The following is a 59127-nucleotide window of genomic DNA, read 5'->3' on the forward strand; positions in this document are numbered from 1 at the left end:
CTTAGAAAAAGTATCATAAGCATCTTGTAGGTGGTGTGCATTCCTGACATTGTCCCAGTTTTGCCCTTGTAAGAGAGATTTTAGCACTGCCATATTGTCATCATTGAACCTGGATCTTGTAACAGAAACTGTTGGTTTTTCTTTTGTAGGGATGTTTAGGGTACACAGCTGAGCTCTGTGGTCAGAGAGTCCAGTTTGTAGTACTTCCACTTGTACAACAAGTTCCAAGCTATTTTGTGCACACCCAATCAATAGAGGACTGTGTGGAGCTGGTAATCCTAGTAGCTTGCAGGGGTAAGTCTTTGTGGTATTGAACTTAATAGCATGTCATTAATTAGTTTGTTATCAGAGGTTTCCTTAAGCATATCAAACATTTACAGTTCTCCCATTATGATGAGAAATTTACTGTATGCTTTGGTGTCCGCTAAAAGTCCTTGACATAATATTTTGAAAATCTTCAAGCTGTCCACTTGGAGACCTGTATGTGCCTAATATGTATAATAACTGCAGGTTGTTTACAGTTAAACGACACAGTTTCTATCTCGCAAATTAACTCTTCACAAAAAGATGTTGTGTCTATGTGATGTTCTGTCATGACTTTCTTAGGGCACTTTTAATGTAAATTGCTACACCTCCTTTAGCATGGGTTTTCCTACAGAAGGCAGATAATAAAGTATAGTTTTTTTGTAGCTTTATGTTTCTGAGCTCTTCTTCTTTTAGAACCATTTTCTGTAAGTATGACAACACTAGGTGTAAGGACCTCAAGGTGGTGAGTTTAGTCTTTCGATTTTGTTACAAAGACCATCGATGTTTTGGTGAAGTACTGACATACTGTAGTTGTTGTTTTTATGAGAAGTACTTCTGGTTTGACTTTTATTCAATTTTTTGAATTTGCTTTCTTTTACTTGTCTTTGTTCTAAAAAATGGACTGTGTTTTGGTCTTGCAAAGCACACTGTAGGGGATGGGGGCATCTGTGACTGATTTTCGGTTGAAACGGACTGAGACTTATGGTTGGACTGTGATAGGTCATCACAGGCTCCAGTATAGCCATAGTGTTTCTTTCATGTGCTCCATGTAGAATGTAATGTATTTTAGGAAGAATTCCTCATAATCTTCATCACTTTTCTTTAATTTTGAGTTTAGTGGTGGGGAGTTACTTAGCTTCATTTTTACGTTCCAAGTTGGCAGGTTTTTTGAAGTCCCAAAGTATTTTATTTACTGCCAGCTTTTGCCACTTGAAGGGAGACACTAAAACATATTTTGCTTTCTTGCCTTCGGTTTGCTTGGAGAGCATATGCTCTTGCTTGAGTATTTAAATTTGTTTATTTTGTACCGAAGACTTGGCTCTCCATGTCCTTGTCCGTCCTGGCAGTTTTTTGTTTGCAGGTTTGGTAAATTCCTGAGGTCAGGTGTGGGCTGCATTCAGTCAAAGTGTTTTTCAGTTTTTCTTGGCAAGGTTTGGCTGGTTCCTGAAGTCAAGTGGTGGGTTACATTCTGTTAAAACATTCTTCAGGTTTTTTATGGCAGGTTTGGCTGGCTCCTGAAGTAAAGTGTGGGTTACAGTCTGTTAAGGGGTTCTTCAGTTTTTGTTGGCAGGTTTGGCTGGCTCCTGAAGTCAAGTGTGGGTTTACAGTCTATCAAAGGGTTCTCCAGTTTTTGATGGCAGGTTTGGCTGGCTCCTGAAGTAAAAGTGTGGGTTACAGTCTGTCAAGGGATTCTTCAGTTTATGATGGCAGGTTTGGCTGTCTCCTGAAAGTAAAGTGTGGGTTACAGTCTGTTCAAGGGATTCTTCAGTTTTTGTTGGCAGGTTTGGCTGGCTCCTGAAGTCAAGTGTGGGTTACAGTCTATCAAAGGGTTCTCCAGTTTTTTGATGGCAGGTTTGGCTGGCTCCTGAAGTAAAGTGTGGGTTACAGTCCTGTCAAGGGATTCTTCAGTTTTTGATGCAGGTTTGGCTGTCTCCTGAAGTAAAGTGTGGGTTACAGTCTGTCAAGGGATTCTTCAGTTTTTGATGGCAGGTTTGGCTGGCTCCTGAAGTCAAGTGTGGGTTACAGGTCTGTCAAGGGATTCTTCAGTTTTTGTTGGCAGGTTTGGCTGGCTCCTGAAGTCAAGTGTGGGTTACATTCTGTTAAAACATTCTTCAAGTTTTTTTATGGCAGGTTTGGCTGGCTCCTGAAGTAAAGTGTGGGTTAACAGTCTGTCAAGGGATTCTTCAGTTTTTGATGGCAGGTTTGGCTGTCTCCTGAAGTAAAAGTGTGGGTTACAGTCTGTCAAGGGATTCTTCAGTTTTTGATGGCAGGTTTGGACTGGGCTCCTGAAGTCAAGTGTGGGTTACAGTCTGTCAAGGGATTCTTCAGTTTTTGTTGGCAGGTTTGGCTGTCTCCTGAAGTAAAAGTGTGGGTTACAGTCTGTCAAGGGATTCTTTCAGTTTTTGTTGGCAGGTTTGGCTGGCTCCTGAAGTAAAGTGTGGGTTACAGTCTGTCAAGGGGTTCTTCAGTTTTTGTTGGCAGGTTTGGCTGGCTCCTGAAGGTCAGGTGTGGGTTACAGTCTGTCAAGGGTTCTTCAGTTTTTGTTGGCAGGTTTGGCTGGCTCCTGAAGTCAGGTGTGAGTTACATTTCTGTCAAGGTGTTAAACAGTTTTTCATTGCAGGTTTGGCTGTCTCCTGAAGTTAAAGTATTAATAGCTATCTCTATCCGATCAAGTTTTGTTTTGATACCTGACATTTCAAGTAGGAGGGATGAGGGACTATTCTTTAATTATTTTCGTTAGGAGGGGAAGTTTTGCGTCATAGAATCTTGAAAAGTGGCAGACTTAGTTTCTTCCTTGATTTTCAGTTTTCTTTTGCAGTGTTGAGATATTTTTTTCAAGCTCCGCTATTCTTGTTACATAGCCATCAATAAGTTGACTTAGTTTTAAGGTCATGTTCCTCATAGATAAATTGCGCTTCTTGGGGAAGTTTTTTTCTCTTTAGTGAGTTGAGCTTCAACGTCTGCATTTAGCTGTAAAAAGGTTTTTCTATTTTGTTTTATGTATTTCTGTTTTCTTCATTTTCTATTTCGTCAAATCTTTTCCTCCATGATGCTCCAGTTTGGTCTTTAGCTTGAGTGTTTCTTCTTTTAAAGAGTTCATTTTCTTCTACTAACGCTGATCCTATTTTTGCAGCCATTTCTAGTTCATCCTCTTGACCTGTTCGAATTTTCTAGAAAATTATTTTCAATTAAGTTAATTTTTAGTTCTTGGATGGTATCAGAGCTATTTAAAGAGAGTGATTCAGGTAATACTTGTTTCGGATAGGTGAGGCTGATTTTTCTGCTCCTCTGCAAATTTATGCATTGCCATTTCCCAATTTCCCTGGGGAGTCCATTTTTTCAGGTTCTTTTCTATGACATTTTTGACATCCTGCATGGTACCAATTTTTTGCAAGAACTTGTACATTTTATACCTGAAAATCTAACTCCAATGCCACAGTTACCGCATGGATTATTTTGTGGGCATTTTTGTGTACAGTAGTAAGAAAGATATGATTAACAAAAATGAATTATTTTTGAAAGAGAAGTTCAAGTTATGGTAAAGCAAACAGTTTCATCGGTGGCCATGCAATGAATAGCGAGCAGATGTCTGAGGTCAGTTATCAGCAGACACACAGTCAGCAGGTGAGGTTACTGCTCTCGCCTGCTTGACCACACTTGCTCTAGCTGTCTGTCTGTCCTCCTATTGGTCTACTGGTGTAGTGTTGGAAGTTGACTTATCTAGCAGCATTGAGTTGGTTATGACGTCACACCAGATTTGGTGATTTTTTAATAGTGTTAATTACTTTATAAAATAATATTAAAAATTTGTCCTCTTTTAGTTTCTCAGAAATCCTAGATGGTAATGGGAGTTCTGTTCATTTGAAAATATTACTGTCACAATCTGGATTGTTAAAATGAAATGTGCTTACTTCAAAAAATTAGGTCAGCTTGTGGCAAGTGTTTTAATAAGTTAAGTATTTCCACTTATCTTGTGTTGTAAGTGATAAGTTTTTTAGTGTATGGACTCACGGTACTCCAGGTAAGGTGCTGATTAGAGGTTATTTGTTGATTGAACCTAAAACCATCACTATTTTACTGTTTCTTGAGAGCACTTTTACTGAGAATGTTGGCAGTCAGCCATGTTGTTATTGTTGTTTTATTAACCTATTGCTATTGTCCTTCTAAATAAAACAATATAAGGTTTTAGGGTATGAAAATGACATATAATGAAATTTTAGAAACATGCAAAGTGGAACTTCTTTTCTTGCAAGTTAGTGAGGAGTTATCGTTTATTAGAGTTTTCAATATTTGTTTGTTTTTTTTCAAGCTGCGTTTCCCATACAGCAGTAATGGCCGGAGGCATTCATTATTAGATCATTCAGAATTTGATTTTTTACTTAGAGGGATTTTTTCATATGTTGCCCACCCTTATGGCCAGAGGAACCTCTGTCAGTTTGATATGAACTTTTATTCTTAGATACTCTAAATGAACAAAAACGTCTTTTATTTGGGTCAAATTAGACAGTTAGATGTATTTTCTGTATGTAGATAGTGTTTTTCTCACTAGGAAGTTATGTTTGCCCTGTAACACACACTGAGTCAATCAAACTCAGCAGAGTCCTGTTCACACATGTGAATGTTTATATAACAAAATAAAAAGTCAGCACATAGGGTGAGTATGACGATATCTAGCCAGCATTGAATGTGTTGAACTTTGTTATAAATATCTCTGGGTGCCATGTTTAATGACCACTTTCATTAAACAATTTGGTGTGCAATTTCATTCCAATATAGCATGTTGGAATCAAACTTTTAAAAATCCAAAACTCAGTTATTTATGGATCTAGAAAAGTATTTTGGAATGATATTTCTAAACTTTTTGTAATTTGCAGTTTTATTGTATCTGGAACGGTTTTGAGGTATTGATTACATATTATTAAGAAATAATTATTTATATTTCTATTTTCACAAAATCTACTTACTTCTTCCAACTGAGCAGGAGGGACTATTTACTATTAAAATATTTTATTAAAAAATGAATTAAACAAATTTTTAAGTTTATACAATTACAAGTCTTGGAAGACTAGATAATTTATAATATCTAATGAAGCTAACAAGTAATGCTCTGTCACTATCTACTAATTGTTATTACATAACAATCCAGAATGGCAAAATGCTCCCTTAAAGTAAATGTTTAGCAGTTTTCCTCCTGCTCATTAATCTACAGAATGTGTCCTCGCTAAAAGTTTTGACTATGCTGACTCTGAAAACACGATATTTGAATAATGAATGCCATAGTTTCTATAAGGCATGGAAGTACCAATACAAAGAAATTGTATTTAATCCAGCACTGAAGGAACCATGGAATGCTTAGATAGGTTATCTGCTGTAGATAGTACTGGAAAACATAGATAATGAGAATCATGGTACACAAATGGAACAATAAGTCACATTTGCAGATATGTTATAGGTAGAAACAGTTAAATTTAACCCTATGAGTATTAACGTGATGGAGCTTGATTTTAGGTTGTATCTCAAGAGAAAATTTTCTTTTATACTAAAAGTGCGAGTTACCGAAGTCCGCAGTGGTAGGCAGAGGGTTTATGATCTGAACCAACTTTCAACCTATGGGAAAACACCTGCCTTCGGCGGCACTCTTCAGTTCGGTCAGAAAAAAAAGAATTCATTCCTTGAGATAACACCGGAATCCAAGCTCAGACTTACGTGAGCCCTCGTATAGGTTAAATTTAATTTTTTTATAAGTGGTAACAACTGCTCATGTTGTGACAAGAACCATGAAACTATTATAAAGTTTCTTGCTCAATTACTTCAAAAATTCAATTGCCCTGTATTACTTGTCCACGGTTATATTTTCTATTTACCTACTTTTGTTTCATTAAAATCAATGCTTTATAATTTGAATTTTTACCTCACGTACATTTTCTGTAGTTTGTACATTCAACAGCATAATCAGACTCAACATGTTCATTATACAAAAGTTCATCAGGAGGTGTTTTATTCAAATTGAAAAATTGACAAGCTGGTTAACCAATTTAAAAATTGTAATTTCAAATTGTGTATATATTTGTATACGGTTATATTTCTATTTACCTACTTTTGTTTCATTAAAATCAATGCTTTATAATTTGACTTTTACCTCACGTACATTTTCTGTAGTTTGTACATTCAACAGCATAATCAGACCTCAACATGTTCATTATACAAAAGTTCATCAGGAGGTGTTTTATTCAAATTGAAAAATTGACAAGCTGGTTTAACCAATTTAAAAAATTGTAATTTCAAATTGTGTATATATTTGTATACGGTTATATTTCTATTTACCTACTTTTGTTTCATTAAAATCAATGCTTCATAATTTGACTTTTACCTCACGTACATTTTGTGTAGTTTGTACATTCAACAGCATAATCAGACACAACACGTTCATTTTACAAAAGTTCATCAGGAGGTGTTTTATTCAAATTGAAAAATTGACAAGCTGGTTAACCAATTTTAAAAAATTGTAATTTCAAATTGTGTATAGCTGTGGTTAAAGGGTAAACACTCGACAATTCATAAGTGCACCGGTAGTAATTTCTTAGCTTATTACCAATTATTACTGATCATCTCAAATATAGGCCTACAATAAACATGTTATGCAGTTTAACTAACAAAAACTTCTTTCAATTTAGCTCTTTTCTTATATATAAGTTTTATTTCTTTAAACCAACATTGTCAACTCCTAAGCATAACACTCACAACTTTACCCGCACCTATATGTTACAGTTAATTCATATAAAGGTATTCTTACTATACTATTTATTGTTAATTTGAGGTTAAACAATCAAAACTTATTATTCATAACTCTCAAGCACATCCCCAACCTAGTCTACCCATAGCTTCATTTATCTGCAAGTGTTAGTTATAGTTAGGCAAGCTGTGATTATTTAAACTGACTTAGCTATCACGCAAAAGGTTGGTGCTCAAATAATCCTGAGTTCTGAAGTGGTAATGTTTATGTTTTAGGTCAGAGATACGAGTCCTGAAAAGCCAGCTAAAAAAACGAAAGCTTGACACAAGTGATGTATCAACCACTCTACCCAGTAATAAAGAAAGGGATAACCATTCAGAGCCTCCGAAAAAATCAAAAGAAAAGGAATCTATAGAGATTAATGATACTTTAAAATGTATATTGCTAAAAAACAAAGTTCGAACTTTGGAATCAAAAAAAGTTGAATTGGAAACTAACAATAAGGAGCTTATTAAGCAATTATTTCTATTTGAAATGCCACCTGATTTCTTCAGCTTCTGGGAAATGTGTGAAACTATGAACAAAAATGATCCAACAAGTTAGTCGCTTTGATCATGTTACTCAAAATAACGAGGAGGTCTATGTAAAAAGGGCTGATAACTGAAAATCTAATATGGAGGTATCAAGGTGTTCAAAACTTCACTTCAGTACATCTTTTCATCTGAACTAAATTTTAAAAAAATTTTTAAATAATGAACTGTAGATGATAACTTTTATGTTAAAAAGCAACATTAAAACAAATTATTTACAAGATTCCTTTATTAACTAACTTAAGTAATATACCCTTTCTCTGGAGAATGTGTTGCTGTCATGTTTTCTATTCAAGCCCTTTTTACAGAGATACTACCAGGTGAGGTCTTATAATATCGGGTAACACTGTAAGAAAAACAACTTAATAACTATATAATTTAATTCAGTGAAATAATACAATGTTTATTAAAAGTTTCATTATTAGGCTTCATCTCTGAAGTTAAGAAAACACAAAATAATTGCAAACTCATTTGCTGATGAGGGGAGACTTTAGCAAGTGGCCTACACACGTTATTCAGTTGTTTTTGTCAAATTGTTCGATATGAAAAAATTGTACACAATAAGAATTATAATAAATTACCATAACAAGAAGAATCTCGTTTATTACAATTTTTAAAGCAAATTTAACACTAACATTACAAAACAACAAAACCAACTAAGGCCTAGACTTACAGAACAAAGAAACCTTACAATATTTATAACTTGCCCAGTTTGATATCAATGAGTAACAGCTTTTGTGAAATGGAGGAAAGAATTCTCCTTATGGCTTACCAGGAGCCAACCGTACATGTTGAAGCCTATCTCATCACATGTGAGAGATATCTCACATATTTTCCTCATATTCATCGCCCTTTTCATATCATATGCCAAGTTAAATAAATTGTAATATTGAATTATGCCTTTGGATAAAATCATCTAACAGTTCGTGAAAACAACCGAATAATGAGTGTAGGCCGCTTACTAAGGTCTACCCGCTAATGTAAAACACTGTCTGATTATATACTTTTTTTGCTCCCACATTCTTTTGTCAATTCATTGGGTAAAGAAAGCTTGGTTTTCATCTTCCTCTGTTAAAAAATAAACTGGAGTAAAAAAATTAAAATAATTTTTTTGTCTATTAAGGAGCTAGCTAACAAGTTAAAAATCCTCTACTTGTTTGGTACAAATATTATGCTGTGTTTAAAAAAAAATACTGCCAAGCATCTTTTGATTTGTGGAGCCCTACTATCAAGTAAAAATCTGTTTAATATTATTTATTAACAATTAATTAGCTGAATGTTTAGTTAAGTCTTGATCACAAAGTACTCAACTAATGATATTAATATTTATAAAACTCCAGTTCTCACTATTAATTTAATCAAACTGTTTTTTATTCTTAATTTTATTTCTGCACTAAGGCAAACTCATTGATAGAATATAAAGAGTTTATAAGCGTCATGAAATTAAGAGAGAAACTGGAATTTAAAATGAAACCATGAGGAATAATTTTTATTGCCAAATTACAGTTTATATAAATAAGCAAAAAAGACAACGTCACAGCAGCAATTAGACCTAACCTATTTTAAAATGTGGCTGCCGTTCACTACTTAAAAACTCAAGAGAGCAAGTAAAGAAATCTAGTCTTAATATCACAGTTAGGCAGTTAAAGGTTAAAGTTATAATTAAAATTAAGGTAGAGTTTCGAAATTAATAATTACAGAAGGTCAGAACAGATAAAATAGTCCTATAAATAATTATTTAAAGCATTTTATCTACTGTTGTTTAAAACATCTCGTAATATATAAAAAATTATTTCTTACAAACCAGCTATGCATCGCAACCCTAAAAGTTCTTACATCTACATAACTTGATGATACAGGTAACTTATTAAACATGACAGACTATTTTAGGCCTTACTTAACCTACATTGAGGTTGGTCAATCTTATGGCTTTTTATTGTAAAATGAACAGAACAGAACAGAACTTCTTAACTGATAATATTGTGAATGTCTTGTTTTACTTTTCATTGGGTTACAAAAATGATCTGATTGAAAAATGTGAGTATTCCTTTACTAGTAAATAAACATCTACAGTTAGCTAAACAAGGTGAACTTGTTATGATTCTAGTAACCCATTTCTATAACAATAAAACCATATTGACATCCTGGCCATTTCCCCACAAAGGCATGTGATAAAATGCTATGGAAAAAAGCAAAATAGGCTAATTTAAGTTGGGATTTGTTAACTAACATTTTTAAGTGATTCAATAAAAAGATTACTCTTGACAACCTACTACTAACATTGCTCACATCAGGACTCCACAAGACCTTACAATCCAAAGTGATAACCAATAACTTAGCATTTGACTGCAAGTCAAGACTATTGCAAGGAATGGATTAAGAACTAAGGCTAAATAAAATATGTTGAGTTTTACTTTCATTCTTCAAAGACCATTTATACTAAACCAGAAACCACTTTTTTCTAGACTTTGAAGCATTTCTAAAAAAATTGTTAAGACTGCTGTTTCAGCTGAAAAATAATAAATCTTGTTTTTATAACAATTGGCAATCAAATTTTTTTATTGAATTATTAAAACTCAATAGTAATCAACGTATATTTGCTTGTCTTAGCGTTCTTCCATGGCTATCGAGCTTGTATATACTGTATATAATGTTAAATTTATAAATTTTCAGATCTCAGAGATTTTTAAACTGTTCTTTCCCTTTCAACATTTCTACAAGGTCTGTGGCCCGAGTTGAAACCTTTTCTGTGGTTGACAAGCTCATCTGCATTTCTTTTTATTAAGCCTCCTACACCATCCATCATACGATGAAAGGGATTCATAATTTTGTTCCTACAAACTTTGCTATATCACATCCGTAAGGTTCCTAGATGGTTATTGCACAACATTTAAGAGATATAGTGATGCAAACCAATATCTTAAAGCAACCAAACCGGATTGATAGTTCAAGATTGGAGCCACACAAAATCTGTTTCTTCCTAACCTAGTTTTTTCTTTCCTTGGAAATAATATTAATTTATTCTAAAAATTTAATTTTGAAAATATATTTACTAAAATGTCTATTGTTTTATGCACAGTAAAATAATACTAAAGAACCAATCAAATAACATTTTTTAATGTACTATTATCTAAATACTTTCAAAAAAGTTATTTTGACAATATATTTTCATGTAATCAAAATTTTGAATGTACGCCTAATCTGGAAAGATTGATAATTTTATAAAAATGGGTCATTTATAAAAGTATTCTCTGTATAAGTGGAAGATATTACTTTTGATATATCATCACATTATAACAACACAAACTTTCAGAATAGAAGCAGATGTGAGATATGTCATATGATACAATGTAAGTCTGTGGGTCTTCTTGCATAGCGTTTATTTTGTAAATTAATTTTATAGAAACTTTTATCACAAAGACTGTATGTATTTGAAAACATCAGATTAGTTTTAAATATACTTGAGTCATCTGATAACCCAGATCAGAACAGTCCTAACATTTTTGATATTATGTTTTTTTAATTTTAGATGCATTAAAAGCCATAAAGCTGAAACTTGTTGGGCCATTTGATGTTTTGGCAGGGAAAGTGAGCGAAGTATATGAAGAGGATTTGCCAGATTTTCTAAAACACTGGAGGTACTACTACGATCCTCCTGAGTTTCAGGTGATTATTGTTTTTAAAAATCAAGCTCATGTTCTTTTTAGTTATTTTCTGTACTAATTTTAATTTTAACAGTTACATTTTGTAGTATGATGGACTTTTAAGTGTTTCTATTTTATTATGAGAATCAGTCCTCTATTGAACCTACAACATGTTTTATTAAGATGACTTGAATCTTTAATATCCGTAGGTATGGCATATTTAAATATTATGATTACATTTTGAAACATCTGAAAACAAGAATTTAATCTTCACTTCGAAACCTGGCACTAAAATAAAATAACCTTGAATCATTTTGCTGTACTTTATCACCACTTTCTGCTTTGTGCCTCCGTCATACAATAGACTATTAAACTGTTCATAAAATAACCTCTTTGCTGTAATGTTTGTTTTCTGAATGTATCCACAGGGTGTCCAGCAGCCTTGAAAATCGGGAAGAGCGGGAATTATGCTTGAATTTTACCTGCCTTGAAAAGGGCGGGAATTATGCTTGAATTTTGTATAAAATCGGGAGTTTTGATTTTTTTTTATACCGCTGCCGTTTCTAATGCAAGACGCCCCACTGTGACCGTCCCGGCCTTTTTGTCAAAATACACGCAATCAAATGGACACCAGTCCACTGCGGGCGGCCCGGCCTTTTTGTGAAGTCTAAATACACGCAATGAAATGGACACCCGCACACTGCGGGCGGCCCGGCCCGACCTTTTTGTGAAGTCGAAATACACGCAATCAAATGGACACCCGCCCAACTGCGGGCGGCCCGGCCCGACCTTTTTGTGAAGTCGAAATACACGCAATCAAATGGACACCCGCCCAACTGCGGGCGGCCCGGCCCGGCCATTTTGAGAAGTCGAAATACACGCAATCAAATGGACACCCGCCCACTGCGGCCGGCCCGGCACAGCCCGGAAAGACTCGGCCCACACGGCACCCGAAGAGCCAACCGAGGCTGAATAGGCCGGGCCAGTCGCAGTTGGTGGGTGTCCATTTGATTGCGTGTATTTCGACATCACAAAAAGGCCGGGCCGGCCGCAGTGGGCGGTGCTAGGCTGGAGTGAACCCGGCCCGGCCTTTTTGGGAAGCCGAAATACACGCAATCAAATGGACACCCACCAACTGCGACCGGGCCCGGCACAGCCCGGAAAGACTCGGCCCACACGGCACCCGAAGAGCCAACCGAGGCTGGATAGGCCGGGCCGGCCGCAGTGGGCGGTGCTAGGCTGGAGTGAACCCGGCCCGGCCTTTTTGTGAAGTCGAAATACACGCAATGAAATGGACACCCGCACACTGCGAGCGGCCCGGCCCGACCTTTTTGTTGAAGTCGAAATACACGCAATCAAATGGGACACCCCGCCCAACTGCAGGCGGCCAGGCCCGACCTTTTTGTGAACTCGAAATACACGCAATCAAATGGACACCCGCCCAACTGCGGGCGGCCCGGTCCGGCCTTTTTGTGAAGTCGGAATACACGCAATCAAATGGACACCCGCACACTGCGGGCGGCCCGGCCCGGCCTTTTTGTGAAGTCGGAATACACGCAATCAAATGGACACCCGCACACTGCGGGCGGCCCGGCCCGGCCTTTTTGTGAAGTCGAAATACACGCAATCAAATGGACACCCGCCCACTGCGGCCGGCCCGGCAGAGCCCGGAAAGACTCGGCCCACACGGCACCCGAAGAGCCAACCGAGGCTGAATAGGCCGGGCCAGTCGCAGTTGGTGGGTGTCCATTTGATTGCGTGTATTTTCGACATCACAAAAAGGCCGGGCCGGCCGCAGTGGGCGGTGCTAGGCTGGAGTGAACCCGGCCCGGCCTTTTTGGGAAGCCGAAATACACGCAATCAAATGGACACCCACCAACTGCGACCGGCCCGGCACAGCCCGGAAAGACTCGGCCCACACGGCACCCGAAGAGCCAACCGAGGCTGGATAGGCCGGGCCGGCCGCAGTGGGCGGTGCTAGGCTGGAGTGAACCCGGCTCGGCCTTTTTGTGAAGTCGAAATACACGCAATCAAATGGACACCCACCAACTGCGACCGGCCCGGTCCAGCCCAGGCCGGACCGGTCGCAGTGGGCGGGTTTTCATTTGATCGTATGCATTTTGACAGAGTATAAAAGTCCGGGCTGGGCTGGACCGGGCCGGTCGCAGTGGACGCCGTGCTCAACACAAATGAAGATATATTGAAGCAACAGTTTCATTATGTTCACATCGATGTGAAATTGACAGGATACAAAGGAAATTTGGAAGTAACTCGCTCTCGTTGCAGTCGCCAAAAATGGCGTTGTAGTAGGTTTGACGAGAGATGGCATTTATATATGCTTGATGTTAAAGTAATTTGAAGAGTGGCTAAATAACCTACGCGACTATATATTGTATTTATAATATTCGCATGTTGAAGAGGTTACCAATTCTTTGAAACATAGTGATGAATATTAAATGTTTCAATTTAAGGTAATCGAAAAACGTGATCATGTGATCAATTATGGTGTACAATTGGATGCCTACAGGATTTATTTTAAATTTATTTGAGATATATAATTAATACAACACTTTTTTAGTAATCTAGGTGTTTATTTACCCTTGCTATACTATTAATGGTTGTTTTCATTTAACTTATTGTCAATAGCCTTATTTGTTTAAATTAATTTGTGCAATGAGTAAAGGTGCAATACATCGTTAGTAATTCAATTGTTAAAAAAGTTTTATAATTTCACACATGTTTTCTAAAGAGAGTAACACTTTTTCTGTGACAAATTTATTTTTTAACACAAAATAAAATTGTAAAAAGGGTTCAACATTTTAATAACCCATGTTTTGGACTTTTTGAGTTTAATCCTTTTTTACAAAATGAATATTAATATATTTTTATTTATTTTAACAGTTATTTTCTTTTTATGAAACTTAATTCACCTAAAACTAACCTAACCCTCAACTGGTTTAGAATAGTATTGGGTTTGATGTTGAAAGTGTAAGTAAAACTTCTTTAACTTAAAAGTAAAAACTGTTTCTTTACTATCCTGTGTTTTTGAGGGTTTGTTTTCAGATTTCAAATAAAAAAATCGAAATCATTTACCTATTTGGATATTAAAATGTATTTGTAACAAACTGTTACAATATAAACATTAAATTAGGCTTTGGTACTTTATCATAATTTTGTATAGGCCTACAACGTTTTTTTTACTATTTTTTGTAATAGTAACATTACACTGAAATTCATTTTAAACTAAATTAAATGCCACATTAAGCATAGTATTGTTTAAATAATTAAATTAACATATTTTATAGGTACGATTACAGTTCAAAGTTTTTGAACACAAGGAAGTTCAATTATAAGTTATAGGTTCTGAAAAAAACCTCATTTAATGTAAATTTTTCAACAACGAATTATAAAATGTTGTTAATAATGTATAAGGACATTAGTAATTTAAACAGAGGCCTTAAATATTTGAGAAATCTTTATTGTTACATGGAAAGTAAACACTATTTCGTGACTTGATTTTGGCTTGTAAAATTGTTAGTTACCGATAAAGAGCCAAAAGTAAACCACGACTATAGCCTTGAATTTTATAATTTTGAGCCTTGAAAACCTTGAAATGTGCTTGAATTTTAGATTTGGTCATTACTGGACACCCTGATCCAGGAGTATTGTATAAGTGTTTAAATCACTCTGTTGACATTATCACACTAATATTTTTACAAAAACAGTTTTCTGGTGTAATTAAGAGTAAAATTAATAGAGATTTGCCAAGCGTAAATATAAGACAGTTTAACTAAACACTTGTAATTTCCTTATGCACAAGGCATTAAACATTTAATTTTTACAGAAAAATTCAAAATCTACTTTTGTTAACATTAGAATATGTGAATAAGCCTTTCGTCACAGCACAGTGGCTTGATGAATTCAACCCAGAAGCTTATTGTGGTAATTTGAAACAGGATGAAGATTAATAAAACTTATTCATGAACTTGAGTCACAGATATTTTCCTCATGCTTCAAGAAAAAGAAGGAAACTTTATATCTTAGCACCCTCTGATCTGATCTGTGATGTTACTTTTTGATGTTAAATTGTGATGTTCAGTTCTCTAATGGTAAGTACAGGATGTCGCTTGAATGAAACATCATACCGTTTACGTTCAGGTCGGTTGTTTGTAAATTGTCTAGCAGTAGAACAATAGAACCTGCAACACTTTGAGAAAGCTCAAACAACATTTTTATTGTTTGATAGATCAATTCCGTTATTTACAATTATATCTGATAGACAGGAAAAATTGAGGAATTCACAACTAGATAAACAATAACGAGGATGGAGGGCAAATAACTGAATGAATACTCGCATGGGATACTGCAGTGTGTCAGATATTTATCCCTGCACTATAAAAATAATCACCCTCAACATTAATAAATAACTTGGGCAAGTGTCAAAGAATGGTACAGTTTCTAAGGCTTGTACCTTTACCTATTATACTTAATGGAAATACTATGAAGGGCAAAGCAATAGTCTATTAATCGTGTAGTTATGTGTGTAACATTAGAATAAGTTTTAATTGCTACTGTTTTAAGTATTATGCCGGATTATAATGTTCCAATTGTTATTGTTAGCTCTGTTACAGACGGTAATCTGCAATGAAAACTCGAGTTGCTACCATATGGGTTACTTTCGGGATGATCCAAAGGAGATGCCAGTTTTTGTCGCCAGTAACGTCCTCAACCCGAAAGATCCCGAAAAAAATGGTGAACTGAAAATTAGAGGTCAAAATCTTTTTGCTGCATTAAAGTAAGTTGCAATATTTGTCTCTCATTTAGATCGATGAAAGCATGTCTTTGAAGTCGTGTATCTTATTAATAGAGTAATTGTTTATAGTTGTTTTTAGTTTCTAGTTTGTAATATGCAGTGTCCAGTAACTAAAAGGCATCTAAAATTTGTAATGTCTTTTAAAAATTTCTCATTTGTTTGATTTTCTTATAATAAAATGAAAAAATGTAACTTTTAAATCGTGATTTAATCTACTATTGTTTATCACAATCAAAAACTTAACCCTTTGCTCTTGAGTTTTTACCTCCCTTACCTCTCAGCATGTATTTATTTTGATATAGTAAATAACAGATGTCTAGCAAACAATTATATGTATACATACACCAATTTTTAGTTATTACAATTTTTAACCTATTTATTGGTCCAAGATATAAAAAAGATACACTAAAGTTTTTTATTTTATCATGATATGATATATCTAAAAAATCTGTCTCTCGAAAATACATTTACAAACAACGGTTGGTGAAATACCTATTCAGACGAAAAATAATCTTGTATAGATTGCTTTGGATTCAGTGCCTTTAAGTTACCACCAAAATCTTCTCTAATGAAACGTTTTTTCCAAGTGGATCAGATAAATCTAGGTCTAAGTAGTCTCTGCTTGTCCATGTTCTCTTCTGCATAACAAAATTGGTTTCAGCAACAATTTTTAAAAACATAATATTTCAACAGTAATAAAGTTGAAAAGTGTCTGAAGTACTCACAGTTTTATTTTGCTGAGGTTCCTTATACCCAACTACTAAAGTATAAGGAAAATGTAGAAAAATCAGGTCCTTTATAAACAGTCAAACCATTGTCAAATCCACCACCACCATTATTTGAGGTTGGGTCTAGGCCTTTATCACTTTCACTATCAGACAAATCTTTCAATGTTGGCAGGACGATTTTGGCATCACTATTGCCTTTTCCGAAAATGCTTTCCTTTATGGCATTGGTGATGAGTAAGGCATATTGAATCAGAACATCATCATGATACAACTTCATGACTTCTTTGAAACGTCTGACCAGATGTGTTTGAACCCTACAGTTCTCTTCAGTACTGTCACAGAAAATTTAGCATTCATAGTTTTGTAACACAAATGTCAGTTCTTGTATCCAAAGTGTGGTGAGTAACAATGTTTACCAAAGTTTTATAAATTTTACAATCATATTACATATAATAGATTTTACAATATATCTAAAAAGAGTCAGTTGTTTTTATATTAGTCCAAAATACCAATGCACACCTATTGGCATTTTTTAATTAATAATTTACTTTTGTATTTTTGTTTTTTTTAACAGCTGCAGTTGACTAAATTTCATACCATTCCTTGATATCGTAACCACAACTTTACTATTAAACCATGATGATTTTAGTAGCTTTAACTAAGTAGATATACTTGATATTTATTTAGGATGTGATTTACTTCAGCTAACTAATATAATTCTGTTCCAGTTCTTATTTTGAAGAGTTAAAGACTGATCCATTTTCACGAATGAAAATACCACAGCTCCAAAAAACTGTGACATCATGGGCCAAAGAGAAAGGTTTCAGCTTAGAAAAAACATCTAAAGCAATGGAAGCTCGGAGTAAGAAGGTAGTGGCGTCAACTTTCCATAAAGCCGGCATTGTCGTCCCGGTGGACAAGAAGAACGATGTGGGCTACAGAGAGTTGGCCGCTAGCAACAGTGAGTAAATACTGTGTCTGCATTACTCCTTCCAATCTCAATTGGACGTAATTTAAAACTAGGTGAAAATAATTCTCATGATCAGTATCCATTACATTTATTTAGTTGTGAGGGTGTTGACATACAAGATAGCCCATAATCACTCAACTTACATTATTGTGTGCAATCTAATAAAATAACAAATAATATTTATTGTAAACAAAATATTTGAGATTTTAAAATGGTGGATAGCAATCTAAGTGAGGAAGTGTGGGCCAAGTTTGGGGAGCGACTGTAGCCTGTGCTCAATTACCAACATTGTAAATAGACAAGAGACAACATTCTTTTATTTACATTCATGGAGAATTGTAACAGCTTCGTTAAACTAATAATAATAATTTATATTAACAAAGTCAAGTTAAATATCAGGTTAAGTTAGTTAAGTTTAGTTTATTTATCTATCAGTTTTGTATTTTTTCTTCAGTTTTTCCAACATAGTTCAACTATGTTCATTCATTCAACTAGTTAGTTTGTACTTAACATTCAAACTAGATTATCTATACTTTTTGATGCCAAAGTAATATCCAACGAAACGGCCCATGCTTGTTGCGATGACAGCGGTGCTGATGCGCCGTGGGTGTCATGCATACGAACGTTGTACGCTTCTAAATGTTGTCTTGGCATCTGTAACTACTACTGGAGATTTTTTGAGGGTATTTTATAATCAGATTTTATTTTGAAATGACAGACATTCGTAAACTGTTAAGTATAACCTATTTAAGCAATTTGTTAACCCTGGAACTGGCTTTAAGCGATTATCGACGCATTAACTACAGTTTCAAAATGTCACTAAGCTATTTTCGACGCATTAACTATGTCGTAATATGATCTTTCACAGCAAGTCTATTTTTACTTTGTTTGAAGTAAAACATTCGTAAATCTAAAGATAAAGATCCAAGGTTTCATATATCAGGTTTTATTATATCATAAAACGTTCTATAGTTACGTTAAATCTTTCATTATAAAATTCAAAACTTGGATGTTCACATTTCCAATTGCCATTTGTTTGCGTAATTTCCAGACACGCTAAAATTACCGTATGTTTGTCAAAATTCCCTATCGTAAGTGTCGTCATTGAAAACAGTGTATTCTTGGCTTTCAGAAACATTTTTTCAATAGCCAGTAGGAAAATAAATGTTTATAAAATAAGCAAAGTTTGTGTTTTGTAAAATCCCAAAATGCCTAATGCGTCGAAAATAGCTTCATTATATTTTATTAATTTTGTTACTTTATCGTTGTCTGGAAATAGTGAAAATCATATCAAAACAATGAAGAAGAATTGCTCTAAGCAACAGTATCGTCAACGAATACTATGAACTAGTATTTTATTTTTGTTCTGTTGCACAATCACCGACTCAGCCAGTAGAGAACAACGCATAGCTTGGTTGCCATGTCGATTTCTCTGTTGTTATTACGCCATTCCCGGTATTAGTGTATTGCTTGCTATTTATTTGGATATTTTACACTACTTTTCGTTATTTAGTGTGTATAAATAAAAGTTTGTTTAGTGTTTTTTTTTTTAATTCGTGAAGTGAAAATTTTAGAGGTTAGGTTAAGTTTTAGTGAATAGGTTGGATTTTTGATTTAAATTTATGCAAAGATATTTATTATAAAAGCATATTCATATATTTTAGACAATAATTTTTTTACTTTTTCTGAAGGTATTAGCGTTTTATTTCTATGACCATCGCTTGTTTTATTTTTTTAACAAAAACATAATAGAGATAAAAATACATTGTTGTACATTTTTGTAAACTTCAATAAATGTACTATCTATACAAATAATTTTTGGATGAAAAGAAAATTGTTAGCTAAAAAAAACGTTAGGCATTTATTTTGCAATTTTGACTTTTGTAAAAATTTAAAAAAAAGATTGGTGCCAAAAAAGAAATATCCTATACAATGTAAACTTCTATAAATATTATATTTTTCTCTTCTACATATATTTATTTCTTAGAAAAAAATATTTGTTCATCCAATAGATTCCAAAATGTCCACAATGGTATACACAATAGTGCTATACAAACTTTTTTTTTCAGATTTTGTAGTTTTTTATTGATATATTATTCAAAAGTACCAATAAACTTCTTTTACCTAAATATTTTTTTGTAATTTGTAATTCAGATATATAAGCAAACTTTTGTATATTTTAGAATTATTCTAAAAAAATTCATACTACCTGAGAGGGTGCTATACATTTGAGAAAAATTTATTCTTTACTAATATTTTTTGGGAAACTACATTTTTTTCTAAAGACATTGATGTTTTTAAAATGTTTTTTATCTTAAAAAATAGATGAGCAGTGATTAAAATACAAAACCCTTACAAAATCACCAAAAAGTGCCTGCTATTTTGGGAAAAATGATGGCCAGTTCCAGGGTTAATGATCTCTATTAAAGATACTAATAGAAAGGAATCCATTTTAATGATGTTTAAACATTGGTGTTTACAAAACAAAGAAGACTACAGATTTAATGTTGTTGGTAGGGTCTAATAAGTTTTTCTTAAAGATGAACTAAAGTTAAAAGTCACTTGTTTTCATGAAAGGAAAAATCACCATACTGTTTTTATTTCTATTTTATATTAAGAGAAGCCTTTTTTTTCTTCTTTTTTTGTATACTTTTACAATAAGTTACAAATTTTATTTTCTAACTAAACCGTTTTCAATCAAACCTCTTCATAAAAATCTGTTTAATATTGGTTAATATTGAGCTATATTAACAACAGTATATTTTATTAGTGTAATTATTGGTTTTGGAGGCTAAAGTATTCGAGAACTTCAGACTTTTTTTATATGTGGTGTTGGAATCTCCGCTGAACACCAATGCTAAATAAGGTCTACAGGACAAATAATATTGCTAAAAAGTCTGAAGAGCCTGTAACATTTCAGCTTAAGCCCTGGTATAATATAGATCGCAGTATTCAGTTTTCTACATAGATTGTCAATACACAGTGTCCAGCTGAGGTCTTTATCTATTATCACTCCTAAGTATTTGGCTCTGTTGCCACCTTTACACTAGGTAAGTGAGATATTTGTTCCTTTTTGCTGCCCATTATGATTTTGCTTAGTCTTAGCTTTGTTTACTACCAGGTTGTTATATTGGCAATACTGCATAGTCATGTTAATTGACTGGATATCTAGTTGTTCTGCAGATTTTTCAGACAGAAGTAAGACTTTTGTCATCAGCCTACATTAAGGTTGTGGCAAATTCTTCTAGATACTTAGGGAGATCGTTAGTAAAAAGTGTGAAAAGAACAGGCCCAAGTACAGATCCCTGTGGAACACCCCTTAGAAACTGGCAAAGGACAGGATCTAATTTATTGGACTTTATTATGTCGACAATATTTATTTTAACCACCACCTGCTTTCTATTGGTCAAGTAGCTCCTAAACTCAGTTGTTAATCATGACCTGTTCACATATGGTGGCCCTCTGCTCCACAGCAGTACCTAAGCAACTGATATTGTATTTCTTTTGTAGGCATGATCAAGAAGATGTTGAAGGGTCTGGTGGATAGCAAGAGTGAGGAGGAGAGGGCTAAATATTGGGAGCAACTGCAACCTGTGATCACTTTTTGCCAACATTGCAAATGATGAGTGTGATTTCGGCACCCAGTCTAGAGCTAGGACAGGACCTGTTTCACATACGGTAGCCCTCTGCTCCACAGCAGTACCTAAGCAACTGATATTGTATTTCTTTTGTAGTGTTCCAAGTTAGTGAAAAATACAGGAGGCCTCGGAAGCGTGCCCCTCCCAAACTCGGAGCAAATCATAAAAAAAAAACAATCACATGCCACTAGTGGGAAGAGACAAAAACGAGACAAGATTTCGAGTACAAGAAATATAATTAGTAGGTGGCAAACATTTCCATGCAAAATACAATTATGCAGCACCACGGTGCACCGCGTAACTTAAAAACTAAATAACAACAATAAATATAATTCCAATAATGACAATAACATAATAAATAAATAATATAATAATAACACAATAAATAGAAATTTGGTCTATAAATAACATATATCAGGTACGGCAGTAGCAAAATTTTAACTGGTAATTTTTATGAACTGAGGGGAGGAAAAAGGTTGTAGAATTTCTAGGCCCACTATTTTTGAAAAGTAATTTTGTTTCAAGTTTGTAGCCGAAATTTAAAAAAAATATATTTAAAGCCAATTTTCGAAGGAGGCGGGGCTTAGTTGCCTCCACGAATCCGAATTAAAGATGAAATCCTCCCCTTCAGGTCATGTAACTAACTAAATAAATACTGGCTAGGTACTGGCCCTCCTCCAGATCTAACATCTGGCAGCGCTCCCTGCACCCCAGTCCTCGCAAGTTCAGTATAAGAAGTAAAAAAACATTTTTTAATCCAACCTTGTTCCAGAAGAAATGAATGGGAGCACTACACTCCGGTTGGATGCCGGTCCAATAGCGCTGGCAGGGCGCGGGCATTCAATTTTTCAGTTGTTCGGGGGGCAGACTCGCCGCACCAGTCCCGCTGACGGCACTCACGGGGACCCTATAGAATCCCAACATAACCAGTAGATATTCAGAACAACTTTACTACAACCCGAGAAATAATAAAAACTTAATTATGTTTGCCACAAAGTATAATAAAATATTTAAATTTAACAATTAAAAAAAAATAACAATCTGTAACTAACAGTACCTTTTAAGTATCAGAAGACTATTTCCCAAAAATACCTCAAGACACCAAGTATTAAAAGATACACTACTTGGTGACAATATTAAATATTACAAACAAAACAAATTTTCAAATATATAAACATTTACTTATAGGCTAGAACAGCCATACTAAATGATTAAGCGTGATAACAATTACTTGTAACTATAATTCGCTGGATTTTTAATCATTCTATTATAATATTATAATAATTTACATTTTGCTATTAAATATTAATTGTAAGGTAGGCCTAATAATAATTATATAAATTACAAATAATAACAATACATTATTTCCCAAATAACAATAATTAAATTCTAATCCGTTCACGCTACTATAAAGGCAATAATTAAATAATAAAATTGAAATCATGAATGTTGCCACCCAAATTTGCACGCAACACAAAAACACGAGGTAACAAAAAATTTGCAAAGTCTGTACCGTCTCGCTTACACTAAATAAAAACAAGGTGTGTACACGGAATAAATAATTTCCGTTCGCCGAACGGATCAGTTAGAAAGCACAAGAGCGAAAGATAAAAAACTAAACTAGCATAGTAAATAAATTAACAAAATTTTAGAACGTACGAAAGACAGGAACGAACACTTTGCGACACGAACACGTACACGAGGAACACAAGTTACAAAATAAATATATATAAATTACTTATAACTAATCTACGATAATATATGTCTGGGTGGGAGAGAAAAACCGCCAACTAAATAAGTTAAGAGAGAGAAAAAGACAATTACCTGCCGAAAGTAGTCGAGTTAGCCAGCCATGTGGAACGGGACGAGCAGTGAACAGACAGAACACAGTAGCTTCTCCGAACGCGTCTGACCGCTCCGAACAGTAGCCGGTGCCGGTGCCGGTGAACAGCTGGTCGGTAAACTAGTCAAGGTCAACCAGCTGACCTCAACCAGGCAGAAAATCAATACTCTGACGGAGTGACTCCCCCACCGACTGACAAGAGTGGCCGAGGTGGGAAAAATAATAGACAAAAATAAATTGTCCAAACTGAGCCCCGGCTCAACCTCCCCCACTAAAAAGGGTGCAACCCCAAATAAAACCTCTCCCCCACTGAAAGAAGAACCAACAAGCTCTGGCACAGGAAACGGGAAGTCGAGAACCCTAACAGGAAACGAAGTCCTGAGCAGGAGGCAGACAAAACACGATCCTCCTGAAATTTTGAGAGGCGCCTCTCTTGGAGAAAGAAGAAAATAGAAAGAGAGTAAAAACAACACCACAGGGAAAACCAGGGGTGATCAGTCCCCGGACACCCCCGCAGCTGCACCAGTATCCAGAGCATGACCAGAGGTATCACCACGGAAGGCCTTCAGATGAGAAACGTGGGCCTTCCGCCACAACCTCCCCGATACGGGATCAACCAACTCAGCAGTAACTGGGGAGAGAAAACGAAGAATCCGGTGAGGACCTGTCCACCGATAGCAAAGTTTGGCTGCCCGTTTATCCACGGCCGAACTGACCGGATGGGCCTTACAAAAGACAAGATCCCCCACCTGGAAGGGGTTAGCAATACGTCCCTTATTGAATTTTCTCCTCACCCTTTCCCTAGACTGTAGGAGCTTAACCCTGACTGCCTCCCAAGTTTCACTCACATTGGGAGTACCAGGCACTGGTAGAAGACTATCCAGACTCCAGAGATTAGACAAGGGATCAGAAGGAGGACGACTAAACATGACCTGGAAAGGCGTGGAATCATGACTTTCGTGAAGAGCAGAATTGAAGGCTAACTGAAGCCAGCTCAGGTTTTCATCCCAGGTAGTTTGTTTCTCAGCGTGATAAGCGATGAGGGCGGCTCTGAGATTGCGGTTGAACCGCTCAGCATGAGAAGGCTGGGGGTAGTAAGGAGATGTCGTAACATGTTTGATTCCATGCCCAAAACAGAAGCGATGAAACTCCCTCGACACGAATTGTGTGCCGTTGTCTGAGACGAAGGTGGCGGGCACTCCAAAATTCTGTAGAAGGCGGGACTTGAGTGCCTTGACGGTGAGCGACGCCGTGGCACTCCTAAGAGGAATCAACCAGCAAAACTTAGAGAAAGCATCCACAGCGACAAGCAGGGAGGTGTTCCCTGACTTGCTACGGGGAAAGGGTCCCACATAGTCAATGAACACTTTCTCAAGAGGCCGCTCCGCCACCTCGGAGGAAAGAAAACCTAATTTGGTATTTTGTGCAGGTTTACTGACCGAGCAAAGATGACAAGCTCGTACTCTACCAGCAATGTCTCTGTCCCATACTCTTCCAGATAAACTTATCTCTGATTTTAGCGATGGTCTTGTGAATCCCTAAATGACCGCCCACGGGAGAAACATGAAAATAGGAAAAGACCATCGGTATGAGGGCACTCGGCAGAACAATCTTGGGACCACCTCCGCGTCGGGCACGACAGCAGAGGACACCCTTGGACAAGAAGTAAGGAGAGTGGGCTTCTCCCTCCTGGAGCTCACCAATGAATGTTTGACAACTCGGGGTCTTGAAGTTGGTGAGAGCCAAAACTCTCAAAGGCAGCAGGGAAATCCAACATCACAGTCCCACACAACGGTGCTTGAGAATCAACAGGATCGCTGGGTAGATGATACATTCTAGAAAGAGCATCGGCGACGACGTTTTGGGTGCCGCGAATGTGCTGCACCCTGAATTTAAAGGCCGCAATTTTGACAACCCAGCGACCAATCTTCCCGAGTTGTCGAGGATGGGCCAATAGCCAGGAAAGAGCCTGATTGTCAGTTTCCAGCAGAAAATTCGGAATGCTCTAGGAACCTCCGAAACTTATCCATGCCGAAAAACGACCGCCAAACACTCCAGCTCATAAATAGAAGATTTCTTTTCCTGAAGGGTCAAAGTCCTAGATGCAAAAGCTATAGGTTGCCGAGCACCGTCGAATTCTTGAGAAAGCACAGCTCCTACAGCACAGGATGAGGAGTCAGTCTGCAAGATGAAGGGCCTACTAAAGTCCGGTATTCGCAGCACAGGAGGTTGGATAATTGCCTCCTTAAGCAGTTGAAAAGCACGTTCTTGATCTTCACCCCAAACGAAACTTTGCGTCTTTCCTTCTTAAGGCGTTCAGAGGGGCGGCCACCTCGGCAAAGTCAGGAATAAACCTACGGTAGAAATTAACCATGCCTATGAATCTGGCAACACCCTTGGCATCCTTCGGAGGAGGGAAATCCCGAATGCCTTGGGTCCTGGCAGGGTCTATAGATACACCCCTAGACGACACGAGGTGACCGAGAAACGATATTTCAGACTTGGCGTAAGACACCTTCTCCGGATTGACTGTAAGGCCAGCCCTACCCAACCTAACCAAGACCTCCTCAAGATGTTTAACGTGTTCCGTGAAAGACTCACTGTAGACCAGAAGGTCATCAAGATAATTAAAGACATACCTGAACTTCACATCGTGGAAGATGGAGTCGAGCAACCTAGTTAACGTTTGGGCCCCACAGCTAGCCCCATAGGCACAGATCGGTACTTGATACAAATTCCACGGAACACAGAAGGCCGTGAGAGGACGTGATTCCTTCTTCAACGGAATCTGATGATATGCTTGGTTCAAATCAAATATAGTGAAAAATTTGGCCTTACCGAACCAATCAAAAAGCAGAATGGAGATCGGGGAGAGGCACTGAGTCTATTTCAATTTTGGCATTAAGTTTTCTTAGGTCAACCACCATACGATGTTTTCCATTAGGCTTTGGAACCAAGAACGCTGGACTGGCATACGATGAGTTTGAGGGCTCAATAACTCCTTGATCCAAGAGATCCTTGATGATACCACGCATAACCTCCATCTTTGGAGGAGCCAACTTGTATGGGTGGGAGCGTACTGGCTGAGTGGTCAGTCAGACGAATTTCATATTCAATGAGATGGGTAGAACCGAGCTTGGGTGTGAGGACCTCCGGAAATCTTGAGCAAAGCTCACGGAGAACCCCAGCTTGCTCCTCATCCAAGTGACCGAACGGGTCCCCAGGGGCAGAACCTTCCTCACACTCCACCTCCACAACCTGCGGCGTCGATTTTCATTTATCAGAAAAGGGGACTGACACTCGCCGATTGAATTTGAAATAAGACTGGCCCGCCTGAAGATCCAGCACCAAACCAGTCTTTTGAATAAAATCCGCCCCCAAAATACAATCCATACTCAGGTCCTGGGCCACAAGGAAGCTCCACACCCATGAAAAAATATTCAACCTTAAAACTTGATTGAAGCCTTCTTCGAAATTGGAAGAGGGGAATTAGAAGCAGTCCAGCAAGTTAAAGAAGACTCCTCGGTGTGCTTCACCAAACCTAACCTTGAAATGGCTTCAAAAAGACGGGAAGAGATGAGGCTACAGGCTGACCCGGAATCAACTAGGGCCTTATTGCACTGAGTCTCCCACTAAGATATTGATATAAGGGCACACCGAAGATGCTGTCCTAAGCCGTAGGTTTCCCTTTTCTGCTAGGCTCATAGTGTCCAAACTATTAATCAAATTTTTCGCACAGGTACTATTTTTTTGAAATTTTTTCTTAGACCTCGGGGGAACTTCAGAGAAAACCCCCCTTTGATCTAGTTTTTTGGACCAGTGCGATATCTCCTAGGACACTCCCGACGAGTATGACCTCGTTCACCACAGGCATAGCAGATGGGTGGATGAAGCCCACCAGAGTGATGTGGCCCATCCACGGGATTCTGTACGGCCGTGACAGCCCTGGAGGGCTGGATTGGAACGATGATTGTTCCTCTCCCGCCCTCTGCCGGTCAGCAAAACTGCACGCTGCGCGAAGCAATGCACAGACGGTCCAGTTCAGAAAAGGTGGAAGGGCGACCAGCAAAAACTAGACGGGACCTCTCTTCAGGATTGAGACCCTCAAGAATGATGGTGACCACAGTACTTTCGGGGATATTGAGCCTTAACACCCTATCAGTGTCCCTCACCTCGGCCACAAACTTAGCCAAACTCTCTCCGTTGCCCTGAGGCCTAAAGAATTTCTCCACACGGAGACGTTCCCTCAACTGACCAGGAACAAAGAAATCCAATGCCTCCCTATGAAAATCATCCAGGGTACCACCCCTCTGGAGAACTCGAACCAGACAGTCACCCAAAGGTGGCCTACAAAACGGAGAGATGACATGCAGGAAGCTCGCTCCCTGAAGACCAGGCAAGTGATGCAGTCGCAGGATCTCAGAAAGAAACCGCAGCAAGGCTTCAGTATCTAGACCATCCACCGTTGGTAGTCGCTGCAGCAACGGGGTAAGTGGGTTCGGAAGCTTGTGATACTGAACAAAGGATCCCGTCACCACAGTCCCCAGTCCCCCAGATCCAGCAGGCATTTGGGTCACAGGCCCCCGGGCCCCGTCCACACCAGACACCCCCGACGCCACGCCCACATCAAAATCAGCAACAACTGACCCAGGGATCCGGCATTCACCCTTAACAGCCGCAGCAGAGTCAATCGCAGACAAAGTTTTTTCAGGAGCCTTTGCCCCCTCGTCCCTCTCGAGTACAGTCAGCAGGCCGTCAACCAAGGTGACGCGTTCCTCCAACCACTCCTTATCACCAGAACTGGTAAGCTTGGCTCTAAGTAGCGACAGCCTCATATGTAGATGGGTAAGCCGGGGACAAATACCTAGCCCTCTCTCGGCCAGTAGGCGGCGACTCCAACCAGTCCTCCTGACTATTCTCAAACGTCTCCAACTTAGCCTCCAAAATAGGCCTCTGCTTCTGGAACGTCAAATCTCTAGGCCAGGTCGTGTCCAGTTCCATATTATCACGCAGTTGCTTCCGCATGGACTCGCAGTCGGAACCCGGAGTAAGCCCACGAGCCAACAACTCAAAATGGAGATCCTCCTTCAACAAGTATTCAGGCACCAGAGAGACAGGCATGATAAATAAATAGAAGACACAGACTAACGCAATACAGCAAAGCAATACACTGACTCGAAGTCAACAACTAACAAATCAAAATTAGTAAGGCGACAAGTGAATAACTTAGTGAGACAACACTCTCAGCAGGGTCCCCAGAATTCCTGCCGTCCACGAAACACGGCAGCGAAACCAAAATACCGCAACAAAACACTACGCCGTACCAGAACAAAACCAGAAAAAAAAAACAACGATGACAATGTATAACAAAAACACACAAGTAACAATAATCAGGAAATAAATAGGTTCACACACTTCCTGTCGATCGGCGGAAAATAGCACAGCGAGACGGCACAGGCGCAGGAAGTCAACTAACAACTTCAACTCATGCCTCTCACCACCAGTGGCAAAAACAAACCCTGGGCCCGCAGAGGGTAAAAACACGTAACCACGCTCTGCTACCATTTTGTTCCAAGTTAGTGAAAAATACAGGAGGCCTCGGAAGCGTGCCCCTCCCAAACTCGGAGCAAATCATAAAAAAAAAACAATCACATGCCACTAGTGGGAAGAGACAAAAACGAGACAAGATTTCGAGTACAAGAAATATAATTAGTAGGTGGCAAACATTTCCATGCAAAATACAATTATGCAGCACCACGGTGCACCGCGTAACTTAAAAACTAAATAACAACAATAAATATAATTCCAATAATGACAATAACATAATAAATAAATAATATAATAATAACACAATAAATAGAAATTTGGTCTATAAATAACATATATCAGGTACGGCAGTAGCAAAATTTTAACTGGTAATTTTTATGAACTGAGGGGAGGAAAAAGGTTGTAGAATTTCTAGGCCCACTATTTTTGATAAGTAATTTTGTTTCAAGTTTGTAGCCGAAATTTAAAAAAAATATATTTAAAGCCAATTTTCGAAGGAGGCGGGGGCTTAGTTGCCTCCACGAATCCGAATTAAAGATGAAATCCTCCCCTTCAGGTCATGTAACTAACTAAATAAATACTGGCTAGGTACTGGCCCTCCTCCAGATCTAACATCTGGCAGCGCTCCCTGCACCCCAGTCCTCGCAAGTTCAGTATAAGAAGTAAAAAAACATTTTTAATCCAACCTTGTTCCAGAAGAAATGAATGGGAGCACTACACTCCGGTTGGATGCCAGTCCAATAGCGCTGGCAGGGCGCGGGCATTCAATTTTTTCAGTTGTTCGGGCAGACTCGCCGCACCAGTCCCGCTGACGGCACTCACGGGGACCCTATAGAATCCCAACATAACCAGTAGATATTCAGAACAACTTTACTACAACCCGAGAAATAATAAAAACTTAATTATGTTTGCCACAAAGTATAATAAAATATTTAAATTTAACAATTAAAAAAAAAATAACAATCTGTAACTAACAGTACCTTTTAAGTATCAGAAGACTATTTCCCAAAAATACCTCAAGACACCAAGTATTAAAAGATACACTACTTGGTGACAATATTAAATATTACAAACAAAACAAATTTTCAAATATATAAACATTTACTTATAGGCTAGAACAGCCATACTAAATGATTAAGCGTGATAACAATTACTTGTAACTATAATTCGCTGGATTTTAATCATTCTATTATAATATTATAATAATTTACATTTTGCTATTAAATATTAATTGTAAGGTAGGCCTAATAATAATTATATAAATTACAAATAATAACAATACATTATTTCCCAAATAACAATAATTAAATTCTAATCCGTTCACGCTACTATAAAGGCAATAATTAAATAATAAAATTGAAATCATGAATGTTGCCACCCAAATTTGCACGCAACACAAAACACGAGGTAACAAAAATTTACAAAGTCTGTACCGTCTCGCTTACACTAAATAAAAACAAGGTGTGTAACACGGAATAAATAATTTCCGTTCGCCGAACGGATCAGTTAGAAAGCACAAGAGCGAAAGATAAAAAACTAAACTAGCATAGTAAATAAATTAACAAAATTTTAGAACGTACGAAAGACAGGAACGAACACTTTGCGACACGAACACGTACACGAGGAACACAAGTTACAAAATAAATATATATAAATTACTTATAACTAATCTACGATAATATATGTCTGGGTGGGAGAGAAAAACCGCCAACTAAATAAGTTAAGAGAGAGAAAAAGACAATTACCTGCCGAAAGTAGTCGAGTTAGCCAGCCATGTGGAACGGGACGAGCAGTGAACAGACAGAACACAGTAGCTTCTCCGAACGCGTCTGACCGCTCCGAACAGTAGCCGGTGCCGGTGCCGGTGAACAGCTGGTCGGTAAACTAGTCAAGGTCAACCAGCTGACCTCAACCAGGCAGAAAATCAATACTCTGACGGAGTGACTCCCCCACCGACTGACAAGAGTGGCCGAGGTGGGAAAAATAATAGACAAAAATAAATTGTCCAAACTGAGCCCCGGCTCAGTAGGCATGATCAAGAAGATGTTGAAGGGTCTGGTGGATAGCAAGAGTGAGGAGGAGAGGGCTAAATATTGGGAGCAACTGCAACCTGTGATCACTTTTGCCAACATTGCAAATGATGAGTGTGATTTTGGCACCAGTCTAGAGCTAGGACAGGACCTGTTCACATACGGTAGCCCTCTGCTCCACCGCAGTACCTAAGCAACTGATATTGTATTTCTTTTGTAGGCATGATCAAGAAGATGTTGAAGGGTCTGGTGGATAGCAAGAGTGAGGAGGAGAGGGCTAAATATTGGGAGCAACTGCAACCTGTGATCACTTTTGCCAACATTGCAAATGATGAGTGTGATTTTGGCACCAGTCTAGAGCTAGGACAGGACCTGTTCACATACGGTAGCCCTCTGCTCCACCGCAGTGCCAAGCAACTGCTCACCACAGCCTACACCCTGCTGGGCCGCAATGAGTTTGCCACCATTATTGAGGTTGGTACTATACGTTATTAACTAACTTACTTGAGATAGTGAATTTGTGTTGGCGACAATTGTGTGATCAGTTTGAAATGGCAAAATATTGTGGTATAAAAGTTTGACTACAGTTTCTGATGCTGACGGAGAGTCATCAAGAAATAAAGGTCAGTACAAAAATTTAAAAAAAAAAATCTATTTCTCTGCTCCTACATGTAACAGGTCAAAATACATTGGCATGATTAGTTAAGAAACTAGAATACTGAAAATTAAATTACACCCTCCACTGCAAAAAACTGTTACTTTTTAATTCCTGCAAAAAACTAATGTGACATAACTCAGTTTTGACTGAACAAGAACATTTAACCTATGCTAAGATTAAATGTGGAAACTTGCAGTATTAATTTCCTTTGTATAGCAATTTCATATTTGTATTTGTCTTTCAAACACACCAATGTAAATAATGTCTTTCATGTACTGTAACTATGTGGTACCAAAAACACTATGAACTACACTTTACAAAAGAAAGACTGGGTTAATCTTTTCTTTTTTTTTTTTTGCTTAAATTCAAGAGGACACTAAATTTTGTGCATTTTAGACACTTTATTGCAGAATCACTATTTATAGAAGAAAACCTTGGCGGACAAGAATGTAAATAATTTTGAACAGTTAATTTTAAGGTAGGTCTATTTATAAATATAGAAGTAATTGTTTAAAAAAATTATTTAAAAAACTCCTGAGCTGCTGGTTAAGTCTACGTCTTTTAAGTTCTCATGAAATTAATTTTGATCCAGTGCTTCCCTTATCCTATTGGCAGATATTAGTGCCTCAGGTTGGTAGTTAAAGTTTGAAGGTGTTCAATGTTCATTACTTATTCAACAATCAGCTTGTAGATTAGTTCGAAAGCCCTGTAGTTGTTCTGTTCATCTTTCTGTGTCATTTACCCAAAGACACTAGTTAAATGACAAGCAAGATAAACAAAAGACCGCTGATTCGACAGGTTAGCTGAACTACGTATGCTACACGTTTGTTGCTGTGATTTCACCAGCTGATTGATTTTTTGTATCAAGAAGGATAACCCAAAGATGATACTCAGGAAAATGTCCAGAAATTTATGTTTATTTTGATATTTCTTGTTTATAAATGCACTTAGAGTACATTCAGAAATTGACTTTTAACATTAGATGGTTAAACCACTCCATGTATGAAATACAGTAAATTTAAAAAGTGATTGTAAATATTAAAACAGTATACACGTTGTAATAAACTAAATACATAGGAGAGTACCATCGTGGCATCTAATAACTTCATGAAAAAATAGTAGAGGTGAGAACAACAAAATGATTTTCTAATGCCACATAGTCATTCTTCAAGGTGCATATTACTGTTTATTTGTTTTCTAACCTAATAGAAAGTATCTAAAGTAATTATTAAATCTTTTGTTGTAAAAACCTATAATATTTCTTCAAAATAAATTAATTCTTAGAGCACAGGATTACGCTGTTCTTGAATTCTCTGTGGCTCATTGGTCTGTTGTTGTACTGATCTTGTTTGAATTTGTACAAAAATAATAGCTAACCACTTTCCAAAAGCAGAAAACTTTTTTCCTACACCACATTTTAGTCTGCCATATAAATTGATGAGACAAAATAAAATGATATTACATATCAACTGCGCCCATCTGTGCAGTATAATCCAGAACTCATTTGTGAATTTGAAATACATTAGACTATAGGGATCTGCCTGTTGCGGTTCTAAAATGTCTAATGTTAATCTTATAATAGTTTTATTGTTTAGTTTAAAACAGGTAATTACAAAACACAAATATAGCTCAGACAGGTATTCTCAATCCACCAGCCAACATAGTATCAGCTGATTGATTAGAACTTTCACTAATCAACTTGCTACCTTTATTCTTCATGATGTTTTACACTCATTTGTAATTTTTTATGCAACATTTCGAAGAAGTACTGACCAACTCCATGAACTGATTTATTCCACCAAACAATATCTAGAAATATTACAAGGTTACACAATACTTGAGAATTAACCGACCACTGTTTCAAGTAGTGTGGCGGTGATAACAGAATGAAAAAATTATTATAAGCTACAGTCCAGAGTTCAAAGTGACGTCTGTCAGACACAGCTGACCAACTTAACACTGCACAATACATATTATACAAATGAAATTAATTCACTAAAGCATTTACAGTTTATTTTTATTACACATTTACTAATACTACACAATTTGAGAAAAGGAAAAAAGAACTGTCAGTAAGACACCAGTATTTATATAAACATTGATATATAACACAATTCTAGAATCACAAACATCTCTTAGAATATGTACTATCCGTAAAATATCAGTTACATATATAAACTCTAAATCACGAACACTTAAGGGACAGGTTGATGCCACGTACGCAGGTCATTGTTCTTGACCTTGACCGACTGTGTGTTTGCCACCTTAATTCCCAATCTTAATAACTATCTTAAAGTAGAGAAAAACATGTTCTACAATATTTGCAGTAAATTCAATAGAACCATAACAACCATAGCATGCCCTGGATGGGCGCCTCCGGTTGGTCAGAAAGTACCATAAGGTTAAATGGCAACTGATATTACTGATGTTTTTCTGTTTTAATTACATGTACATATTTTGTTCTAGGTTCATTTGGATGACAGAAGAAAAGGAGGAAACTTAAGTATCCTTTGATGGTTTCAATTTTAGGATTATGTATTTTTGTTATATTAAAAAATTATCTGTTTTTGATGACAGTCTACCTTTGCTGTTATTTACTGTTGAAACCTAAAAACTCAATTGATTTAAATGAGACAAATGTATCAGCCGGATAGTACAGTATCAGTTGTTTGATTATATCATGTATGTATGTATTGATGCAATTGAAATTATGATGCACGTAGGTTTAACTTGTCGAGTAAGACTAAGTTGCTACATACTAAATGTTTTTGTGTATTATTTGAAAAATCAACCAAACTTTTTAATTTAACTTCTTTAATACAGAATATGCATAATGTTCCTTCAGTAAGCTTTGTGTGGCTGTTTAATCAGAAAAATGTTTGTTTGTTGCTTACATGCAATCCAATTCAGTTCCGAGTCCAAACTTGATTTTAATATCAGAGCATTGATTGGTTTGATAACTTTTTACTAAGTACTTGAATCTGTATCAGTCATTTGGTATACAATTACAAAGATAACTGCTATTCACACTTCTAAGTACTTAGTACTTGAATCTGTATCAGTCATTTGGTATACAATTACAAAGATAACTCCATTCACACTTCTAAGTACTTAGTACTTGAATCTGTATCAGTCATTTGGTATACAATTACAAAGATAACTGCTATTCACACTTCTAAGTACTTAGTACTTGAATCTGTATCAGTCATTTGGTATACAATTACAAAGATAACTGCTATTCACACTTCTAAGTACTTAGTACTTGAATCTGTATCAGTCATTTGGTATACAATTACAAAGATAACTGCTATTCACACTTCTAAGTACTTAGTACTTGAATCTGTATCAGTCATTTTGTATACAATTACAAAGATAACTGCTATTCACACTTCTAAGTACTTAGTACTTGAATCTGTATCAGTCATTTGGTATACAATTACAAAGATAACTGCTATTCACACTTCTAAGTACTTAGTACTTGAATCTGTATCAGTCATTTGGTATACAATTACAAAGATAACTGCTATTCACACTTCTAAGTACTTAGTACTTGAATCTGTATCAGTCATTTTGTATACAATTACAAAGATAACTGCTATTCACACTTCTAAGTACTTAGTACTTGAATCTGTATCAGTCATTTGGTATACAATTACAAAGATAACTGCTATTCACACTTCTAAGTACTTAGTACTTGAATCTGTATCAGTCATTTGGTATACAATTACAAAGATAACTGCTATTCACACTTCTAAGTACTTAGTACTTGAATCTGTATCAGTCATTTGGTATACAATTACAAAGATAACTGCTATTCACACTTCTAAGTACTTAGTACTTGAATCTGTATCAGTCATTTGGTATACAATTACAAAGATAACTGCTATTCACACATCTAAGTACTTAGTACTTGAAACAAATCTTCTATCCTTTTAAGATGTCTCTTTTTGAAATTGGTTTTAAATAATTTTATTTAATTATTTTTAATATTTCTTCTAAATTATAATTTGTTTTGCTCCTGTGTAGTTGGAAGTCCAGTTATCAAATATTTGTTCTACTTGATGCTGGTCCTGTATCATGGTTGAGAATTACTATTTTGTATTTTCTAAAGTCTTGGGAGGGATTATCCCTTGTAGCATAATTATTTTTATACTGTGTTTTAAACGTTATTTTATTATTCTGATGTAAGTTTTTCAACCAGTATGTGAGACTGTGTAATTTACAATGTAAAGTAAAGGATATGTTGAAAACTTTTGTATACAAAATAAAAATTTTAAACATGTTAATCTTGTTTTATTTGACATGCATTCTCATCTACAAAATTTAAGAAAAAGGGTCAAACAGTTAACTTTTGAGATAAACCAAGTGAGTGGATATATGTTTTATTGTGAAGTTTATGGTAACTATACGACTAGGACTACATATATCAGGGTATTGAGAGGACCTGAAGGTTAAGATCACAGGGAGTTCAGTAAACAAGTACTCCACCCATGGATTTGGGCCTTATAATCCATTGGTCAACCCTATGGCAATATACGGCAGTAAGCATAAGTTTTGGAAATCGGTTATTATGTGCGTGTTTTCGATGTTTCGGTTTAAAATCAAATATCAATCGATGGCAGAATAATGACGCTCTTTGTATGGTTAGAAGAAACGTCTTGTGAAAGCAACTGTTTTTACCTGTGACCAGCTGACTGGGCCGACTGTCTTATTAGTTTTCTGTTGTTGTTGTGTTTTCGTGTCAGTCTAATTGATTTATTTTTAGTTTATATTGTGTTTAATATCTATAATAGTACTGTTTAAGGTGTCTTTATTTGGCTATACCTTATAGCACGAGTAAATGACAACGCTACAACAGTAGGCGGTTGTCATGTGTACAGAGGCCATTGATAACCTCTTGTGATTTATGGCCCTAAAAGAAATATGATTGATAAAGTCACACTTAATTTTAGGAACAAATTGAGTGATAGCTGAATTGGAACTGGCATCCCTATCAGGCTTTTTCAAGGTTAAATGTTTTGTGACTAAAATAACTGTAACAATAATAAGCAAGTGTATAGGTTGAATTTCAGTGTTGTAAAGAAATTGTACAAAAATGTTGAAAATACAGTACAGTGTTAGTAGATTTTGCGCTAAAGTTCAAAATTTGCTAAAAAGTAAAGTTTTTTTTAAAGTAAAAGCGCTAAAACTATATATATTATTACTAAGTTTAAAATTGTGTTTTCTTTTATTTGAATTAAAATTTAAATAAACCTTTCTCGCATATATGATGAGATAATGCAAAGTTATAAAAAATTCAACAAATTCTTATCAAGAGTATTTAAACACCTACATCTTTTGAAAGTAATAAAATGTTAATGAACATAATTTATTATTATTATTTGGAATATTCTTAAAACAATTATATGTAATAAGCTATATATAGAATGAATTTCCAGTGTTGTAAAGCCATTATACAAAAGTCTGAAAATACACTCTTAGTTATAATAATAAGTAATGAGGACTCTCTTCGAAGAGGAGAACTAGATTTATCATATAAAAAAAATCATTCTTATAAAACAAGGTCTAATCTCAAGGGAACACGATTTGCTTCTCCAAAAGAGACGCTTCTAATCCTAAAAGAAGAGTAGTCATGTTACTGAAGACACGTATTGACATCACAAAGTTCTCCACTGCATAGCAGAAGGTCCCCTTTCAGAAGATATAGTTTGTCTTCTGAAGAAAATAAATCTTTTCTTCAACAGTCTTAAGAAAAAGATCCCCATATAATGTATAATTCTCATTGTGAAGAAGACTGTAATCATCTTCAATGTAAGTATTCTCAATTTAAGAATTTAAAGGGTTGTTTTATCTTTGAAAAAGGTGATTTTCATCTGTGAAGAATACGGTTTTACCCAGAAGGAAAGAGTTCTTTTCTCCAGGAAAATTTTTTGTATAGCTGTTGAAGAGGATTCACATTTCACCACCAAAATTAATAGTGATAGATGGTTTTTTCTCCGAATTCAAAGAACTGGATCCTCAATTTTGAAAGATGGAATTATCATCTGTAAAAAAACATGAAAGAGAAAAATTTTAATTCTAAAGAAGACACTATTTGAGATTTAAAATAGGAGAACTTTAATCTTAAGGAAGAAGGTTGTCATCTCTGATAAATATGATGTGAGGGTTTTTATCATTAAACATGAGTACTAGTCGTCCTAGGTATGACGTTAAACTGCCTATTCTCCCACCCCACTCCTTATCCAAATCCAGACCCCACCCCACTCCTGACTATTCCGCTTCGTCACACGTTGAGAATGTCCCAGCCCTAATTGGGAAGTGCCTTTCTGATAGTTTTCTGAGGCCGATCTGTTAGTGACAATACTAATCTACGACCAGCCACATCAGTCCTTGGCCAGAAAGTGTGGAGTAAGCGAGATGTTGTATTTTCTGCTGCTACGTGCAAGTCAGAGTTATGTGCATATTCTAGTTCTGTGTCTCTGTTAAACAAGCCAAAAGCAGGGAACTGGGGTAGGATCCGTTTGTCTTGAGGGCACGCCTGTTCCTGGTGTTTCGGCCTGCACATCTACACACGATACACTGGTAAACACTTTATGGTAACCCCCACAAACCTTTGGCACTGAATTGGAGATTGCGAAGGAAATCGAAGCGATGATAAAGAAGCAAATCGAAAAATCACTCAGCTATTTCTAATATGTAAGTCAAGAGAAGAAGGTAAACCTCTTTTCAAGGCAAGTCCCTTCCTTACTCTTACTCCCATGGCCATGGATACCCTAGGTGGTATTTGGCCTCGCCAACCAGCTGCCTCCATCTCTCCCTGTCTTCACAATCCCCCTGACCCACTCTCAATTTCCGCAAGTCCTTCTCCACCTGGTCCTTCCAGCGATTTTTGGGCCTACCTCGAGGTCTTCCAACTGGATTGTGTTTCCAAACCTCTTTAATCAATTTATCATCCTCCCTCCTCATCACATGGCCTGCCCACCGAAGTCTCTTGCTCTTTGCTTCTCCTACAACGTCTGGAGATTGAAACATCTCTCTGATTTCTTGGTTGTGCCTGATTCTCCATCCATCTCCATCTCTAATAGGTCCGAAAATTTTCCTCAAAATTTTATTCTTGAATGTAACCAATCTCTTTTCTGCCTGTTTATCTATAATCCATGTCTCTGCTCCATAGAGAAGAACTGGTCTTATAACAGTCTTATATATTCTTAATTTTGTTTTGTAAGACAGTAATTTTGATTTTAAAATATTATGTAATGCGTACATGCTTCTATTTGCCAAATTTATTCTATTTTGGATTTCTATTAGTTCATTACTCTTTGAATTAACTATTGCTCCGAGGTATTTGAATCTTTCAACCTGTTCGAATTTATGGTTCAGTGTTTCCAAATCTTCTCTACCATTATTTCCTCGCCTAAAATAAATCAACTTTGTCTTAGCATCGTTAATTTCTAGTCCTATTGACCGGGTTTTGTCTATTAATATTCCTGTCATCTCCATCAGTTCATCTCTGTTATTGGAAACTAACACCACGTCATCCGCAAATGCCAGTGCTCCTATCTCCAATGCTTATACCTAGTTTCCTATTTCTTTCAACGCTTCTTCCAGGGCTAAATTGAACAGTAATTTGAGAGAGGCTGTCTCCCTGTTTTTACCTCAAACTCGGGTGAATATTCATTTTCCACTTTAACTTTGCATTTGAAATTTTCTAAGCTAAGTTTTGCCATTTTCGTTAGTTTTGTAGGTATTCCATACTGCTCCATTTTTTCCCATAGTTTATTTCGATTGATACTGTCATAAGCTTTCTGAAAGTCCATACAATGCTCTATCAAATTCCCAGTGCTTGGCTATTGATTCTTTTAGAACAAATATTTGATCGATGGTCGATCTTCCTTTTTGAAATCCTGCCTGGTGATCTTCAATGATTTCTTCTGTGTACAATTCTAATCTTTTCTGTATTATTTTTGACAGTATCTTGTATGAAGTATTCAACAATGAAATTCCCCTGTAATTATTTGGCTCTTGTTTGTCCCCCTTTTTGTGTAAAGGCACAATTATGGCTTCCTCCCAGTCCAAAGGCATCTCTTCTTTTTTCCCATATGTCTTCTATAAGCTTGTGCAGTTGAGACGCAAGTTCGATACCTCCAGCCTTTAACATTTCGGAAGTTATTCCATCGCTTCCTGGTGCCTTGTGGTTCTTAAGTCCTCTAATTACTTCCCGGATCTCTTCTAATGTGGGTTTTTTTACTTCAGGTTGTACATTCTGATACACTGGTACGTCCATATTAATATTATTCTTAACTTCCCCATTAAGTAAAGCTTCAAAATAATCCTTCCACACATTGAGAACTTCATTTCTTTCTGTCGTGATCGTTCCATTTATTTTGACGCCATATGAGCTTGGTGTGTATCCCTCCTTGAAAGTTTTAATTGATTTGTAAAAGTCTCTTGGGTTGGTGACATAATTTGTCTCAACTCTTTCTAATAAATTGTTAATATAGTTCCTCTTCTTTTTTCTTAACATTGGTGGTTTCTTTCCTTATCTTATCAAACAACATTCTATTTTCCTCGGTTTGTCTTTCTAACCATATCCTTTTACTGGTGCATCTTTCTTCAACTTTAACGCTACATTCTTCATCAAACCAAGGTTTTTTCCTTACTTTCCTTTTCTTTCCACACACTTCTTTAGCTGTTTCCTGTACTGCCTGTTTTAGAGTCTCCCATCTTTGATTTAAATTGGTTTCTAATTCGTTACCCTGTGTACTTTCCTCCAACATTTTGAATCTGTTTGTAAGTTTCAATTTGAATTCTTCCGCTCCTCCTTTTTTAGTTTTCAATATTTCCACCGCTTGTCTTTCACAAGCTCTTTCCACTTTACTTTTTACCTCCGCTATTCGTTGTCTAACTCTTACTAAAACTAAATAGTGATCTGTGCCGCACTCTGCTGCTCTTCGACTATGAACATCTAAAATACTACTCTTCTGTCTTTGGTCTATCATTACATGATCTATTTGGTTTTTGACTATTCCATTTGGAGAAACCCAGGTTTGTTTATGAATATTTTTATGTGGAAAAGCTGTGCTCATTACTTTAGAATTTATAGTTTCACAGAAACTAAGGAGTCTTACTCCATTATCATTGGTTTTTCTCATGTAAGCTATGCTTACCTGCCACTTCCTTCCATGTATCTTCTTTTCCTATTTTTGAGTTTGCATCTCCTAAAATTATTTTTTAAATCATAATTTGGTAACTTTGTAACTAGCTCTTCCAGAGTATCATAAAATATATCTTTAACTTCTTCTTCTGCTTCTTCTGTTGGTGCGTATATACTACATAATGACATGTTCCTAAATCTACCTTAATCCTAATATTGCACATCCTTTCGTCAAATGAACTAAACTCCATTACTGCTGGACTCCACTTCTTCTTAACAGCAAAACCAACTCCACCATAGTATCTTCCTCCATTATTGCCGCTATAATATATGACATATCCTTTTGTGTTTATTTTACCAGCTAGGGGCCATCTTGTTTCTTGAAGAAGGGCTACTATGTCCATTTGATTTTTCTCTAGCTCATCTGACAAAAATGTCTACTGCTCCTGGCACTGCCAGGCTTTCTAACATTCCATGTACCTATTCTCAAATCCTTCTGACAAATCCGAGTCGAAATCCTTTTGTTCCTGTCCTGGTCCGAGGCTGCTTGTTGGCGATAACGTGACACGATGTTTTTGCGGAGCAGGTGTCAGCTTACGTCCAACCCCCAACCTGGAGGACCAGGGTATCCCTTCTCGTCTGGCTCCTACCTCACGAAGACCTGTCCGGCAAGGGAGACCCTACCAGTAGCTAAGCTACCGCCGGCATAGCTCTCGAGGTTGTCAGAGGACACAAGCCCCACCGCCACATCAAGACAAGGATACCTTCGGGGGGGTCCCTTCCAGATTTAGAATTATAGAGAAATCTATCCTGATGGTTGTTTCTTGGATGCCGTTGCATTTGTCTCCACCGGTCAGTTATACTTGAGCTATTTCTGGGCTATTAATTTTTCCCTTCCAGATAGAAAAATTATAGTTGAAGCAGGTTGTCAACCAAACTCAACTAAAATATTACGGGATGGAACCAACAGTGGTGTAAGCAGCTAAAGCCTAACAACCAAGTTGATTCGACCAATATCAAGTACAAGTCCAGCTCCATAGTACCTTAAATTCGTCAAAGGGAATTGAATTTGGAAGTTTCTTGAATATATCCTAGGTGAGGTGAAAGAAGAACTGACAGCCAGCTTTGTAACCGATGTTCAGGATGGAGGTATCCAAACATCTCCACTCCAGAGCATATTATCACATTTAGTTTGTCCCATCCCTGGAAAACCATCAAAGCCGGATATCTTGCATTATCAGTTCCACCCTATTTAAATAAAAAAACACAAAAAAATTTACATCTGTAAAATACTGCTTTTGTAACGCAGACACATTCATAGCTCCCACTCCAGTCAATAAGCTCCAAAACCTTATAGAATTATATACATGCAAAGTATAACTGACCGGTGGAGACAAATGCAGCGGCATCCAAGAAACAACCATCAGGATAGATTTCCACAATTGGTTCTAAAGCCCCAGTTTCTGACATTCCTCTGCACAATTTAATTGGTTACACAGACATCTGAGACACAAATCAGAATGTATGGGAAAGCTGATGCTGTTGTTTTCCGTGTTGCTGATAATAGCATAACAATAAACCTGCTAACGACAACAGGTCATATAGGATGTTTTGTAGATCTGAGTAAAACCGACTTCTGGTAAAATCAATATGTCAACCATTTGTCTGGGGGAACAGTCCGAAGGGAAACCTGATGAATCCAGTTAATTTAATATCCACCATATCAAAGATATTTTGGGGCCTTATTTTTTGCCTTTATTTTCTTTTGCCGGACAACATAGATAGATTATATTCATGCAAGCAAAATATTAACATTGAAATATACTAGATAACAGGCCATTGACGCTATAAAACTAAAGATGCAGAAAGCAGGCGGTCATGCATAACTTAACCTAATAAAAACTATAAAACTTAACAATCAATAAATACAATAAATACTAGTCAATAGTTAAAACATGCAATAAAATATAATAAATAAGTTAACAATATAATAGATAGTTAATAATTAAAATTGGGACGGTTGATGAGACGACTATCCCACGTACTGCCGGATGCCCGTCACGTGTTCGACGTAGATATCCCGGCTCCATTTGATGGCCTCGGAGACGCAGCGCCGGGCCAGGGCAGCACCCCTGCGGCGGTCAACTCCCAGGCGGCTGAGGGTAGTCCAGTTGGCGGAATCCCAGGCACCTAGGGACCCCACCACGAAGGCGTCTACAGATGTCCGGTATCCCCCAGCCGAGAGCAGTCGCGCCACAGGAGCATACTTCTCCATCTTCTTCTCCCTGGCCGTCGTCACCGACTGCCAACCGTCTTCATAGGGCACCGTGACGTCGACTACACGTACAATCTTGTTTCTCCGGTCGATCGTCACGATGTCCGGTCGGCAGCTGGTCACCTCCTCCGGGACCTCCACGTCTGGTACCAGCTCCTGGAACGGCACCCTCTTGTCTAGGCGAGTCTCCTCCTGAGGGTGCCCACGGATCTCCGATGACAGTAGTTCCAGGATGGCATCGTGTCTTCTCGTTATGACAGGCATCATAGGCAGGCAGTGACATAGCACGTGGGCAGTCGTCTCATCGTGTCTTCCACACCTTCTACAACGGCGGTCTTCATTACCCCACCTCCGACACCCGTTCAGTGGCAAGATGTGCAAGGTGTTGAGCCAGGCCCGGTGAATAAACCTCCAGTCGGCGGCGAAACGGGTGTGTCGGCCTCCGCGCATCATGTGATTGGAGGTGGGGCAAGTCGTCACGACTCGAGCCACCCTGCCTTGGTCCGGCTTCGCGGCAAGGGTAGCCCGGCCGTGGAGCTGCAGAGCTCGCCGCAGCCGCTGACGCCAGGGACCTCCGGCTCCTCCCGTCCACGGGTGATTGGCCGTCCCCCACCAGGCATCGTCAGTTGGAATGTCCGCCGCTCCTCACTCCACCCCCACCGGAGCGTAGGCAGGCGCTTGGAGAGGCGGTTTTCTTGCCGTCCGGGCCGCAGAAAAGGTGGTGGTGACGTTGGAGTTCCCCGCCACGTCCCCGTTGAGGTAGTTGACGAGCTGTCCAACGTCGACCCGAGCAGCAGAGCGATGCCCAGCAGATACGGCTAGGCCCTCCAGGGCAAGACGGGAGATTTTCGGGTCAGGTGAAGTCAGGAGCCGGAACGCATGCCCTACCGCGGCTAAATCGGCTTGGTCGGAGATAGGGAGCAGACCCGCGCCGCCCCACGATGGTGGAAGCTCGACCAGCTCCACGCTGGCTCGCGAGGGGAGGCCGAGTGTCCTCTTGCCTTCCGCCCTCATCAAAGAGTCCAACCCCTTTAGGGAGGTCTTCCTGATCCTCGCCGTCCTGAGGTTGAAATCCAGCTGGGGGACTATGAATGTCCTGACCGCGTCCAACTTCTGCCATGGCGCGAGCCCACTGGCAAAAATTTTTAGCGGTCTCCTCTTCCAGTCTGGCAATGGTGGCCACTGGGGTCTGGTCACCTCTCATCCCAGTGGGCACACCAAGGTGATCATAAGTATCTCCATCCTCAAGGACGCGGAGGGGGGAGCCGTAGATGGTGAATGCGGTCGGCCTCACGGTTCTGCCGGCGACATGAAGTGTCGCACACTTCTCAGGCTTGAACCTGAGGCCAACCCAGGTCGCCGCCGAAGAAACGGAGTCCAGCAAGGCTTGGAGCGAGGCCTCCGACCTAGCCACAATGGCCAGATCATCGGCATAAGCCAATACGCTGATCCGCTCCCCGTGCAGCGACACACCGTGCTCCCCCTCCAATGCGAGTACTGGGCGGATTAGGTACTCCATGACGAGGTTAAAGAGCACCGGAGACAGAGGACAGCCCTGGCGGGACTCCAGCCTGGAAGGAGATGGCTGGAGTGACCCCAACCAGAGTGCCTGATGGTCGTAGCACTCCCCTCGTAAAGATCTTTGATTAGGGCCAGCTGAGCCTCCGTGAGACCCGCACTACGCAATGCCGCCACAACAGCCGAGTGAGGGACACTCCCGAAGGCATTAGCCAGGTCGAGCCATGCTAAACAGAGTTCCCCACCCCGTCGTCGTGCCTCATCCAGAAGCTCCTGGAGCACAAAATTGTGCTCCAAGCAGCCCTCGGACGCAGTGAACCCCTTCTGCGCCCAGGATAGGAGGCGATGATCAGTCATCCACGATGAAAGGCGATGAGCCAATACACTGCAGAACAGCTTGCCCGCAGTGTCTGACAGCGCGATGGGCCGCCAGTTGGTTTATCTCATCGGGGGTCCCCTTCTTGTGGATCAGCACCGTGGACGATACCTTCCACGACGGTGGGAAGCACCCGGCCGCCAGGCAGATGTTGAAAATGGCGGAAAGCACGTGGCCAGATGGGTCCACGGCGGCGCCAGATGCCATATTTAACGCCATCCGGGCCCGGAGCGGTGTTGGCGGTTCTCCGGAGCATCTTCGCTACTTCCCTCGGCTCGATCCGGTCTAGTAGCGGGGGCGGGGAAGCCGCAGCGGGTATCTTGCAGCCAGGGGGAGGCTCAACGGCACAGCCCACCTTCGCCGAGTAGGATGAGGTAAAATAAGCCATAATGGCTTCCTCCGCGATGGAACAAATCGGCGAGGAGGCCTCTAGGAGCTCCCTCATGGCTCGCTTGGGGGCAGTCCGGTATAGATTTTGTATACGCGCCGCCTCGCGCACATCGCGGTCGCCGTCGCGGCGCGGACGCCGGGGTCTAGACGGTCGAATTCCCCCCGGCCGCGGCTGTCGCGAGGGGTTCGGTGCCGGCGACAGTGACGTCACCAGTTCCTCCAGAGTGGCCAAGAAGGCGGCCCACTCCATGCCAGGGGTGAATTTGGCAAGCCACTCTCTGCCATGGCGTTAAAATTCTCCCTCGGTGATACGGGAGGGTCCGTTGGCGAGGGGGGCCCCAGGTGGGGACGGGCGGAGGGGGGGACCCTGGCAGAGGCCGATCTCTCGGCGATAGGCCGAGTGGTGGAGTCACTGGCGGTAACAAAGCGCCGGGTGGAGACCGCACTTTTTTTTTTTTTTTTTTTTTTTTTTTTTTCATTGAATATTGTCTGCACCTGGTACCCACCTTTACGGCATACCCAGGTTTACTCTTGCGGTCCGATTTTGTGCTTAAACTGTCGTTATCCCTGCAGACGTTAATCACTTCAAGTTATGTCCCTATCTTCAGATGACTTATGCTACACGTCTAGCGTACTGGGCATTTATCAACCACTGCCCCCCCGACACCACAACTCCATGCTGGGCAGAAATAGGACTATTTCTGGGGCACCCAGCCCCGGGGGCCTAAGAGTAAACTGTTAAAGTTCTAAATAATAAAAAGGAGCTGCGGTTCCTTTTTTAAAATATTACTAACATGCAAGTGGTTATTGCAACACGTTGCTGCGCTCCTTGATCGAGCGTCGAATCCTATATAACGTGTGCTATGTTAGTATGTCATGCGTTAAAATATATGGTCATGCAATTAAAATTCTTAAAATATCGAATATTAAAATATCGTTGCCTTTCAACTTTCAATTCGTGCTACAGATACCAGACGTGTGGAAGCTCTTGATTCGGCACCTCTCACCCTAAGGGCGACATGATGTCTGGTACTGTAATGGGTAGCATTGCTTGGGGCGAAAACTTCGGGACTGCACACTGCTGACATGTGTTAGGTGGAACCTTGACGGCCTTTAGACATTTCTTTTGGCTTGGACTTGTGTAAGGAAGTTCCTAAGACCACGGTACACCCCCTCACAAGATAACATGTGAGTGACCAGGCATGGCCAGACTAGTTGCTCATCCTGCACACAGCGGATTAGAGCTTGACGCTCGTCCTCCAACTGTGTACAATCGAACACTACATGCCCTGGAGAATCCTCAGCCTCACCGCAAGGGCAAAGCGAGTCCTCCGAGTTTCCGAACCGGTATAAATAGGAAACAAACGCCCCGTGACCTGAGAGGAACTGAGTCATTAAGTTATCCGGCTTAAACCAGGTCCATCCCAACCTTTCCCGAATGTCTGGGATCCATCCGTACGTCAATCTACCGGTCTCTGACCGGGACCATTCTTCTTGCCAGGTGGGACAGGGTACCCTGCCGGATTTCTCTCTTGGAGATATCCAGGTAACCCCTCTGGACTTGACGGATTCTCGGCATCTCCAGTACAATGAGGTCAATCGGGACTTTACCAGCTATCACCGTCAGCGCAGCAAACGAGGTCGTACGGTAAGCACCCGTAATCCCTAGAAGGACTGTTCTTTGGCTGCTTCGGAGAGCCCTGCGGACTCCAGTGGTCGCGCTGCGGTGCGCCCAGACACTGGCACCATACGTGACGATGGGTACGAATACACCATCGTAGATAGTGCTCAGTGTAGTTGGAAGGATTCCATACTGGAATCGAGTCACTCGCATGAGCTTACCGAAGAGCATTTTGGCTTTTTGTCCAACATATTTGGCGTGGTAAAGGAAGGATAGCTTATCATCCAGCATAATGCCAAGGTACATTATGCACCTGGTCATCTCAATGCGTTCGCCTTGCAGTGTTACGATCGGGGGACGTTCCCGATGTAGGTGGCCCTTTAGAAGCATAAGCTTCGTCTTGTTCACTGCAAATCGCATTTTTTGTGGAGATGGCCCAGGTTTCCATTTGAGTTGTTATAGCATGGAATTTGTTTTCTATCTCGTTCCTAGACCTTGCCTGTATCAGGATTCAAACCATCGTCAGCATACGCAATGACTTTAGTTCCTCCGGGGAAGTCCAGCCTCAGAAAGTCATCGAAAACTATGTTCCAGAGGATGGGACCAAGAATCGATCCCTGGGGACATCCTTTCGTTACATCTCTGGTGATACTGGTCAAGCCAGACTCCAGAGTGACGGTCCTTTTCGCTCAAGTAGCTCTTTATCGCGGCGACAACGTTACGACTGCAGGACATACGCAACAGCTTCTCGATGACCCCCCGGCCACCATACGGCGTCAAAGGCGCCTTTGATGTCAATGAAGAGGCCCACCACATATTTGTCTGTAGCCTGCGAAACGAAGTCCACTAGCTCCTCTAAAGCATCGACTGTGCTTTTCCCTGAGATAAAGCCATACTGCCCGGTGTGAAGCTTTTCATTTAATGAGATGTCGGCTAAGATGCGCGTAGCGATCAGCCTCTCATATACTTTTCCCACAACCGGTAGCAGGCTAATCGGTCTATAGTTGCCTGGGTCAGCCCAGTCTCTGTCCCCCGTCTTTTTGATGATTTGTAACCTCGAGGTTTTCCAGCACGCCGGAAATATTCCCTCGTCCCAACATAGGTTAACAAGACTAAGGTAACAGGACTTGATTTGGCGATCCCAGCATTTGAGCACTTCAGGGGGGACCCGGTCTGGTCCCCGGAGCTTTTCGTGGTCGAGTTCGCTTCATGGCTAAATCAAGCTCTTGCATAGTGAATAGAAGTATCTTCCCATGCTCCCTGTCCAGTATCAGAGATAGTTCTTATATGGGCATGCTGCTCGTTTTCACCCATTTCGTTATCTGGTGGAACCAAGGTGTCAAGAAGCAAGCTGAGCGTCTCTTCTATGGAACTAGTCCACTGTCCCGCGTAAGCAAATCTGCCCACTCTCAGACTTGAAAGAACATTTTTGAAGTTGTAACTTGTCCGCTCCGAGCTTGTATACGAAGCCCCAAGGATTCGAGTTGCCCACCTCCTTCACGAGCGTTTTCCAGCAGGCACTTTTACTGTTTTTGATGAGAGACTTGTACTCCTGTCTCAAGCGCCGATAGGTATTAAAAAGCAATTGTCGGTTTTGGCACGGACAGCATCGCTGAAACCGCCGTCTGGCTGATTTTAAAATCCTTCTTTTGGCTGCAATTTCGCCGGTCCACCAGGGCACTGCATTGTTAATAATAGCCCGTTTCGGGATGCCTTTGTCGCATCCCTGAATGACACATCTCGAGAACTCGGCTGCTCGTTCCTGTACATTCTGATTATACAAGCCATCACCGATATGAGCATCGATAATCCTTCTATTTATTTCGCTCTTTACTTTATTCCAGTCTGCTTTTCGGACAGCATAGTTTCTGGATCTGGCCACTCTGCCGTGCTGAGGGCCCAGCGAGACAGACCATGTGATCAGGCGATGGTCGGAGCCAATGTCCGTGTCATTGACGCTCCAGTCATTAATTCTGTTTGCGATGCTGGGCGAAGCCAGCGTCACATCAATGTTTGTTTCCCCACGTCCACGTAGAACCCAATACATGTTGACGTGGGTCGACATTTGACCATCCCTATTCAAGATCACAAGACCGTGCGCTAGTATAAGGTCTTCAAGAGCGGCACCTCGCTCGTCTGTTCTATCGCTGACCCACAGTTCGGATTTCGAGTTAGCGTCCAATCCTATAATTACGTGCTCACCTCTTAGAGATTGTAAAATTCCTCGCAGATGGGTCAAGTATGGCTCAATATCGTAAGATGGCTGAAAATAAGCGCTTATTGCGTACAGTTTACCGATCTCTGTGTCAATTTGTGCACATGTAAAATGGCTAGTTCTGAATTGCAGTAACTCCAGTGGCTCGATCGCACTGTTAGCCACCGCAACGGCGGACCAGGGTCGACCTTCTTGTGCGGTTCTGTGGCCCAGATACTTTGTTCTGAGGCCCAGTCCGGACAGTTTCCCAACTGAGGAGTACGGCTCTTGGATTAGCACGATATCCAGTCCATCCTCCGCAATAACCTGCCTGAGTTGATACACTGCCGTATGACTGCGTTGCAGGTTGATTTGGCCAAATTTTATTTGACCACCTGACGATTTATGGTCTTCTAGCAGCCATAATCGGTCAGTGATATTAGGCGGTTTATCTCGTCCTGATGTTAGGACAGTTGCGGTCCCCTGAAGGATGGCCGGATTGCTTACCAGAGCTCCTATCTCCGGAGCAGTGCACGCACTTAGCCTTTGATTTGTCACCTTTGGAGGGACAGGCTTTGGTCTCGTGCCCTGTCGCCGCACAGTGGCCACAGACGTCGACTTCCGACTTGCAGTCTTTAGCCATGTGTCCGTACCTCTGGCACTTATAGCATCTATAATAATAATTCTTTTATTGCATTTTGGCAATAATACATTGCATTGCAAAAGTCAGGTTTAAGTATTTGTAAAAAAACCCTACTATACACATTCATACTTACAATACTCATTCAAACATACATCTCTTGTCCTTTCACGCCAACATTCATTCAACATGAGACTCGGGGCTCTACTAATTAATTTTTATGTAAATTTTGATTCTGTAAATTTTTATTCTAATTCTCCCAGCAGCCAGCCATGAACTCTTCGACAGAATAAAACGCATTCGACACCAGTAGGGCGCTTCAGAAGAGCTTTAAACTGGTTTAAATTATCCGATTGTATCTTGTAATTATATCTTGTCACGATGTGGTGGTCTATGACTTTGCAGCTGGCCCAGTCAATAAAGACACGGCCAGCTCTTATAAGTGAGTTTCTGGTCTCCGGCGCAACTTCACAAACCCAATTATTTGTGGGTTTGTTCCTTGGTCCAGTCTTGAAGAGAGGCTTAAAATATTTCTGGAAATCTTCCAGAGTGCACTCCGAGTGTTCGTTATTTTGAGCAAACACCACCTCGGAAAGAGTTTTGCCATCTAGGTCCTTCGGTAACGTCGTACACCAGTACTTTCGGCCTTCGCTTTTTGGGCTTTTTCTATATTGACAAACGCATCTGAGCTCCTTTATCTCCTCTAATTTTCGCAGTTGTTCTGCGTTCTCGACTTCTAGCGCCACTCCATTATTACGTATTTTGGAAATACGCCTGATCCTTAGGCCCATGGCTTGCGGTTTGACGGTCATTTGTATCAGGGCTTTTGTGGTCTCGCTAGATGTGTTTGGTGTCGAGTCTTTAGGGTAGATAAGGGCCGTGCATTTGTCTCTAGGCTTTGCAACTTTACGCCCTTGGCCTTGGACTGTGACCGGGGGAGCCACAGCAGCCATGGCTGCGTAACACGGCCTGCCGGTTTGCACTGGTGCACCCGCACTCATGATCTTAGCTGTCTTTGCGATTTCAGACATCGCGTTCTGGCAAGTTTGTAGCAACTCTTTTCCGACAGGTGTACCAGCTGCCCTCTCGCTGAGTTTGCTCTTTAGCACCATGTTTTCTTGGTGGAGATGCACAGCCAGATCTCTGACTCTTGCAAAATAATCCTCAACTGCAATCTGGCCAGGATGTGTAAGTTTGTTACGCATCTTACCAAGGAGACGACTCAGCTTTAAGCCGATTGCATTGCAGACCTCCACAGGATCGTGACTTAACTCAGCCGAGGAAACATAATCCCCTTCAGGCTGGCTTAGCTCAACAGATTGCTCAACAGGATTTGGTCCCTTCGGACGCTTCGGACTTTGGTGCACCGAGTCCTCATCTGAGCTGGTGCTCAGCTGTGGCAGTCCTCTTAGAGACGCCTCCAGTTTTAGCTTGGGATGCCATTGGCAAACCCTCCACTCTGTCCTATCTTTCAACTACCAAGATCAACGTGCCTTTTAGCCGCTAGCAGAATGTACACACTAGACTGCTAACGTTGCCCAGCTTCGCCCCGGGGAGGCAAGCACACCCACAGTACACAAGGAGCGTAAGCCCCACGGCCCACACTTACCGCTTGCTTACGACTCCTCAAAGCTTGCTGAATGAGATCGCAAATAACCAAGAAACTATTGCCACACGGACAATATCACAGGAAAAAGAAAACTTTCTTGGCACTCGCAATTAGCTCAATCAAGCACGCAATATATCATTTACTGTGGCCGAAGCCAAAATTTACTGTGGAGACCGCACTGGGAGCGGAGGTGAAATGCTCTCCACAGAGCTTACCGACCCGCCCATGCGGCCGCGACGCCGCATGGCGCCTCTAGCGACAGCCGCAGCCCGGATCATTGGCGGGCCAACCGGAGACCCAGAAGAAGATGATCCGGGGGGGAACCACGGCCTGCCGGTGCAACGGCATTCAGCGGCACGCGAGGGGGCGTAACTTGCTCCTCCGCGACAGGCCGACGCTGACGCAGCGCATTACGCGCGATAGCCGCAGCAGAGCGATGGCGGACAAGTGGGGGAGAAGGAGAGGGAGTTGGGGAGGAATCGGAGCTGGGGGGCGCATCAGGAGCAGGAGGCCTAATGGGTGTCACCATCCTGACGATCTTCTCTTGAAGGGTGTTGTAAGATGATGCGCAAACAACCAGCTCGCCATCAGGAAGGAAGAAATCAGCCCCAGGATGAATTGAAGCAAAATGTGCCTTCGCCTGCTTAAGCGCGTACTTCTGCTGGCGACATGAGAACTCGATGTCGCAGCAGACGAAGGACATCTCCCATCCTCCTCCATGGTCCTGGTTCAGGTGCCTCTTCATCCCCTCTCTCTTCCTGACGCACAACATTCCCGCCTCCAGGCATTCCGGGCATTGAAGTCTTTGGCCCAGAGGCAGGGCGCAGAACAGAGTGCGATCCATCGGAGGGAAGAAGACGCAGATGTAGAACAGTAGAAAGAAGCGCCACCTGTTGGAAGACGGTAGAAGCTTCGCCTCCCGGCTCTTCTCACAGATGGGCAGGGATCTCGGGTGGTGCAGACGGGGAGTCAGCGAACTCCCCACATTGGACACCACCCGGACGACTCCTGGGCTCGGCGCCTTATTGGGGAGGGTCAGTGCGTCACGCTGACCCCACCCGGCTATCCGTTCGCTGGACGAAAGCAGCCAGGGGTGCGTCCCACCACCCCCGGAATCGTCTTGTGCAAAACAGGACAACAACCGGATTGTCCGGTTTTGCACAGAAATTTTGGATTTTTGACTAAGATCAAAATAGGACACTTTGATCTTAGCCAAAAGGCCGAGAAGCGATCCCACATGCAAGTCAGCCACTGGACATAATCTGCTGTATTGATTATCACCGAGATGGAGATGATTCTGTCTGGAGAGCACCTGGGTTGCAAAGACCTACCGTTTGAACGTACATACTGTAGCAACGTCATATGGAAGTTGGTAAATCTTTGTAGGTCTTAGTACAAATCGACTTCTGGTACAGTCAACACAAATTTGTCTTGAGAACAGTCCGAAGGAAACCCTGATGAATCCAGTTAATTTAATATCCACCATATCAAAGAAAACCCACGTGCAAGTCAGCCACTGGACATAATCTGCTGTATTGATTATCACCGAGATGGAGATGATTCTGTCTGGAAAGCACCTGGGTTGAAAAGACTTGCTGTTTGAACGTACGTACTGTGAGCAACGTCATATGGAAGTTGGTAAATCTTTGTAGGTCTTAGTACAAAATAGACTTCTGGTAAAGTCAAACACATTTGTCTTGAGAACAGTCCGAAGGAAACCCTGATGAATCCAGTTAATTTAATATCCACCATATCAAAGAAAACCCACATGCAAGTCAGCCACTGGACATAATCTGCTGTGTTGATTATCACCGAGATGGAGATGATTCTGTCTGGAAAGCACCTGGGTTGAAAAGACTTGCTGTTTGAACGTACGTACTGTGAGCAACGTCATATGGAAGTTGGTAAATCTTTGTAGGTCTTAGTACAAATCGACTTCTGGTAAAGTCAACACAAATTTGTCTTGAGAACAGTCCGAAGGAAACCCTGATGAATCCAGTTAAATTTAATATCCACCATATCAAAGAAAACCCGCATGCAAGTCAGCCACTGGACATGATCTGTTGTATTGATTATCACCGAGATGGAGATGATTCTGTCTAGAAAGCACCTGGGTTGAAAAGACTTGCTGTTTGAACGTACGTACTGTGAGCAACGTCATATGGAAGTTGGTAAATCTTTGTAGGTCTTAGTACAAATCGACTTCTGGTAAAGTCAACACAAATTTGTCTTGAAAACAGTCCGAAGGAAACCCTGATGAATCCAGTTAATTTAATATCCACCATATCAAAGAAAACCCACATGCAAGTCAGCCACTGGACATGATTCTGTTGTATTGATTATCACCGAGATGGAGTTGATTCTGTCTAGAAAGCACCTGGGTTGAAAAGACTTGCTGTTTGAACGTACATACTGTGAGCAACGTCATATGGAAGTTGGTAAATCTTTGTAGGTCTTAATACAAATCGACTTCTGGTAAAGTCAACACAAATTTGTCTTGAGAACAGTCCGAAGGAAACCCTGATGAATTCAGTTAATTTAATATCCATCATATCAAGGATAACCCACATGCAAGTCAGCCGCTGGACATATCCTGCTGTATTTATAATCACCGAGATGCAGATATTCTTTTTGGAAAGCCACCTGGGCTGCAAAGACATACCGTGTAAAAGTGGATTTTTAAGTATTTGGCCAGATTCATTATTGCAATGTATTTCATGACGGGTCCTTTATCATTTCAGAAAATTGAAGTTAACATTTTTCTCTCGGTATCTCGAGATCATATCCACTATCCGTTTAGATATGCCACAATAATTTTTATGCCATCAATGAATCTAGAAAATTACTCCTTTTGGAAAGAACAATCCAATGGAAGGAATTTTACGGTTGGTTCTCAAGCCCCAATTGTTGAAATTCCACTGTACGATTTAATCGAGATACATTGATGTGAGATACTCTCAAATCAGAACATTTGGTGGAAGCTGACGTAGTCGTTCTCAATTTTGCTCACACTGAGATTATAATAGTATAACAATAAATCTTCATATGGAAGTTCGTAAATCTTAGTAGGTCTGATTATAAATCGACTTCTGGTAAAATCATGTCATCATCATGTCAAAATCCCTCCGTCTTGAGAATAGTCCTTAGGAAACCCTGATATATACACTTGATTTAACACCTATCATGGTAACGTTAGCCCACAAACAAGTCCAGATTGTGGATATAACTGCTGCATTCAGTATCACTGAAACCTGATGATTCTGGCAGGCACCTGGAATTCAGAGACATACTGTTTGAAAGTGGATTAATAGTACTTTGGCCAGATTTATTATTGTACTGTATCTCAAGATGGATTCATTATCATTCAGAACATTGAAGTTGCGTTTTGTCTCTTCCGTACTGGGATGATCCTATCCACTATCGGTATAGATACGTTTACAACAAATGTTATGCCAACAATGCGCCTCTATAAATACTGCTTTTTCATAATTGGCAGTAACTTGCAATCAGGGCTCCCAGTCTAGTGACTAGGCCAAAAAAATTGTAGAAAGAGATACTCACAAAGTCTGGCCGGACACAGCTCAAGTCCAAGTCGTTGGAGAAGACCAATGAAGCATTTAAGAAACATCCCTGGATGGATTTTTACAGTTGGTTTCCCAAGCTTAAGTTTCTGACATTCCTCTGCATGAGTTCATCACGGCAATACTGTCTTCTAAGATACTTTCAAAGCAGAATCTATTCGGTAAACTTCTTTGTGGTAGAAAGTGATGTTTTTCCGTGCTGCCGATCCTCATCAACAACTTGTCCATCAACCTCACACACCAGAGACCTACTGGTTGTAATAAATCAATCTTTGGAAATGGAAGTGCTTTTTGAAGGACTATTAACGAAAATAAACTGATACCTTCACTTGTCAGAAAACAACAGTAACTAAATGAACAACAAACTCATTATAAAACATCTCTGGTAAAATAAATCGATTTCTCAAGTAAAACAAAATTGGATTTAAAATTTAACCCCTACATCCCCCCACTTACTTCGTGGAGAAATAACAATACAAGAAAATATTGTGACGTGCGATTAAAGGAATAAAACAAAACTACGCCTCTCAAAAGCTAAACGAAAAATAAATCAGGTAACTCTTCAAATAAAACGTATTTTCCTACGCCCATGTTGGAAAAAACAAAAAACAATTTCATCCAAAACTGTGCCCTTTCTTCTTTTGGTTACTTTTCCTTCGGAAAGACCCAACTAGCGAACGTTAACTCTCTTCCTTTGATTCGTACCCGTTATTTGTATCCTATATAGTAAGGCGTTTAAAGCGCGTCCTCTTGGGTTTGGGGACAACGGAGGCTGTCCTGAAGGGTTGTCTATCCTTTCCCGAAGTCGAACTCTCCTCTGGCTGGTATGTCACTGAGGGGAAACTTGGAGCCATCCGTCTTCTTTCTAATCCGGCATTACTTCAATTGATCTTCCCATGCTCCACCCAGGCGACAAGGAGAGGACGTCCACCGTCGTCCACAGGTGACACTAGCCAGATCTAGAAGTGTGGGTTTTGGGGATGCTCCTCTGTCGGGTTCCATAGCTACTGAGGATTGTTCCCGCAGCTCCTTTCCGGTGTGATTTTATAGAGTCCACTTCCTCCTTGCAGGGCAACCGATCCATTCTGGCGTTTTCCACCCCCACCGCCTGGGAGACTAACCGACCACAATTGGGTCGGTTAGCTGTCTCCAATTCCTCGGCTAGCTTCGTTCGAAGGACCAATCCGGTTCCTTTCCCGGCTGGCTATTGATTTCCTCGACCTTGGTGATTGAATCCTTTTCGGAGCTCCTTCGCCATTTGTCACCGGAAATCCCGGATATCCACTTTGAAGTCCCATCAGCGCAGTGGAATATTCCACAGTCCACAAGATTGTCCTGGGAAGGGACACGGTCCGAACACCGTAGAAGCGCCATCTTTGCTCTCGTCTCCTCCATTACAATGGTCGTGAAATAGATTCCATAGCCGATTTATGGTTACACTCCCTTTTAGGGGAGTCTAAGCGCTTGTGGTGGCCTTCTTCGGTTCATCAGTGGCCGACGGCCACCAACTCCTCATGCACGGGGACGAGGATCGTGTCGTATGCCAGTAAATCTTGGTCGCGGTAGTGGCCCGCTCTCTCGTGGCCAGATCTCAACACAGAGGAAAAGTAGGAATCCAGCGCGTAGACGTTTGGCCGTTGGGCAGGCTGTAATCTCTGGCATTTCGCCTCTCTAGGGAGCCGAAGGTACACGGATACCAAAATCGTAGAGGGACAGGTTGACGCGTCCGGGCCGTTTACGTGGTGCATGTTGCCGCTCACTGTGACGTCACCCAGTGACCCAGCCGCGATGTTCTGCCACTCACTCCGCGTCTGTACCATTACTACCGTAGAACCAGTCTTGTACAACTCTCTTGTGGCCTATTTAACTGTCTTTTAGTGTACTTTTTTGAATATTATTTTAATTATTATACTTTTGTATTTGTTCTAATAATATACTTAATAAAATACATAAACAGGTGTAAACAAAACAAAGGCGTTAACTTTTTCAAAATAAATGTGTATTTGAAGAAACAATAATGATTTATGTATATATTTTTTCACTTTTTTAATTCGTTTTTCGTTTTTCTAAATCAACGTCCTCCTTGTCTTTTCTTGAATTTTGTGGCACAAAGATTAAGGTTTAAGTCTTTTCATTCTGATAATTGTTCTCATTTTAATGTACGATGTAATAACCTCCAAAGGAAAATTTTCTAACTTTTGGGACACTTTAGCTACTAAATCCTTAACTATATTTATGTCTTTCTTTATTAGTTTTTCTCCATGAAATATATTGAACTTCTGCTCACACACTTGACTAATTTGTATCCATTGTTCAGAAGGCTCCACCAGTTCACCTTGTTACGAAAAGAACGTTAATGAAGGCCTAACTTGCTTATAAACGAAAATATTCTCGTTGTTTTACACAATATATACATTTTATGGAAATTTACATTGCAATCTTTTTAACTTTATTTTGAATATTAATTTGTGTTAAAGACCTTTGGTAAAAACGAGTTTTTAAACAAATAATTAAAGATTATATCCAAAACAAAATTAAAGCTGTAAAAATTATGTGATCCTATGTTTTATTAACATTTTTTTCACAACTTATCTTGTTCTCTATATGGATATCCAGTATCATAAAAAACATTTAACTTAATTATATTGAGTATAATTTGTAATAATGGCTTAACTTTCTTCTTACCTTTGACAATATCGAATCCAGGAGCACTCGTTTTGCTGGCGAAGATTCACTTTTATATGTATAATCCCCTAGGAACGGGTATTTCTTCAAATGCTTCTACCCATCCAGCGAGATAATTTTGAGCTCCGTCAACGATATCTGGACATGCCAGTGGTTTCGTTTTTGTTCTTCATTATTCTTTATGTCCATTCTTTCTTGCGTTTTATCATTGTCACACACCCTATTTATGCCCAGTTTCTTAAGTACATTCGCAACTATGAACTCACTTTCTGATAAATATGTGGTATTCAAATGGCTTTGTACAATTCCAGGGTTTTTTCCAAAAATTATCATCCTTACTTAGTATATAACATTCAGGGGGTTGGGTGGTCATTTAAGCCTCCTCTTGTTCGTATCTGGAAAAATAAATTTTCCAAGGTATCTTGATTAAGCCGGCTGTATAGAATAAGTAATTCCATCTGGAATTCCTTGTCGAACATAATCTAAGAGGCCTTTAATAGCATTTATTGAGATCAAAATACCTTTCTGAAAAGGTAACATGGTGTTCTTTCCTGGACAACGCATTGTCTCTACAATCTGTCTCTACAATCGTGAACATGTTATCCAGACATTTATTTTGCTCCACTTCATAAAGACCATACATACCGTCCTCAGACCCATTCTTAACCAACATTTATGTTTACGTGAAACTATGTTTTTTCAGGGTTGGAAAAATTCATAAATGCCCTGTGATATTAAAAAAAATTATTTTCACTTCAAGTACAAAAAATGAGTGTCAATATTGACAGACTGGGTCCCAAGCACTTTAAAAAGTTATAATGGAAATTCTTAAAACAGTTTTATTTACAAAACAACTTATTTAGAGCTCATGGAAGAGAGCATAACACTTCTTGCTTGAGTTATACATAAGTGAACATTACATGTTACAACACACACAAAAAAACGTGCGTTAGTGGGTTTGACAGCCTGTGATAACTTACATCGATGTCCTTACGGTGCTCGTTTCTACAAGCTGCGGCATGTGTTTTACACCAGAAGTTTCTTTTTGTTGTCTGAAGGAAGAGGGTTGGGCTTCTTCCTTTTTTGTGCTGCACCAGCCACTGGAGGAAGAATTTCTTCAAATCCATCTTCTTCCTCATCATCATGTATCTGCTCCTTAGCAAGAAGGAGTTGGTCAGCAAGTTCGGTTTTGTATGCCAGTTGATCAACTTGATCTCTTTTTGGAGTTTCTAATCCATTTTCAAACCTTCTGTGTAGGATCCAAACAAAACAACAGGTTTGTTGTCGAACCACTTGACAAACCGCTATCTGCCCATTCATCTCTTACAATTTGACTGAGATGAAGCCTCGGCCACCTACTCGTACCTCTGTATCAGTGTAACAGTTGAGATCCAGGAGGAATACGATTTACAATAAGGGTACCAGTGGCCTGAAAACCAAGCATATGCAGTTCATATATCATGGGAATAGAGTTAAAAGCGATGCATGAAAAATGGAGCTTCCTTGTGGTAAGTTTCTTGACAGTCTTTCAATCACCTTTCAACCTTATATCCAAATATGGATTGTGTAAGTCATCAGCAGGTAGAATGATATCGCCCTCTTCCCCTCATATAATAAAGTGGCAATCCATCAGGTGCACACGCAACAAAGTTTTTTAGACCACAGGGATTAGACTTCCCTTTTATGCGTTGTGTCCATCTTATAGCTTCCCCAAAAAGGTACCATCTGCTCATCAATGGCTACATCCACTGGTCTGGGGTTCAACAAACACTCATCTGGGGTTCAACAAACACTCATCCCCGAACTGATTGGAGAAAAGGAAGGACTTTCCAGTATTTGTTGTTGGATTTCTCTTCATTTGAA

The 59127-nt window shown here is 39.7% G+C and overlaps 2 protein-coding genes across 2 annotated transcripts; one reads left to right on the forward strand and one right to left on the reverse strand.

The window, feature by feature from the left end:
* Positions 1 to 149: 149 nt before the first annotated feature.
* LOC124372471 (histone PARylation factor 1-like) lies at positions 150 to 33802 on the forward strand (the record flags this gene model as incomplete). Its single annotated transcript, XM_046830874.1, has 8 exons — positions 150 to 272; positions 2440 to 2600; positions 7036 to 7358; positions 10880 to 11016; positions 15626 to 15789; positions 17264 to 17496; positions 30784 to 31037; positions 33688 to 33802. Coding segments are annotated over 8 exons (1443 nt in total), but the record flags the coding sequence as incomplete, so codon positions are not given.
* An 8605-nt stretch (positions 33803 to 42407) lies between these two features.
* On the reverse strand, positions 42408 to 43100 carry LOC124372470. Its single transcript, XM_046830873.1, has one exon. It carries the CDS (start codon positions 43098 to 43100, stop codon positions 42408 to 42410), a length of 693 nt encoding a protein of 230 aa, XP_046686829.1.
* Positions 43101 to 59127: the final 16027 nt, after the last annotated feature.

Source organism: Homalodisca vitripennis, unplaced genomic scaffold, assembly GCF_021130785.1.
Source record: "Homalodisca vitripennis isolate AUS2020 unplaced genomic scaffold, UT_GWSS_2.1 ScUCBcl_3324;HRSCAF=8789, whole genome shotgun sequence".
Taxonomy (NCBI): domain Eukaryota; kingdom Metazoa; phylum Arthropoda; class Insecta; order Hemiptera; family Cicadellidae; genus Homalodisca; species Homalodisca vitripennis.

What these genes read in the sequence shown, in the direction of transcription:
- LOC124372470 (XM_046830873.1), bottom strand. Translation starts at nt 43,100, where the DNA reads ATGCGCGGAGGCCGACACACCCGTTTCGCCGCCGACTGGAGGTTTATT.